We start from the raw sequence: 72,089 nt of genomic DNA, 5'->3' as shown, positions 1-72,089 counted from the left end.
TCTGAAGTTTTTATAAGATGAAAAAGTCCTCACACAAAACTTTTTCATCCGGCATTTCACGCCAGATCTGTAGCGGTGGCTCAAGGAACAAGAGACACTCAGTGAGGACTGTGAAAAAAGTCAGCATATAGTAACTACTAACAGGGCGATAACACAACTCCCAACACCTTCATGCAGTTTATAGTAGACATCAAGGCCAAGTCATTTGTCCGGCTTTCTGCCTACTCGCTTCTGTGGAGCATCAAGTGATTAACGGCCAAAGTCATAGAGAAGCCTGGTCTAAAGGTGTTCTGCTCATGCACCAAGGTTCCGAATCCCTCCCCATTCCTTGTGGGACTTATCTGACATCTTGTAAAGTGCTGGGAAATAATTTGGCTCACTATAAATAAAAATATTTCAATGAGATTTTGTAATAAATTGCACTTTTGTAGCCATTTACAATCTCAAAACCCATAAAAAAAATACCACACAAACTGTAGTTAATGGAGAAACCCTGCCCCCTGGTGTCTGGTTGTGTTATTGCAGATTTGTCATAGTCTGCATTAGTGTAAGATAGTAGCGCCACCTGGTGTTTGAAGAAGAGTTTACAGAATTAAAACTGAGGATTAAAAGTCATGATTCAACCATAAGAGACCGGTGAAGGAAGATTTGTTCTACTGGTTGTTTATGCAGTTTTTATTTCTTCTTCTACATTTGATTCTGCTGATCATCATGTCAAACAGCAGCAGCACAAGAACAGGAAAGCGGCAGGACCGCAGTGGTATCTATAGAGAGATACACGGCCAAGCCAAAAGTCATGGCATAGAATCTAATTTTGTGTAGGACCCCTCTAACCCAGCGAAGTGCAGCAATCAGATGTGGTATCAATTCCACAGTTAGGGCGCCCACCCACTGGCGTTTGCGATTTTCGTGCGTGAAAAACGCTGCGTTTTCCGCTGCGTTTTTTTGCCGCGTTTTCGCGGCTTTTCCATTAATTTCCATTGACTTTCATGGGTGCATTAGGAGAAAAATAAGGACACATATGCAACTGACTGTTCCTATGTTAAAAATCGCAACGCAACGCAAAAAAAAACGCCAGTGGACAGGAGTACATTCAATTCTAATTGCTCTTGAGAAAAAACGCAAAACGCAAAGAAAAAAAAATCGCCAGTGGGTGGGCGCCCTTAGACAGATAATGTCTGGAGGGATGGACTCATCTGGACAGCCACCAAAGCTCCATGGTATGTGTAGGTGCAGGATCACAGGTCTGAATGAACCTCACTACCACATCCCATAAATGCTGGATTGGGTTCATGTCGGGTGAACGTACTGGCCACACCATTCATAGAACTCTCCAAAACGCTCCTTGTACTAATTCCAAATAGGCACTGTGCATTATCCTGTTGGAAAATCCAAAAATTTTAGGGGTACAAGAACAACTGCAAATAGTCTAAAAGCTGCAAAACATAGCAGACAACAGTCAATGATGTGTTTAAGTATGCCAGTGCATCCAACCTACAGCATAAAAACATCCCCACCCCCACCCCAAAGCAATATGGAGCCATCACCAGCCTGCACAGTGTCAAGCTGACAGTAATACTAACTGCTATAATGCTGCCCCCTATGTACAAGACTATAACTACTATAATACTGCCTCCTATGTACAAGAATATAACTACTATAATACTGCCCCTATGTACAAGAATATAACTACTATAATACTGCCTCCTATGTACAAGAATGTAACTACTATAATACTGCTCCTATGTACAAGAATATAACTACTATAATACTGCCCCCTATGTACAAGAATGTACCTACTATAATACTGCCTCCTATGTACAAGAATATACCTACTATAATACTGCCTCCTATGTACAAGAATATAACTACTATAATACTGCCCCTATGTACAAGAATATAACTACTATAATACTGCCTCCTATGTCCAAGAATGTAACTACTATAATACTGCTCCTATGTACAAGAATATAACTACTATAATACTGCCCCCTATGTACAAGAATGTACCTACTATAATACTGCCTCCTATGTACAAGAATATACCTACTATAATACTGCCTCCTAGGTACAAGAATATAACTGCTATAATACTGCTCCTATGTACAAGAATATAACTACTATAATACTGCCTCCTTTGTACAAGAATATAACTACTATAATACTGCCTCCTATGTACAAGAATATAACTACTATAATACTGCCTCCAATGTACAAGAATATACCTACTATAATACTGCTCCTATGTACAAGAATATAACTACTATAATACTGCCCCCTATGTACAAGAATATAACTACTATAATACTGCCCCTATGTACAAGAATATAACTACTATAATACTGCCCCCTATGTACAAGAATATAACTACTATAATACTGCCTCATATGTACAAGAATATACCTACTATAATACTGCTCCTATGTACAAGAATATAACTACTATAATACTGCCCCCTATGTACAAGAATATAACTACTATAATACTGCTCCTATGTACAAGAATATAACTACTATAATACTGCTCCTATGTACAAGAATATAACTACTATAATACTGCTCCTATGTACAAGAACATAACTACTATAATACTGCCCCTATGTACAAGAATATAACCACTATAATACTGTTCATATGTACAAGAATATAACTACTATAAAACTGCCCCCTATGTGCAAGAATATAACTACTATAATACTACCTCCTATGCACAAGAATATAACTACTATAATACTGCCTTCTATGTACAAGAATATAACTACTGTAACACTGCTTCTATATACAATAATATAACTACTATAATAATGCCCCCTATGTACAAGAATATAACTGCTATAATACTGCCCCCTATGTACAAGAATATAACTACTATAAGGCCTTAGTCACACGGGCGTTTTTTCACGCGATTTGCGCATCGCATGACGGATGCGCATGCGCAAATCGCGTGACCGGCGCCGAAAAATCGCCCGAAAAATCGCCCGAAAATCTGCTCCTAGCCGCGTTTCATTAGAAACGGGCCGGAGCTGTCCAGCGCATTGCATTCAATGGAGCCGGCAATACAGCCGGCTCCATTGAATGCAAGCGCTGCGGGCGAGTGTGGGATGAATTGTCGGGAAGGGGTTAAATATATAACCCCTTCCCTGCAATGCATCCTGAAAAGTGAAAAAATAAAAAAAATGTATGTACTTACCTGCTCCTGGCAGCCGGAGATCCCCGCGGCCGTCCTGCAGTGGGTGTGACTCAGGCTTGCCCCTGATTGGCTCAGCGCTGAGCCAATCAGAGGCAAGTCTCAGTCACACCCATTCATGAATTCATGAATGGGTGTGACTGAGTTCAGCCTCTGATTGGCTCAGCCTGAGCCAATCAGGGGCAAGCCTGAGTCACACCCCCTTCACACCCACTGCAGGACGGCCGCGGGGATCTCAGGCTGCCGGGAGCAGGTGAGTACATCCTTTTTTTTTATTTTTTCACTTTTCAGGATGCATTGCAGGGAAGGCGTTATATATTTAACCCCTTCCCGACAATTCATCCCGCGCACGCCGGCAGCCCATTGCTTTCAATGGAGTCAGCTGTATTGCCGGCTCCATTGAATTCAATGGGCAAACATCGTTCTTGTCTGCCACAGCTGTTCCAGCTGTGGCAGAGAAGAATGATTTGTCTTCTATATGTTCTCAATGGGGTCGGCGCTCCTGCCGCCGGCCCCATTGAGCGCATATAGAGAAGAGAACAGGAATCGCAGATCGCAGATAGGTGCGATCTGCGATTTCTGTTCTCTAATTTATCGGACGAGCGCATAAAAAGCGCTCATGTGTCCGATACCATTGCAAAGCAATGGTTTTAAAAAATCGCCGGACACATGCGCATGCGCAAATCGCGGCAATAAACGCCCGTGTGACTGAGCCCTAATACTGCCTCCTATGTACAAGAATATAACTACTATAATGCTGCCCCCTATGTACAAGAATATAACTACTATAATGCTGCCCCCTATGTACAAGACTATAACTACTATAATACTGCCTCCTATGTACAAGAATATAACTACTATAATACTGCCCCTATGTACAAGAATATAACTACTATAATACTGCCCCTATGTACAAGAATATAACTACTATAATACTGCCTCCTATGTACAAGAATATAACTACTATAATGCTGCCCCCTATGTACAAGACTATAACTACTATAAAACTGCCCCCTATGTACAAGACTATATCTACTATAACACTGCCCCCTATGTACAAGAATATAACTACTATAATACTGCCCCTATGTACAAGAATATAACTACTATAATACTGCCCCTATGTACAAGAATATAACTACTCTAATGCTGCCCCTATTACAAGAATATAACTACTATAATACTGATCCCTATGTACAAGAATATAACTACTATAATACTGCTCCCTATGTACAAGAATATAACTACTATAATACTGCCCCCTACGTACAAGAATATAACTACTATAATACTGCCCCCTATGTACAAGAATATAACTACTAGAATACTGTCCCCTATTACAAGAATATAACTACTATAATACTGCCTCCTATGTACAAGAATATAACTACTATAATACTGCTCCCTATGTACAAGAATATAACTACTATAATACTGCTCCCTATGTACAAGAATATAACTACTATAATACTGACCCCTATATACAAGAATATAACTACTATAATACTGCCCCCTATTACAAGAATATAACTACTATAATACTGCCTCCTATGTACAAGAATATAACTACTATAATACTGCTCCTATGTACAAGAATATAACTAATATAATGCTGCTTCTACGTACAAGAATATAACTACTATCATGCTGCCCCCTATGTACAAGAAGAAAAGGATTTTTTACTCACCGTAAAATCTCTTTCTCGTCTCCTCATTGCAAAGACCGTGGGACGTCCCACAGCCGTCCCTCGAGGGTGGGGTAAAAAGTAAATAAAAAACGCATTACAGCAGTCTGTAAAACCTTTCGACCCAGCGAATGTATGTACTTGATAGAACTTAGAAAAAGTGTGTAGAGATGCTCAAGTAGCCGCCTTACACACCTGTGACACTGAGGCACCATGACTGACCGCCATGAAGCCCCCACTGCTCTGGCGGAGTGTGCTGTCACCTGAAACGGCGGTGTCTCACCCTTAGCCCAGTAGGCCTCCACCACCGCTGAACGAATCCAGCGAGCAATCGTCACTTTTGAAGCCGCAAGACCATGTCTCGGACCATCCGGTATCACAAATAGGGAATCCGAGCGCCGAAAAGAAGCAGGCTGGTCTAAATACGTCCTCAGGGCGCGGACTAGATCTAAGGTATGCAGAGCCCATCCCCTTGGGAGAACAGCCTTAGGGCAGAATGATGGCAGCACAATATCCTCATTAATGTGGAAGGCCGACACCACCTTCGGAAGAAAAGACCGCACCAGCAGCAATACCATGAAAAACCATAAAGGGTGGTTTTGCTGACAGCGCTGCGATCTCAGAAACTCTACGGAGGGAGGTAATTGCCGCCAGGAAGGCTACCTTCCAGGACAGTAACCGCCACGGTATCTCCGCTAATAGTTCAAATGGATGGGTCTGCAGGGCATCCAGAACCAGGTTTCGGTCCCAGGATGGCACCAGTGACCGAAATGGAGGTGCAGTATGAGCAACTCCCTGTAAGAAAGTGCGCACCGCTGATCTAGAAGCCAACGGTCGCTGAAACAGAATAGACTAGGCCGATATCTGCCCCTTAAGGGAGCTGAGGCTAAGCCCCATGTCCAACCCGTCCTGGAGAAAAGACAGGAGGTGGGCCAATGAGAAACGCATTGGGTGGACCCCCTTTTGTTCGCACCAACGGATGAACACTTTCCATACCCAATGATATACTCTTAATGAAGACGGCTTCCTAGCCATAATCATTGTTTGGATAACCAGGTCTGAGAAACCTCGTGCTCTCAGTACCGCGGTTTCAACCGCCACGCCGTTAAACGTAGCGTAGCCAAATTCGGGTGGTCCCTGAGAGAGGAGATCCTCTCGCTGGGGAAGCAGTCAGGGAGCATCTGCCAACAGGTCTATGAGCTCCGCGTACCATGTTCTTCGCGGCCAGTCTGGGTCTATGAGAATCACTGGTAGCCGTTCCTTCCTGATTCTCCTGAGCAGCTGGGGAATGAGAGGTATTGGTGGGAATACATAGGGGTAACGAAACCCCGTCCATGGAGCCGTTAGTGCATCTGCTGCTAGTGCTCTGGGGTCCCTTAACCTGGCCAGATAGGTTGGAAGCTTCTGGTTGAAGCTAGACGCCATCAGATCGACATCTGGCTGACCCCATCTTTGACACACGTCCTGAAAAACTGGGATGCAGCCCCCACTCCCCTGGGTCGACCTCCCTCCTGCTGAGGAAATCGGCTACCCAATATTCGACCCCCGGAATGAAGACTGCTGATATCGCGGGAAGATGATCCCCGGCCCATGCCAGGATTCTTTCTACTTCCATCATGACCCCCCTGCTGCGGGTTCCGCCTTGATGGTTTATATATGCCACGGCGGTCACATTGTCCGACTGGATTCACACCGGAGTTCCCTCCAGCCGAAGTGCAAAGTGCTGCAAGGCCTGGAATACCACCCGCAGCTCAAATACATTTATCAGGAGACCAGACTCCTGCCTGAACCAGGTCCCCTGTGCCACTAGATCCCCTAGTGTGCCTCCACAGCCTGTCATGCTGGTGTCTGTCACCAGCACCTGCCACTGCAGGCGCAGGAACGACCTGCTCTGCTGAATGTGTGGCGAGTCCATCCACCAACAAAGTGACTGCTGTACCCCTGGTGGAATCCTTATCCTCTGATCGAGGGAGCGCGCCAATCTGTCCCACCTTGACAGTATCGTCCACCGCAAGGGGCGGGAGTGGAATTGGGCAAAGGGAATTGCCTCGAAAGACGAGACCATTAGACCCAAGACCTTCATTGCGAACCGGATCGATACCGGCCGCCGTGATAGAAGGGATCGTACCTGTCTCTGAAGAAGCTGGCGTTTTGCCGCTGGGAGTCACTCAACCCTGTACTGTATCGAAGCACATCCCCAGGTACACCATGCGCTGCGCTGGCACGAGCGACGACTTCTGGTGATTGATCAGCCAACCGAACCTGATTAGAGTGTCCAAGGTGAACTTCAGGCTCCCCAGGTTGTCCCGCCGAGACAAGGCCTTCACCAGGATGTCGTCCAGATACGGCATGGCAACAACCCCCCTGGAATGCAAGATTGCCATTACTGCCGCTAAGACCCTTGTAAATACCCTGGGAGCCGTTGCCAGCCCGAATGGTAACACTGCGAACTAAAAGTGCTCCTCCTGTACCATAAATCGAAGGAAACGCTGGTGCACCAGCCGATTGGGGATATGTAAATATGCATCCCGGATATCTATTGAGGAGAGGAACTCCAGTTTCCAGGGATGTGATGACCGCTCATACTGATTCCATGCGGAAATATCGTACAGCCACAAACTTGTTTAGCTTCTTTAGGTTCAGAACTGGACGGTTCCGTCTTTTTTGGGCACCACAAAAAGATTGGAGTAGAACCCTGCAAAATGTTGATCGGGGGGAACCCGCACAACCACCCCCTGCAAATAGAGAGTGTGGACTGCCTTGAGCAGGGCCACTGCCCTTCTCGGATCCCCTGGGGTTCTGGACCGAAAGAAGCGGTCGTGTGGTTGTGCTAGGAACTCGATCACATAGCCCCTGGACACGACCTTCTGGACCCAGGTGTCTGTGATCTGAGTCGACCAGACCTGACTGAACTGGAGAAGCCGACCCCCCACCCTGTCCGAAACAGGTGGGGGCAGTCCCTCATGCCAAGGGCTTGTTTTTGGAACTCTTTGTAGACTGGAGACCCGTCCGCCAAGATGACCTTGGTTTAAACGATGGTCCCTTCCTTTGTTGCAGCTCCTGAGGGCCCTTTCTTCCCTCCGGCCTACGAGGACTCGTCCGCCGAAAGGAGCGAAAACGTCTCTGCTGAGAGGACGACTGCTTGGGACGATTCTGTGGTAAGTGCGAGCTCTTTCCCGCCGTAGCCTCTGAAATGAGTTCGTCTAGCTTGGTACCGAAAAGGCGGGATCCTACAAAGGGCATACGGATCAGTGATCCCTTGGAGGAAGCATCCGCATCCCATGACCTTAACCACAGGCTTCGGGGAACCGCCACAAAGGCCGCGGAGGCACGAGCTAGCAGTTTGGCTGCATCCATAGAGGCTTTACAGAGAAACATGCCTGCTTGTTCAATCTGCTGCGCCATGTCCGCCAGATCCCCCGGCCATGCCTCTTCAAGGATTCCCTCTTGTAACCATCTTGCCCAATCAGTAACAGCCCCACTGACCCAGGAAGAGGCAAACACAGGTCTAAGAGCAGACCCTGCCGCCTCGAACACGGTTTTCGCCAAAGCCTCGATCTTTCAATCCTTGGGGTCCCTGAGGGAGGAGGACTCTGCCGTGGGCAGAACAGTATGCTTTGGCAGGTGAGAGATTGGCGGATCGACTATCGGCGGGGCCGACTACTTTTCCACCAACTCCTGCGAAAAGGGGTACTTCCCGTATAAATAACCCAACTTGGAAAAGCGTTTATCAGGCACCTTCCATTCTTTAAACAGAACTTTATCAAAGTCCTCATGGGCAGGAAAAGTTTTCGGGAAGCGTCTGGGCTGCCTAAATGAAAAAGACATCCCAGATGCTTGTGGCTCCTGCTCAGTGAGCTGAAACATCACGCACTGCTACCACTAAGCTCTCCACCATTGCGGAAAATCTAGGAACCTGATCCTCCTCTATGAGAGAGCCCGAGGAAGATTCTGACCACTCCTCCTCTGAACAGTCCTCTTCTCCTGACGACCATCGCGACCTCGTACCTGAGGAACGCAAAACCGGTGAGGAGGATGGTGACCGGGAGGGCTGCTCTGAGTCTGAGGGCCTACCCTGTTTCCGTCGACAGCCGCGCTGCGAACCATTTCTGTTTCCCTCATGAGAACTGGAGGCATTCCGTGCCAGTTTACCTAAAATCGCACTAGACGCCCGGGTGAGGTCAGACACTGCAAGGGACAAGGAGCGGGCCTACTCCGGCTCAACCATAAGTGAGGGCTGAACGGGGGGGGGGAGGGGGGGAGGGGGTGGCTCTTGTATTGTCACTTGTTTAGCAAGGGAACAATCCTTACAAAAAGGCTCAGCCTGTCCGCATGCAAACTTCAGATGACAGCGAGTCCAAGCAAAGTGCGTTACTCTTGCTCTTCCTGGTCCAGCCTCCAGAACTCTGGGATCGGATATGGTGCTGGGATTTCAATAGCGCAAACTGCAAACTATCCACTACTATGCCAACTGCTGGCAGGAGGGATAAGCAGCGAAAGGGGGGAGCTAGCCGCCAGGCAAAGCTTACCCTAGGTCCTTGACGAGGTCTGGGGAGCCGCAGGGTCGAGAGGCCAGAGTCCGACACACCGAGGAGCTTCGTGAGGACTTGTCTGCACCGGATAAGAGCCAGAAAGCAGCAAGGAGAGGAAGAGCAGAGCGCCTTTAATCCCGGCGCGCTGTCTCCCGATAGGCTGATACACCCTTGACGAGGTCACCTCCCCTTCTCCAGCATGAGGGATGGGGGAAGAACGGCACACATCAATGCCACTAGCCACGCCCCCCTCCACAGCATCCCTAGAAAGAGCAGCTGTACTGCCGCGCCTGACGCTAGGAGGCCACGTCCTCACGTCACCGGGGGCGTGATCGCTTGTTGGAACCACGCCCCCACCCTCCGGACTGAAGGAGCGACTGGGCCGCCTCCCACTGCAGCTCCCGCTTGGCTGCTCTGGGGTCCCTACTTTCGAGCCCCCGCCGTCACCACCGGCGATCCCGAAAGTTGACCCGCCGCTGCTATCTGCCACACCTCCCTGCGACATCAGGAACGTGTCTCGTCAGAGAGCGAGCCACGCCCACTTCCGGAGAATCGAGCCCGAGATGCTGGACCATGCCGCCCGATACCACCGCCAGGTAACCCGTGCCCCACTGCCCCCCTCTGAGGGGTGTGGAGGGAGATACTAGCCCCGGGCTCCCCGGCTGCTAGAGACTCCCCAGGAAGTGTACCCTTTATCTGGGAATCCCCCCAGCTGTCCAGTTCTGCCACTGCAGGTCCCCCCGCTGGGACCTTATGCTGTTTAGGGGGCGCCAAGCGACATCCTCGCGCAAAAGCTAAGCCGACCGCTGCTGCCGTGGGACAGGGAGGAGAAAACAAGGGAGGAAAAAAAGGGAGAGGTTGTCAGCACATACTCACCTCTTGCACCTATTCCTGTGCAGATAGCGGCTCCCCAGCTCCAGCAGCCTTCCCCTGTGACATCTCCTACTCCATGGGTAGGGAATGCAGACCCTTGGCATCAGAACGGGGGACTTCTTGCTGGCGGGCCACATGCAGAAATACAAATCCGGATGTGCCACCTTTTCTTCTAAGGCGGGCCGGGCAGTAACAATCTGGATAGTACCGTGTTTTTCCCCCTTCTCAATCACTTGGGTTTGACGGGGAGAGACCTCCCACGCCGTTTAGCTCTGGCCCTTTCTTCCGCCCTAACGGGCGCGACCGTCCTCCTATGAGACACTAAGCTAAAAACTAATTAGCCTAGTGTAGGCAGGAGGGATATAGCCAGAGGGCAGAGCTAACACTTTTTGGGCTGCGTGTCATCTACTAGTGGCAGTAGCTATATCCCACGGTCTTTGCTGTGTACCCCAATGACACGAGCGAGAAATAACTACTATAATACTGCCCCCTATGTACAAGAATACACCTACTATAATACTGCCTCCTATGTACAAGAATATAACTACTATAATACTGCTTCCGATGTACAAGAATATAACTACTATAATACTGCTTCCGATGTACAAGAAGATAACTACTATAATACTGCCCCCTATGTACAAGAATATAACTACTATAATACTGCCTCCTATGTACAAGAATATAACTACTATAATACTGCCTCCTATGTACAAGAATATAACTACTATAATACTGCCCCCTATGTAAAAGACTATACCTACTATAATACTGCCCCCTATGTACAAGACTATACCTACTATAATACTGCCCCCTATGTACAAGACTATACCTACTATAATACTGCCCCCTATGTACAAGAATATAATTACTATAATACTGCCCTAATGTACAGGAATATAACTACTATAATACTGCCCCTATGTACAAGAATATAACTACTATAATACTGTTCCCTATGTACAAGCATATAACTACTATAATAGTGCCTCCTATGTACAAGAATATAACTACTATAATACTGCTCCTATGTACAAGAATATAACTACTATAATACTGTCTCCTATGTACAAGAATATAACCACTATAATACTGCTCCCTATGTACTAGAATATAACTACTATAATACTGCCTCCTATGTACAAGAATATAACTACTATAATACTGCTCCCTATGTACAAGAATATAACTACTGTAATACTGCCTCTATGTACAAGATTATAACTACTATAATACTGCTCCTATGTACAAGAATATAACTACTATAATACTGCCTCCTATGTACAAGAATATAACCACTATAATGCTGCTCCCTATGTACAAATATATAACTACTATAATACTGCCCCCATGTACAAGAATATAACTACTATAATACTGCCTCCTATGTACAAGAATATAACTACTATAATACTGCTCCCTCTGTACAAGAATATAACTACTATAATACTGTCGACTATATACAAGAATATAACTAGTATAATACTGTCGACTATATACAAGAATATAACTACTATAATACTGCCCTCTATGTACAAGAATATAACTACTATAATACTGCCTCCTATGTACAAGAATATAACTACTATAATACTGCCTCCTATGTACAAGAATATAACTACTATAATACTGCCCCCTATGTACAAGAATATAACTACTATAATACTGCTCCTATGTACAAGAATATAACTACTATAATACTGCTCCCTATGTACAAGAATATAACTACTATAATACTGCTCCCTATGTACAAGAATATAAGACTATAATACTGCCTCCTATGTACAAGAATATAACTACTATAATACTGCCTCCTATGTACAAGAATATAACTACTATAATACTGCCCCCTATGTACAAGAATATAACTACTATAATACTACCTCCTATGTACAAGAATATAACTACTATAATATTGCCCCTATGTACAAGAATATAACTACTATAATACTGCCCCCTATGTACAAGAATATAACTACTATAATACTACCTCCTATGTACAAGAATATAACTACTATAATATTGCCCCTATGTACAAGAATATAACTACTATAATACTGCCTCCTATGTACAAGAATATAACTACTATAATACTGCTCCCTATGTACAAGAATATAACTACTATAATACTGCTCCCTATGTACAAGAATATAACTACTATAATACTGCTCCCTATGTACAAGAATATAAGACTATAATACTGCCCTTTATGGACAGAAGTGAGAAATAACGCGCACATGCTGAAGGGACATAAGTTGTTTATTGATTGCACAGTGTCCTGTATTTTCTCCTTACATTTTCTGTAACAAATAAATTAAACTACATATAAAAATAATTGGTGACAACAGAAGATACATAAAGGGGCCACTAGTTGTACAGAGAAGGTTCAAGTACAGAGACGGAACTTCGGACAAAGCACGGACCACGGAAGCTTATGTCTACTCAAGTGCGGAAAAAGTTATTCAATGGGAGGAACAGATGAGCGGGAAGCCATATCCTTATTAGAGGGGACATTAGTAGTAACTGTGTAGTTATGACCACAAGAGCACTGAATGTACCAGACAGGAGAGAAGCCAGTAAAGAATGGGACATTTCACTCAAACTATGGCAAAACGTCGGCTCTTCTGCTGTCATACAGGCTGCGGGGCAGGACCACGGCACTCTGGGAGATGTGGTTTATCAGCATCATACGTTGTGTTTTCGGCAGTGTTCGTTGCTTTTCTTGTTTTTGCAAATATCTTACAAAAAGCTAGTTAGCGGTTGTATGTAATAGTCTTACTTCTAAAACCACCGCAGAGGGGCTGCAGGGAGAAAGAGGACACAATAACAGAACTTAAAAGAAAAAACCTGGTCCTCCACGGAAAGGAATCCGTACCGGTAGGAACGTGCTTTGTGCTTCAGTTGTTGGGCTGGTGGGCTAAGAAATCTGAATTGGGGCCACACTTTTTTTTTTTTAAATGTTGGTGTTCATGCACTCCTATCTTTCTGTCACTGGAGCTCCTTACGTCTATTTCACCCTATGCTGTAAGCTGTGGTCCCAAAAGATCTATTTATGGGGCATAAAGTAGACCCCCCCTCAGCGTTTCAAAGGGATTCTCTTGGGATTTTGCTATTGATGACGTTTCCTCAGGATAGGTCATCAATAGTTGATCAGGGGGGTCTACTGCTCTGGATTCCCACCAATGATCTCATCCTGAATACCGCTGTGTCAGTGCTGGAAGCACACAGCGCTGTCAACATTGCAGTGGCCTGATTTGGTATTGCAGGCACAGTTCCCACTGTGCCTTTAGTACCAAACCAAGCCACTGCAATACAGACTGAGCTATCCACTTTCAGCGCTGTCCACAATACCTTGTGGGCCGGGGGGTCTCGAGTGGCGAACTCCCACCGATCAACTAGTGGTGGCCTATCTTGAAGAAACGTCCCCAGAAGCAAAAGCCTCGACAATCCCTTTATATCTAACACACAGATGAAATCTTAGTTTGAAGTACCCTGATGAAGGTATGTTCCTGGTTATACTATGGAGGAGACAACACATGTGGAGGGACACATCGCTCCCCCAACACATGAAAAATCTATAGACTTCAATCAGTAAAAAAAAAATTGGAGGTGCTAAAAAGAACCCAGCGACAGACAGCCCGAACCACAATGCTCATAATCCCAGCCAGCAGCACACCTACAGATAGAGGCAGTACAACGCGGCTTGTGATCACTGCACCAATGCACAACTGGGAGGAGTCGTGTCCCGGTGACACATTTCCTTTAACGTTTACATAAAAGTCAACTAAGAGTATTTCAATTGGTTTTCTCCATGAACATCCAGAAGACGAAGGCGAGTATGAAAGTCACATCCCCGGAGACAGTGGCTTCTGTCCTATAACTTTACTTTATGGGGCTCCTAGGCCCCGGACAGGCCCCCTATTCTCAGTGCAAACTTTGGTGCTCTGTGCAGTCTTTGGTCATTTTATGGCATAATATATAATAGCTAAATTAACAAGAATCCCAATTATCCCCCAAAGAAGTGTCTGCTGACATGCTGACTGTTTCCACCCCAAGTTCATTGAAAGTGGAGTGGGTCTAATCTGTAATTGTTGTACATCTTATAAAATAAATTAAAAACTTAACAAAACAAAAGCAAATCCCAACTTCAGCGGTCGGATACAATGAAACCTAGAAATATAAATAATGATGCAAATAAAAGATCTTAAAAGACTAATGCCGCGTGCGGCAGACAAATCCCAGAACTGGTGGAGAGTCTTCTCCTGAAATGGCCCAAGAACTACATCATTGTGATGCAACGCCACGCGCCGCTCCCATACAGCAGTACGGGTCGGACATAATCTTCATGTACCGGTTGGGGACCCTTCGCTTCAGTCACTATGGGCCGTTGCCGGTGTCACACGTCAATCACAGAACTGGTCTGCAAAGTGGAAAATATGGTGAATGTTTTTGGCTTGATTTTTAAATAAATATCCGCCCTCGGTGCAGGGGTCACACGCCAAAACTGTCATTTACATGAGAGTGCGTATACCTATGCATCTGACTCAATGAACCTGCCTGTACTTGTGGTGGTTCGTCTTTCCGTTTGGGGCAAGTGCTGAACTTTGACCCTTTAAAAAAATAACTAAATTATTGAAGAGAAGAAATGGCGCAAATGTTTTTTTCTTAACTTATTTGTTCCATTTTTCTGTCAGATTTGGTTTTCTGCAGCCACAAGACTTTAGTATATTTAGGATGAGCTCAGAGAAACCAGCTAGTGTTTTGTTTAAGGCGTGCGCCTTTTTGGAAGCGAATGATCAAGGAAGAAAGAAGAAAAAAAGAATATGAAAAATCAAGATATGAGAAAAAGAGCATTTACTCCCAAAAATGTTATAAAAATCCCCAGTACAAGTTGGAAAAATTATACGAGCCGCTCCTTCTGTTTCTGAGAAAGTTAAGTGTGCCCCCCCCCCCAATATGGCTGCCATTACAGCTTTCTCGAACCTTCAATGGCACATCTGCCTACTTTTACCTTTGAATGGGTTTTCCAGGAGTAAACTATTACTGAGCTGTCCTCTGGGTGGGTCTTCTATAGTTTGTCGGGGGGGTCTTCTGCTCAGGACGCCCACCACTGAGCTTACTGTAGTGCGATCAGAACTCATGTGAGCGCCGCTGTCACTTCATCGTATAGCAACGGTGCCGGGTATTCCACTTGAATAGGATAGAGCTGCTCTTGGGTCATGTGACCGATGTAGGTGATGTGACCGCACTCACCTCGCACTGCGGCCTCTAATTAGCTGATCGTGGGAATCCTGAACGACGGACCCCGACGATTAACTATCCTGAAGTTGGGCCAAGGGTACACGTTCACACCCAGAGGAAATGTTGGGGGTTTTGATGTGGATTCGCAGTGAGTATCAACCTTTCAATAGAAGGGGGTGACGTCTGCTGCGGATCGGCACCAAAGGTGTGATTTGTGCGCATATTTTAAATCTCTATTGTGAACGTATGTAGTGAAGGGGTTTTCTCCATTTCCACATTGCTGGGCAGCTTTGTCATCCAGAAACCAGAGAAAAGCTGGGTGGCCACTCTTGTAGGAGTCGCTGTGGCGGCCATACCGGTTGTCACTCCGCTTTCTCAGGGAAAGAATGTTTGAGCGTAGGAATTTATTGGGGATTTCTCTTCATTTTTAAGCAGTCAGAAATGCTCCTGCGGAGTCTTCGTACGCTCGTGTGTACAAATATGACGAAACGGACAAAGTCACCTGATCAGGACTACCGGATGCATCTGCAGAATGGAGGAGCAAGGGCACTTAAATAAGTAACATTGACACAAGGACTATGGCACCAGTGACAATACGTGAAAGATCCAAAATGTTCATGGAGACCTCCTAAGAGGTGACCCGTGCCTCTCCTGAGCGGACTGCTCTCCCCCATCATGGACACCTTACAGCGGCGGCTCAGCTCTGGGGACACATTGGCGTTACTGTCTCTGCAGTGAACATGTCCCATCCCGCATGGAGCCGCGGCTCACAGTCTTGTGCCGTACATTTTACTCGTTAACAGAAGTCCAGGGGGAATAATTATGGCTCATTCCTCGTCACCTGCCAGCAGGAACCCCAGGATGAAAGTGCTTCCCCGCTGACGTTCACTTGCAGTCTGCTTCCCCACTAGGTTTGGTGGAGGCCGAAGGAGAAGACTCGTGAAAACAGTAGCTGCACACAAAAACAAACAAAAAATAGAATTAAACTAATTACATGGATTAATCAAGAAAATACACATTTAAAAAACATTCCCAAACATTACATTTCACACGGCAGGCAAACTAATTTTGCTGCAATTTGGACAAAATTTTTGCAGAACCTATTCTTACAAGATTGCTGCAAAACATGTAAATAGACCCAACAGTCGTCATTGTATTATAACATTTGACACGGCCTCGAGGGCTTGTACAGAACTAGAAAAACATGGCCGCTTTCTTCCAGGGACAGCACCACACTTGTCTAAATCTGGAATTCAAGAAATGGGACAGAGCTGCAATAGCACATACAACCTGCGGACAAGTTCGGTTCATTTTGCGGAGGACAGAACTAATTAATGGTTTATTGACCCTAGACATCCCTCCCCAACTACCCCGAGGGGTGCGGCACTTGTTGCATCACTGTCCAGGAAGAGGAGAAAAACACAGGAATAAAACAACAGGACGGGCACTGCTTAGTTTTTACAACTATATTTAGTATTTTCTGTGATTTCTTTGGCTTTTATATTTTTTTCATTGTTTTATGTATTTTTTCCTATTCCATTGCTTTAACCCTTTAAGGATATGGCTTAGTTTTGTCATTAAGGTGATGGTTTCTTGTATTTTCATCTCCACTTTTCAAAAACTTTTTTGTTTTTCCATTGTCGTTGTCGTATGAGAGTTGTTCTTTGCGGGGCGCATTGCAGTCCTTATTGTTACCATTTTGGGGTATGACTTTGATATCTTTTATTGCACCTTTTGCGAGGCAAAATGAACCAAAAAAAAGCATTTTGGAACTTTTGTTGCTTAGCGTTTGCCATGCAGCGCCTTTCCCCCCAGTATTTTCAGCTGCGTCTGTGATGGAACTTCCACCAGGAGGTTCCGACACAGATGTAAAACTACCCTAATGGCTTTTTTATGCCAATCCCTACCCCATATTAAGTTTTTTTTCTTTTGAAGGTTAGAAAATCCCTTTAATTTAGTGGGTGCAGATGTTCTTTTTTAAAGGGGGTTGTCCAGTTGTAAATTATTGATGGTCCATCCTCAGGATAGGTTATCAATAGTAGATTGGTGAGAGTCTGTCACCACGAAGTCCTGACGATTAGCTGTTACCTGGAGTGATGTGCTCATGCACTGAGCCAATTTCTGCAGAAAGCAGACAGCTCCGTTCCCTCTGCAGTGGCCAAGCTTGGTATTATAGGCAATGAAGTGAAAGGGAACTGTGCCTGCAATACAAAGCCTGGCCACAGCTGTGAGGATGGATCTGTCTGCTTCCCACAGAAATCAGTTCAGTTCGGAAAACAGCTAATTGGCTGGGGTCCAAGGCGACAGACACTCACAGCTCAACTATTAATGACCTATCCTGAGGATAGACCATCTATAATTCACAACGGGACAACCCCTTTAAAGGCAGCTTCTGTAAATACATTTTTTGCATTTCTGCAACATTCTAACAGAGATCTTGAAAAGCATGAGAAAATGAAATATGAACTGCTTTCTTTCCTTAAGCATTAAAGTTTTTTGCTTGCAACTAGACTCTTTGCTACAATGAAAAAAGGCCCTTTTACACGGGCTGATAAATCGTTCAGTGTAAATGCATGTTCAGTTTCTTCATGCAGAAAACTGAAGGATGGATCGCCTCATGTAAACCGGTAGTATCACTAATGACCGACTAGCTGTTTATTGTGAATAGTCCTCAGCCGGCTCACTCCGGTGTGAAAGCACAGGAACGATCATCGCTGGGACGACTTTGTGCCCAACAGGTTGTCTTGATGTAAAAGGGCCCTTACTGTAACTAATCTCCTATGAGATAAACATGGCATCGTTTTAGATGATGGCAGCTCATTGTCCCACTGATACATTGTAACACCCCGCAGCCGCCAAGTACAATCCTTACCAATCAGACTGGCGTTCAGATTGTTGTCGCTGGTGAACTTCAGCAGTTCTCGCAGGAAGGACATTAAGTATCGGAACACGTTTCGGTGACATCGTGGAAGTTGAGAGATCACCTGCGGACGGGGAGAGGAGCAGCGTTAGGAACTATGAGGGGAAACGAGAAACTATTGAAAGCAGCTGCCATCACAGATCTGCTTCTACCCCGATGTGCAATGTACCTGCCGGCAGAGCCGTGTATCATGTGAGCAGTCGATGCATCTCTGGTAGAGCTCGTAGCAGATTACCGGCTCCGGTAACGCTTCCAGGAATATCAGCAGCGCCTCTGCTACAGAATGGTTGCTTCCAGCTGGGGAGGATTGAAGGTTAAGGTAACAATCTAACACAAACAGCCCAGAGTAGCGTTCAGTGCGTATCGATGGGACCCTGAAACGGTCTGAAGGCGAAGCTTTAAAGGGGTTTTCTAGGCAGCATTGAATGCTGGGATACACCAGGGTCAGAGTGCAAGCCACTGCTCTACTCCCTGTGTAGCGGCCGGCACTTGTAATTGCAGGTGCAGCTCTTAAGGATTTTAATGAGTCTCATAACTACTTTTTTTCAGTGGATTGGGCTGTGAGGACTTGTATTTTGCGGGCTAAACTGTAGTTTCCATTAGTCCCATTTCGGGCTACATATACCTTTTTTTTGATAATTTTTTATTCAAATTTATTTAGGAGCCAATGTAACAAAAAAAAAAATCTTAATTTTAGCATTGCATCCTTTTTCTTTACTGTGTTCACCTAGTGGGATAAATGCTTAGATAGTTTAATAGTTTGTATATTTACAATTACTGGGATACCAAATATGTTTTTCTTCCATTGTTAAAATTTTGTATGGGGAAAAAAGGGAGCTTGTTGAACTTAATATTTTTTAACTGTTTTAAAAATATTATTAACCCCTTAATGACATGGCCTATTTTGGCGTTGAGGACCAAGTGATTTTTTCGGATTTTTCCATCTCCATTTTTCAAAAGCCATAACTTTTTTATTTTTCCGTGGACGCGGCCATATAAGGGCTTGTTTTTTGCGTGGCGAGCTGTAGTTTTTATTGGTGCCACTTTTGGGTACATAGACTATATCGTAAAATTAAAAAAAAATTTTTTTTATGATAACATGGAGATAAACCGCATCAATTCTGCCATAGATTTCTTTTTCTTTTTTTTACAGCGTTAATGATGCAGCATAAATGACACAAATTTTTTTTTCTGTGGGTCGGTACGGTTACAACGATACCAAAATTGTTATATTTTTTTAGGTTTTTACACTTTTTTGCAATAAAACCCCCTTTTTTTTGGCAATCTTTTTTTTTTCTCTATAGCTGCATTCAAAGTCCTGTAACTTTTTTTTTTTATGTACGGAGCTCTATGAAGGCTTATTTTTGCGAGGCGAGCTGTAGTTTTTATTGGTACCATATTGGTGAATGTACGGCTTTTTGATCACTTTTATTGCACTTTTTGGGAGGCAAAATGCTAAAAATTAGCATTTTGCCTCTGTTTTTTAGCTTTTTTTTACGCTTTTTGTCGTACAAAATGAAAAGTGTGTTCAACTTTTTGTACACGTCATTACGGACGCGTCAATACCAAATATGTGGGGTTTTCATTTTTTTCCCTTTTTCATGCTAACATTAGAAAAAGCATAAAAAAGGGGGTTTTTTACATTTTTTTTTTACATTTTTCTTTTTTTTTACATTTTTCTTTTTTTTTTTTTTACACTATTTGAGTCCCTCTGAGGGACTTACATCACTGCACTTATGATCGCTGTGATAAGGCATGGCAGGGCTACTGCTCTCCCATGCCTTATCGCCTATTCAGCGATTATAGGCACAGGCAATACAGGACGCCAGTGTCTGGCGTCCTGTTGCCATGGCGACAGGCCGGGCTCTCGCGATGACATCGCGAAAGCCGGCCGGAGACACAGAAGGATCGCGATCCCTCTGTGAACTCTTTCCCTGCCGCGATCTACTTAGATCGCGGCAGGGAAGGGGTTAACAGCGGGGCGGCGCATCTCTGATGCCCCCCCGCTGTTGCAGCGGGACGCCGGCTGTGAGTGACAGCCGGCTCCTGCTGCGGGATAGCACGGGATCTTATGTGATCCCGCGTTATCCCCAGGACGTACCGGTACGTCCTGTTGCGGGAAGTACCAGGCTCCCAGGACGTAACGGTACGTCCTGGAGCGGGAAGGGGTTAACCCCTTAATGACATGGCCTATTTTGGCGTTGAGGACCAAGCAATTTTTGGTATTTTTTCATCTCCATTTTTCAAAAGCTATAACTTTTCTATTTTTCCGTTGATGCGGCCGTATAAGGGCTTGTTTTTTGCGTGGCGAGCTGTAGTTTTAATCAGTGCCGCATATGGGTACATAGGCTATATCGTAAAACTTTTATTATTTTTTTTATGATAACAGGGAGAGAAAACACATCAATTCTGCCATAGATTTTTTTTTTGTTTTACAGCGTTAATCATGCAGCATAAATTACAAAATTTTTTCTGCGAGTCGGTACAGTTACAGCGATACCAAAATTCTTATTTTTTTTTTCGGTTTTTACACTTTTTTGCAATAAAAACCCTTTTTTTGGAAATCTTTTTTTTTTCTCTATAGCTGCCTTTAAAGTCCTGTAACTTTTTTATTTTTCTATGTACGGAGCTCTGTAAGGGCTTATTTTTTGCGAGACCAGCTGTAGTTTTTGTTGGTTCCATTATGGGGAATGTACAGCTTTTTTGATCACTTTTATTGTATTTTTTGGTAGGCAAAATGCTAAAAATTAGCATTTGCCTCTGTGTTTTAGCGTTTTTTGTTACGCTTTTTGTCGTACAAAATAAAAAGCGTTTTCAACTTTTTGTACCCGTCGTTACGGACGCGTCAATACCCAATATTTGGGGTTTTAATTTTTGTTTACCTTTTTTTATGCTAATATTAGAAAAAGCATAAAAAAAGGGGTTTTTTTTTACATTTTTATCTTCTTTTTTTTTTTTACACTATTTGAGTCCCTCTGAGGGACTTACATCACTGCACTTATGATCGCTGTCATAAGGCATGGCAGGGCTACTGCTCTGCCATGCCTTATCACTTATACAGCGATCATAGGTATAGGCAATACAGGACGCCAGTGCCTGGCGTCCTGTTGCCATGATGACAGGCCGGGCTCTCGCGATGACATCGCGAGTGCCGGCCGGAGACACAGAGGGAGTGCAGTCCTTCTGTGAGCTCTTTCCCTGCCGTGATCTACTTAGATCGCGGCAGGGAAGGGGTTAACAGCGGGGCGGCGCATCTCCGATGCCCCCCCGCTGTTGCAGCGGGACAGTGCGGGATCATATGTGATATCGTGCTATCCCCAGGACGTACCGGTACATCCTGTTGCGGGAAGTACCAGGCTCCCAGGACGTACCGGTACGTCCTGGGGCGGGAAGGGGTTAAACCTTTTTCTACTTTTTTTAGTCTCCAGAGGGAACTTGAATTATATGCTGCAATACTTCAGTATTGCACTATATATTAATTTTTATTGCTGTTTTAGTGCTGCAATTGGAGCTAACTCTGATCATGGCAGTTGTCGATAGCTGCAGAGCATGGAGTAGACGGTTTTCCAAGCCCTTTCATACAAACTTCATGACCACATGATGTCTATTTATGCGATGCTGTCGGGAAGCGATATAAAACCTTATAAGGAAAGTACACAACTAGTAATTCCCATATAACTGGAGTGGAGTGAAGAGCTACGCCATCTGCCGTATGGGACAGCCTATGGTGTGACAGCGGGCGCGCGTTGTTATAAGACAACCCGCGTTTACAGGGCAGCAACCTGCAGCTGTGATTAGGGTAATGTTTTACATATTAGGGAAGCACTATATATTTGTGTTTGCATCCATGGTCTCTCCTGTAGATTGCGGAGTAGCAGAATTTTCCGTTACACATGATATTTCGTGTCCTGAATGCTCCATAGTTACATCAGATGGAAGGATACGGATGTTATCTGGGATGCTGGTGTCTAAACAATCAATGATCTGCTGCAATTCCTCTTGTTTTCCTGGCGTCTGGAAGAGATCTTCCTACAAGAGAACAGATGTGTCCTAAATACCGCACCAGAGCAAAAACAGCCAGAAGGTGACCAATCAGGGGCTGGATCAGGTAAGCCCCGCCTCCTGTATTCCAACTTCCTTACGGTTTCTTAGAAGTTAGAGAATTGTGTCATGAGACCCATCTCTGTTCTGCTGAAAGGTTGTAAGCACAGATGAGGGGCTAGTGTGTCATGTGAGCCCCGGAGGGTGGGGCTTATAAGTATCATGATCCCTCTCTGCTCTGCTGAAAGGCTATACGCACAGACGAGGGGCTAATGTGTCATGTAAGCCCAGGAGGGTGGGGCTTATGCATTATGATCCCTCTACTCTGCTGAAAGGTTGTAAGCACAGAGGAGGGGCTAGTGTATCATGTGAGCCCAGGAGGGTGGGGCTTATGTATCATGATCCCTCTCTACTCTGCTGAAAGGCTATACGCACAGACGAGGGGCTAATGTGTCATGTGAGCCCAGGAGGGTGGGGCTTATGTATCATGATCCCTCTCTACTCTGCTGAAAGGTTGTAAGCACAGAGGAGGGGCTAGTGTATCATGTTAGTCCAGGAGGGTGGGGCTTATGCATCATGATCCCTCTCTGCTGAAAGGTTGTAAGCACAGAGGAGGGGCTAATGTATCATGTGAGCCACAGAGGGTGGGGCTTATGTATTATGATCCCTCTCTGCTCTGCTGAAAGCACAGAGGAGGGGCTAATGTATCATGTGAGCCCCGGAGGGTGGGGCTTATGCATCATGATCCCTCTCTGCTCTGCTGAAAGGCTGTAAGCACAGAGGAGGGGAAAATGTGTCATGTGATCTCCACAAAGATTGGGCTTGAGTGTCATGAGACCCCTCTCTACTCTGTTGAAAGACTAAGCACTCTTTTTCTGTTCTGCTGAAAGGATGTAAGCACAGAGGAGGGGCTAGTGTGTCATGTGAGCGCCAGAAGGTGGGGCTTATGTGATCCCTCTCTGCTGAAAGGCTGTAAGCGCAGACAGGAAAGAAGGGCTAGTGTCTTGTGATCCCCAGATGGACGAGGTTTATATATCACGCAATCCCTCACTGCTATGCTAAATACCGTGAACACTCAAAACTGTTAAGGCCAATGTTATAACCCATTTTCCAGCCTTCTGATTGGCCCTTCCAGGATGACATTTTGCCTTCGCTATTCCCAAATCACGAGGGCACCTGTACGATTCCCCACTGAGAAGTAGCGCCGTCTGTCTTCCCACTGGTCAGCCATCAGTGCTTTCTAATAACCCCTGAATGGGTCATCTGAGAACATACCTGGCGGCAGGCGTTCCTGTACAGGTGGTCCACCAGCAGCCACATCTCCTTCGGGATCTTCAGGGGCTTCTCAGTAGTACCGTCCACTTCCTCCGACATCTGCATAACGGCTCGCTCCTGAGGAGGAGACATCAAGAAGGTTATTATAGAAGGACTCCCCAATGATTGATCCAGGGGTGTCATACACATGGAGGGAAGACATCAGACAATGCTTAAACCAACTATTTCTTATGAGGTGTTGTGAAACCACAAGTCCCAGCAAATCCAGAAAAGCAACTACAGAATTAAACAGCAGAGATTGAACAGAAGTCACCTATTCCCATTTACCATCTCAAGGTCATGTTTCATATGACTTAAAGGGGTTATTTTAACAGTTAGTGGTATAGGGGCAATGATTTCTGGTAACCGGACAACCCCTTTAAGCAGCTGCTGTGGAGCAGCTAGAAAAGCCAAAACGGACTTTACTGCGGATTTCACACACCATAATCAGCAAAACTCGCTACAAAGGGCCTCAGCCAATCAAATCTTGCTACATTGGTTCACAAACTTTACATGACAGCTGACAAGATACGACTAACGTTTGGATTCACACATGTGGTAACAAAAAAGGTCAGAATTCAAACTGTTATATTCCTTTAAACTAGCATTTATAGGACGCCATGGATACAGAATTATCAGCTTGGCAAAGAAAAGTGCATAACGTTTAATCCAAAAAGTGGCGATACTCTGAGAGGACGGGCAAGACGAGAAAATAGGTATTTCTGTCATGGGTTGCCGAGGGTAATAGAGAGAGGGTGTAATAGTCCACTGGTAAAAGTACTATATATTGCAATACTGAAGTACTGCAGAATATAGTACAGGCGATCAGACAAGAGCAAATTCAAGTCCCCTATGAGGGCTTAGAAAAATTAGTTTTATTAAACTTTTACGTGTAAAAAACAAAACAAAAAACATCTAAAAGTCCCCAAAAAGAGATCACATTTATCATGCAAGGTGAACACCGAAAAAAAAAATTCACAATACCAGAATGGCATTTTTTTTTTTGTCTCTCTGCCACTCAAAAAAATTAAATTAAATAAAAAGTGATTAAAATGTTATTTGTACCAAGTAATAGTACCAATAAAAACTACAGCTCACAGTGAAAAAACGGCCAGGAATATTAAAAAAAGTTATGGGGTCAGAATGTGGCAATGAAAAAAAAAATTATATATAATTTTTTATTTAAAAAAGCAGCAAAGCATTGTAAAAGTTATAAACTTGGTGCTGCTGTAATCGGGACTGACGCACATAAGTCAACATGGCATTTTACGTTTTCACATATCACTCCACTTAGATTTTTATTTTTGAAGTTTTTCAATACATTATATGGTACAATAAATGATACCATTAAAATAAATACTCATCCTGCAACAAACAAGCCCCCAGCGGCTCGGTCCATGAAAACATTACCGGGTTATAGCTCTTGGAACATAAGGAAGAACAACGAGAATGAAAGAACAGCTGGTCAATAAGAGGTTAACCCGTTAGTGACCGCCGATACACCTTTTGACGGCTTGTATCGCCAGTCTATGCATGAAGAGAGATTGCGCTGCGATCTCCCTCCTTACAATGCAGGTGTCAGCTGTTTCTTACAGCCGAAACCCCGCGGCTGATCGGGGCTGTTAACCTTTTAAGTACTGCTGGCAGTTCTGACACCGGCATTTAAATCCACCGAATGATGTTCAGGGGTCCCGTGCAGCTCCCCACGATGAGATCGCAGGGAGCCGTGCGGGTATCATGGCAACAAGGGGCGGTCTTAAACGCCCCAGGGCTGTCATGGCAGAATGCCTATCAAGTCATCCCCATGGATGGATTGATAGACTGCCTGCCCGATAGCAGTATGATGCAATGCTATGGCATTACATCATACTGAAGGAGCGATCACTGCATTGTAGGTCGTGGTCCCCTTGGGGAGCTAAAAATAAAAGTAAAAATGAGATTAATGAAGTTTTGCTAATTTAAAAAAAAAAAGTAATAAAAGTTAACCTTCCCTCCCCCGCTTCTGCCATATTTATAATAAAAGAATCAAAATAATAAAACAAATATACATATTTGGTATCGCTGCGTCTGATTGATCAAAGTAGCACAATATTTACCCCGCATGGTGAAGGTCGGCAAAAAAAGAAAAAAAATAGAACTCCAGAAATGCACTTTTTCAGTCACCCTGTCTCCAAGAAAAAATGCAATAAAAAGCAACCAGTCGTATGTATTCCAAAATGGAACCAATGCAAATTACAGGACGTCCCACAAAAAATGAGCCCTTGCACAACTATGTCGACGGAAAAATAAAAAAGTTATTGCACGCGCTATTAAATATCTTTAAAAAAAGAGGTACAGCAAAAAAGAAAAAAAACTATATAAGTTTGGTATTGTACTGACCCGCAGAATAAAGTTATTGTGTCATTTTTGTTGCAGTTTGTGCCCCGTAGAAACAAGACGCACCGAAAGATGGCGGAATGTCATTTTGTTCCATTTCTCTCCACTTAGATTTTTTTTTTTACAAGTTTTTCAGTACATTATATGGTACTTTAATAGCACCACTGAAAAATACAACTCGTCCCACAAAACAAAACCCTCAGACAGCGACGTCGATGGATAAATAAAGGAGTTAGGATTTTTTAAAGGGGGGAGGGGGGGGAGGAAAAAATGAAAATAGAAAAACGAAAAAAAAAAAAAAAAGATAATTAAGGGGTTAAACACTATGGAGAGCTTTTTTTTTAAGTACTTAAAGGGGTTCTGTCAGCTGGAAGATCCTGTCCAACCTGCAGGCATCATGTTATGGAGCTGGAGGAGCCGAGCGGACAGATATATAGTTTATGAGGGAAGGTTCAGTAGAACTTGTTCTTCATCATTTACATCTCAGCTCCTTTTAATGTTTTCTATTAAATTTTACCCAAAACTATAGGATAAACGTGTAATCCAGGAAGCAAAAAATAATATAAAAAAGACCTATATTGAATTATAAAGTAATAATAAAATGCTACAAATGATACTGATAGTAACACTACTAAGACTGCGCTGGCCGGGATGTGCTTGCAGTGTATACAGGCATCACATTTAGCCCACAGCACCCCACATTTCGCCGGCCTGCTCACCCCTCTCACAAGAGATCACCGGACATGAAGTATGACAGCAGCAGCTTTTGACTGAAGGACATAAGAAGTCTCTAACGGATCATACAAAATCTGTCATGAAGTAAAGGTAAAACAGCGCAGGCGTGGAGTATCTGATTTTGGGTCTTAGTCTGCAGCTGTCTGATCATTTGCTAGTCTAGATAAGCGTCATCAGATTGACTACAAGATGCTTATCTCATGATCTACTGCACTAACACGGCCGCTGTCAGCGAGGGCGCCGCTCTCCGGCCGCTGTCAGCGAGGACGCCGCTCTCCGGCCGCTGTCAGCGAGGACGCCGCTCTCCGGCCGCTGTCAGCGAGGACGCCGCTCTCGGGCCGCTGTCAGCGAGGACGCCGCTCTCGGGCCGCTGTCAGCGAGGACGCCGCTCTCGGGCCGCTGTCAGCGAGGACGCCGCTCTCGGGCCGCTGTCAGCGAGGACGCCGCTCTCGGGCCGCTGTCAGCGAGGACGCCGCTCTCGGGCCGCTGTCAGCGAGGACGCCGCTCTCGGGCCGCTGTCAGCGAGGACGCCGCTCTCGGGCCGCTGTCAGCGAGGACGCCGCTCTCGGGCCGCTGTCAGCGAGGACGCCGCTCTCGGGCCGCTGTCAGCGAGGACGCCGCTCTCGGGCCGCTGTCAGCGAGGACGCCGCTCTCGGGCCGCTGTCAGCGAGGACGCCGCTCTCGGGCCGCTGTCAGCGAGGACGCCGCTCTCGGGCCGCTGTCAGCGAGGACGCCGCTCTCGGGCCGCTGTCAGCGAGGACGCCGCTCTCGGGCCGCTGTCAGCGAGGACGCCGCTCTCGGGCCGCTGTCAGCGAGGACGCCGCTCTCGGGCCGCTGTCAGCGAGGACGCCGCTCTCGGGCCGCTGTCAGCGAGGACGCCGCTCTCGGGCCGCTGTCAGCGAGGACGCCGCTCTCGGGCCGCTGTCAGCGAGGACGCCGCTCTCGGGCCGCTGTCAGCGAGGACGCCGCTCTCGGGCCGCTGTCAGCGAGGACGCCGCTCTCGGGCCGCTGTCAGCGAGGACGCCGCTCTCCGGCCACTGTATTCACAGAAGGCAAGTCTCATTTCTGGATGCTGTGAATATTCAACTTTTTTCGGGTTTTCACTTTTTCCACTTTTTTAATGGCTGCCATCGGCACCCGTCTATCACCTCACGGGGGACGTATGGTGAGTCAGTAATGCGAATTCCCGTCCAGTTGACACTTGCATGCCATGCTCAGGACTGACAGCACATGTATGCTGTTAAATGGGTGTGATGAGAGCCAGCTACGATTCTGGCTGTTGTCAGTTGGCAGACCACGGGGTACGCAGCGGGATCAGCTCCCACCAGCAACCGGCACCCTTGTGCCACAAAGTATGAATGGGACCTTCGCCAAATTACTACATGAGTCGAATATTTCGCCGGCGACTGGTTCACGGTTGATGTAATAATATATTTACAGTCACTCCAGTCAAAAGCTGTTTTCAGAAGAGAAGCAGAAGATCTATAGGATCAAGGAAGCGGGAAGCAAAGTGACAGACGATGCACAAATCACAACTAGTAAGAGTGGGTGCGGGTCGCCCGGGGGCGGTTACCTTCTCTGAGAAGCTGTCTTCTCCCTATGAGCAGACGTTAAGCAGCGAAGAAGAGAGGAGAAAAAAACAGATCAATAAGACATCGATAAGAAGAATGAACAGACGGGGGCGCTGCAGTCACCAACATCACAGCGCTCTACGGGGGCACTGCTACATTCTAAAAAGTGAGGCTTCTGACTGCGGAGCCCCCTGTGATTATTCCTATCAGTAAGGTAACCAGTCACTTATCCTAAAGCATTACATGATGCCCACTGAAGTCAGGAGTCCACCTCCGTACTCGTTTCTGAGCCGCCGCTGGCCATTTTGCTTAAAGGCTGTACCAAGATTTCAAGTTCCTACCCCTACACAGGATAGGAGACAAGTTGTTGATCAGTGGGGGTCTCACCACAGAGACCCCCAGCAATCTGAAGAATGAGACTCCCATGTTCCGCTCTCCTGTCATTGCTGGGGTTGCTTCTCCTCCCGGAGTGACGTCCCTCTAAATGGAGCGCTGGCCGAACATGTGCAGTCAGCGCTCCATTCACTTCCATGGGGCTGACGGAATAGCCGAGCGGGGGCTGCTCAGGTATCGCTGCAAACCCATTGAAAGTTAATGGAGCTTGGGTAGCGCTCCAATCAGTCTTCTCCTCACTGCGGGTTTAGGGGGTGTAGCAACCCCACAGTGAGGAAGATGGGGGACATGGGACCCCAGTTCTTGAGATGGGCAGGGGTTTAAGTGTTTAGACCCTCACTGATCAGCATGTAATTACCTCTCCTGTAGATAAAGGAGGACTTGAAATCTTGGTACAACCCCTTTAATACAACCGAGGGAGGAGTCATAGGACCCCAACTATCTAACAAGCAGAGGAGTGGTAGCTCCACTTACAGAGTTCTTAGGAGTTGTCATAAATGTCAATAGTCAAATTTAAAACCCCTCTGGCATGGCTGAGAGACCGCTCAGGAAATGTCGCCACAGCCGCAGCTTTATACGGGAAATCCCACAGAAGATCCTTCGCGTCACCACGCAGACAAACCCCGCTGCCACCGTGCCATCAGGTTGGTAGCACCAGGTAAATGCAAACTGGTGGTACTAGGCTGCGCATTCCATCTGCAATACCGCTTGTAGCTTTATTTTAACCCTTGACATTGTGGCGCTTATAAGAACACCACTGTGCAAGGAAAACTTAAAGAGGGGTTGTCAGAGCCCCACCATTCATAAACTGATGGTGTATCCTAGCACTATATAAGATGTGAATGCCCCTTTAAAGGGGTTGTACCAGAACTCCAAGTTCTCTCCTCTCCAGGATATCCACAGGATAGGGAATAACTAGCTGATTGGTGCGGGTCTAACCTCTGAGACCCCCGTCGATCTCGAAAATGGGACTCGTGTTCCCTGCTGTCACCGTGAATGGAGTTAGGCTGAGCATGTGCAGTAAGCACTGCATTTATTTCAATGGAGCCGCCAGAAATGCCAAAGTGTGAGCCGCTTGGGTATCTACGAAGTTTCACTGAAACTGAATGGAGCACTAGTGCAACCAGAGCTCAATTCACAAGGACGTCACTTCAGAGGGGTGAGAGGAGAGGAGACAACAGACCTTCTAGGGATCAGCAGGGGTGTCAGCTGTGAGAGCCCCACTGAGCAGCCAGTTATCCTCTATTCTGTAAATAGGAAATAACTTGTAATTCTGGTACAACCCCTTTAAGGAGTTGGGAAAGCTAGGCCCCCGGCAACCGCAGAAAGAGCAACTACATTGGTGGGACCCAACTTTCCCAGAAGCAGAGAGGATTGAGGAATAGCTGAATGGTTACAATGCATCACAGGACTTTATAGAGTAAATGCCCTAATTTCTTTAGGACAATTACTTCTCACATTGCGCAACTAATAATTAAGCGTTAACCTCGTTCTGTATTTGGCTTTCGCACGCAGCCGTATATTTAGTAAATTACCGCTTTTACGCAGAACTAACTACAGTGTAAATGAGGGAGGAGACGACGCGAATCTCAGAGAATCCACCCAAGACGCAGTGAACTCTCACCAGGTCGATGAGGTTGGTGACCGGGATTTCCCGGATTGGCCGCTTCATCCGACACAAGGCTTCCAGGGACGTCCCAAAGGAGCTGACCAGATAGCTGCCACTAATGGTCAGGAAGTAGTCCTTGCCCCGGTCCAGGTGAAGGACGAGGATGTCTTCGATCATATCTTGGCCTGAGTTGAGTAACGTCACGGAGTCCTTACTGACGTAAACGTCCAGACTGATCTCCACCGACTCATCTGTAACCAGACAGAAACAGCAATCTCATGTCAACAAACCGACAGAAAAACATAGTAATGGTGGTCACTGTATAGGATACAGTAACGGGGCCAGTGCGGGCCGCACCGCTACCGGGGGGCCAGTGCGGGCCGCACCGCTACCGGGGGGCCAGTGCGGGCCGCACCGCTACCGGGGGGCCAGTGCGGGCCGCACCGCTACCGGGGTAGAGTGTCTATTACACCGATAATTAAGGAAGGGGAGTTCGGTGTATATGATATTACTAATGGGGGTTCAGTGTATATGATGCCAGTAACGAGAGTCAGGGGGAAGAGGTCACTGTGTGCCATACCAGTAAGGCCACGTTTACAATAGACCGATGACTGAGATACTTAGACCGATGTCGCACTCTAAGGCCTCATGTCCACGGGGAAAATCAGATCCGCTGCAGATTCTCCATGTAGAATCTGCAGCGGGTCCCTCCTGCCCCGCGGACATGAGCGCCGAAAATAGCAATTTAAAAGTATTTACCTATCCGGCGCGGGCGCGGAATGTCAGCTGTTCCTCACGGCCGGATCTTCATTTTCGGCCGGCGGATGAATTCCTGACGCCGGCGGCGCGTCGCCGGCACGTCGTCGACGTGCCTCGCGCATGCGCCGGGCACATCCGCCGAGCCGAAGCAAGGAAGATCCGGCCGTGAGGAACAGCTGACATTCCGCGCCCGCGCCGGATAGGTAAATACTTTAAATTCCTATTTTAGGTCTCCCGCGGATCCGGACGGCTTCCATAGGCTTCAATAGAAGCCCGCGGGAGCCGTCCCCGCGGGAGACCCGCATGAAAATGGAGCATGGTCCAGATTTTTTCATGCTCCATTTTTTTTAAAATCACTTTTATTGACGATCCGCGGGTATTTATGTACCCGCGGGTGGTCAATGCATCCCTATGGGGTGCGGATCCGCGCGCGGGAGATCCGCTGCGGATTTTAAATGTCATTTTGCCCGTGGACATGAGCCCTAAGAGAGTGTAATGCGTTTCCCAAGAAAAACCCATCGCAGTACGTGCGTGAAAATCACTATTTCTCGTCCGTATCATTGGGGGGACCCAGCCAGACCATGGGATATAGCCACTGCCACTAGGAGGCGACACTAAGCAAAAGTGTTAGCTCCTCCCACCAGGCTATATCACCCCTGCAGGCACTCAGCTAATTAGTTTTTAGCTTAGTGTCTGCAAGGAGGCAGACAGGTCAGGTCCAGGAGGACTTTATGGCGGGCATACGGGAAGTCGGGGCTTTTCCCTGGCTTTTCTGTACTCCCGGGGAGGGCGCAGGCAGATGGTGTCTCCACCACTCTGCGGCGCCCTACCCAGCGAAGAAAAGGTGGCATGACCCTGCCTATGTGCATTGGCGTCGTTGGCCCGCCAGCAATAGGGTTCCCCCCTCTGGAGCAGCGCCCCTCTCGGACGGCGAGCGCAGGGGGGAACATTGCTGGAACGCAGATGGAGAGAAGGGAGCGTATCCGGGAGAAGGGAACGGAATTTCAAGCCTCCCTCCAAGTCTGCGGTCGGCTGCCAGAGACCCCTTCAGAGGACCCCCACCACCTTGGAAGGTCCTGGGGAAAGGAGTTCAGGTGCTTTCACTCCTTCTCTTTACCTATCTCCCCCTCTTTCCTCTGCCTAGTTCAGTGCATATGGGGTTATGCCCTTCCCCCCTCCCCCTCTCCCCTCTCTATACAGAGACACTGCTGAACAAGGGGGGCTGGGTGCTTACCGGCCAAGGCTGGGAGGGGTGGATGCTCGCCCACAGGAATGTATGGTTGCGGGCGACCGCGGGTGACTGCTGCGGCCGCAGACAGTGGATCATTGCTGTGGGACAAGGAGCAGGCTGCAGAGTGAGCTGCGGCGCCCCGGGGGGCGGGGAGCCAGCTGCGGGGACGCATTAGTGTGGTGCACCTAGCACTTCCTGTGATGCGTCCGGACTTCCAGGGTAGGCCACGCCCACCCCCAGTCGGGCGGGACTTTCAGGGAGGCGGCCAGCAAGGAAGATGGCCGCTCCCAGTAGCTCTTACAAGGAACTACTTACTAGTGAGCAGCTCCACTTCTTGCCATTGGCACTTACTGCGGCAGCTTTTTCTCTCCAAACCGCAAGCACCTCCTGGCAGTGCGGCTTGTTCTACAATCAGCAAGCTCCAGTCAGCGGCAGCACCAGTCGGTCAGCAGCTACAGTCTCCTGCAGCGACAGTCTCCTGCAGCGACAGCTTCCAGCGTGTTTACCACAGAGAAGGCCGCCAGGACCCAGAAGCTCCAGCTGGGCCAGGACAACCGCAGGACGGGGTAAGCCCTGCCAAGGCAGCTCTCCTCTGTGTTTGCTACCCCCTGCGGGTACGCGCTCTCAGCAGTACACGGAGACACCCTACCCCTATTCCCACCACTCCCTTGCGGTTATCTATAGGTGTGGATTACGTCATGTCTGACCCTAGACCAGAGGGTTCCAGTCAGGCTATGGGGAGGGCGAAATACTATGCGTGCACGTTATGCAACGCTAAGTTCCCAAGCGGTCAGGCGGAGCTCCGCTGTGTAGCCTGTAACCCAGTGCGATCAGCTCCAGGGACCCCGGTGCCCCCCGCCGCCCCTGTAGAGCAGGTAACCGAGCCTGAATGGGCTAGATCACTGGCCGCAGCAGTGTCAGGACTAGCCAGATCGTCAGCTGCAATATTGCGCCGATTAGAATCCGATTCGGAGGTGTCTTCCCCGGAGCTTTTTCGGGGAGGGTCGTGCAAAAGGCGGAGATCCCGCAGCTCTGAAGGGGTTTCTCACAGGTCGTGTCAGTACAGAAGGTCGTCCAGATCTTCTAGGTCGCAACAATCTAGGGAGTCTTTTCACGCTCCTCTTGGTTCCAGGGAAGCATTCCAAACGTATCATAGGTCCAGGGAAGCTTCTAAGCGGTCTCGGCATACAGGGAGGCCGGTTAGATCGGATCCTTCACTGGCCTCATGCTCCTCAACACCTCAAACTGCAGACCAAGATCAGCCTCCGCAAGGTTTTTCGGGGGGTAGTAGCGGTCTGGAGGAGAAGGAAGCGTCCGCAGTGTCATCACTGTCAGACAAAAGATTGTTTGGCCCAAAACTCGACGATATAATTAAGGATGTTACGGGCGCAAGAATGGCGCCATCTAGGAAGGAATCCGTTTTTCATTCCTTTCGGCAGGTTACATCCCGGCCCACATCAGGACACAGTCTAAGAGGGCCCCAGCAGAACAGAGGAAGAATCCTGCCGTTAAGACCAGGCCAGCCTGGTGAGTTCGCTCCAAGGCACCTAGGGGCGCAAGGACGGGCGTATCAGTTTGAGGGTCTTTCCCCACCCGCTATTCACAGGGTGGGGGGGGCAGGCTCTTAGGGTTCCAGAATGTATGGTTAGCCCGCGTGACCGACGCCTAGGTACAGGAGGTCGTCTCACGAGGGTACGCCATCGAATTTGCAACATGTCCACGGGAGCATTTTATCAGATCCAGGATACCGAAGGACCCAGGAAAGGCAACACAGCTGCACCAGGCAATAAAACAACTGTTGGCGCAGGGAGTAGTGGTGCCGGGGTGTCAGCACGGAAGGGGTTTTTATTCGAATCTCTGCCATCCTTCTTGGGAACTATGAAGAGTCAGACCGGTCCTCGACTTACGAAGGCTAAATCATTATGTCAAAGCAAGACATTTCAGGATGGAGTCCCTCAAGTCGGTAATAGCGTCTATGGAACCGGGGGAGTTCCTGGCGTCAGTGGATATCAGGGATGCGTACCTGCATATTCCAATTCGCGACTCTCACCAGCAGTTTTTACGCTTCGAGGTCCAGGGGAGCCATTACCAATTTGTAGCGCTGCCGTTCGGGCTCTCGACAGCCCCTAGAGTCTTTACAAAGGTGCTGGCAGCGGTAATGGCACTACTCCATACAAGGGGGGTGATAGCCATCCCTTACCTGGACGACATACTGGTGAAGGCTCCAGACCAGGAAGGCAATCTAGAGAGCCTGAGAATCACACTTCAGACTTTGGAGGAATTCGGTTGGGTCATAAACCACGAGAAATCCTGTATAGTACCAACCCAACAGTTGGAATTTCTGGGGATGGTGTTCAACACCAAGAAGCACCAGATTCGCCTGCCGCAAGCGAAAGCAGTAACACTGGTCAACAAGGTGCGCCCGCTACTTCAGGGGAGGCAAACGACCATCAGGTATTGCATGAGAGTACTGAGCATGATGGTAGCCTCCTTCGAGGCCATACCATTCACACAGTTTCATTCCAGGGAGTTCCAGCATTTCATTCTGGCACACTGGAACAGATCGCAGTGGACGTTAGACCAGCGAATCTCCATAACACCAAAGGTTCGCCTTGCCCTGAGATGGTGGACGAGTCTTAGGAGAATCCAAGGGGGTCGGTCACGGTTTCCAGGACAGTGGAGGATACTGACCACGGACGCCAGTTGTTACGGCTGGGGCGGAACTTTGGAGGGACACTCCACCAAGGGGAGGTGGTCACAAGACGAGGCAAGGCTACCGATAAACGTCCTGGAGCTGCGAGCCATCCGGCGAGCACTGCAGTTTTTCCATCCACAGCTCAACAGAAAGGATGTGAAAGTCCAGACAGACAATGCCACGGCAGTGGCATACATCAACCGGCAGGGGGGCACAAGAAGTGCGAGAACAATGACAGAGGTATCCGGCATACTCAGCTGGGCGGAGAAACATCTACAGTCCATATCGGCAGTTCACATCCCGGGGGTAGAAAACTGGGTAGCGGATTTTCTCAGTCGAAAGACAGTGGACCCCGGCGAATGGCAGCTGCATCCGGAGGTCTTTCAAGCGATATGTCAGCGCTGGGGCACCCCTGACGTGGATATGATGGCTTCCAGACTAAATTACAGGGTTCTCCCTTTCGTGGCATGCTCAAGAGATCCTCAGGCGGTAGCAGTGGACGCCCTACTGGTCTTGTGGGCAGGGTTCAGACTACCATACGTGTTTCCTCCTCTTCCACTCATTCCGAGGATATTGAAGAAGATCAAGAGGGAAGGAGGACCAGCAATCCTGGTCGCTCCGGATTGGCCGAGGCGAGCATGGTATCCAGACATAATCGAAATGTTGGCTGACGCTCCGTGGCCACTCCCAGAACGGAGGACCTACTATCACAAGGACCAATCTTCCACCCGAATCCAAAGTCATTTCGTTTGACGGCCTGGCTGTTGAGACCACGATATTGAAAACAAAAAAAACAAAAAAAAAAAGGTATTCTTGGAAGCAGTTATCCGAACTATGGTCCACATCATCGAGAATTTATTATCACGTATGGAGACGCTTTTTTCAGCTGGTGTGAAGACCGCCGTATACATCTCATGCGTTTTTTCACTAGCAAACATTCCGGATAACGGCCCACTCTACAATGGCGGTGGGAGCTTCCTGGGCGGTTCAGCATGGAGCCTCAGCATTACAGGTATGTAGGGCAGCCACTTGGCGTCCCTGCATACATTTGCAAAATTCTATACGGTCCATACATATGCGTCAGCGGACGCTGCCCCGGGTAGAAGGGTTCTACAGGCAGCAGCCCCCTGACTACGGGGACCTTTTTTTCTGGGAATTCCCACCCTTTCATTTCCAGGACTGCTTTTGTACGTCCCATGGTCTGGCTGGGTCCCCCAATGATACGAACGAGAAACGAATATTTTTGGTATAACTCACCGTAAAATCTCTTTCTCGTCACGTTCATTGGGGGGGACACAGCACCCTCCCAAGGATTAATTTCTTTGTAGCAGGGCTGAGCCCTTTGGTCTCGGGTCACAGATGACGAGATATATATCCAGAAGACTGGTATGTCATTCCTTGGTTTACGTTAAAGTGTAAATAATTTTTTGTGTACTCCCACTGGCTGTTCCTACTGCTTGCATACAAACTAATTAGCTGAGTGCCTGCAGGGGTGATAGCTCCTCCCACCAGGCTATAACACTTTTGCTTAGTGTCGCCTCCTAGTGGCAGTGGCTATATTCCATGGTCTGGCTCTGTCCCCCAATGAACGTGACGAGAAAGAGATTTTACGGTAAGTTATACCAAAAATATTCGTTTCAATTGGAAAAAATAAAAATTGTATCGCACTCGCATGAAACTCACATGTATGGGAGCGTGGTGCATTTTTTGTTTTTTTTTACTCACTCATAGGAAATAATGGGCAAGTTTTGTGCGGAATTGCAAAAAGAAAAATTGCAGCACATCCTATCATCCAGCATCGCTGCTAGAGAACAATCACACATGTAACAGACACATTGTAAAAAAATAACGTCTTCTAATTTTGTGAGTTTCAGGCCGGCTGCACACGACTGGGTTGGAGTCTGCAAAGGAATCAGAACTTGTGCCCGGCCGGCATCCATGCGTACCTGCTATTTATTTCTTCTCTCTATACTGCGGATAGTCTGCACTGCGAGCCGTTGGACATTATGTGTAGTACAGGTTTATTTTTTTTTGCAAAATCCCTACTTTTCCAGTGCCGTTGCTAGGCGATGACACTGTACCCACCATCTTTCTGCAATGTCATTGCAGAAGGGCCGCGGGTCGGACGGTTTCCATTGAGTTCAATGGAAGCCGTCCGTGCAGAATCCACACCAAAATAGAACATGCTATGCTTTTTTCTCTCCGCGAGCGGAAAAACACAATTAGTTTTTGCTTGTGTACCACGCCAGCTACGACGGGGAGCGCGCTGTACTGTAATGTTGGTCCCCATGCAATATGATGACTGTTTCATGTAAATGCTAGTTAACGAACAATGATTGACTTGCTATATCATTAATCAGCGCTCGTTAGGGGCAGAAGATCTGCTTGCATAAAAGGGGCGTAAAAGAAAAGCCAGGAGAGGGATCCGAGATGGATAATCCACTTACTTGGCTCCAGGTAGCCCTCGCACGGCTCGGCTCGCAGCCAGGGTTTGCAGTACTGGGAGTCGCTCAGTTTGGGGATGAAGGAGAAGTGGAGCGGGACCTGGCCGTCATTCTGGATGACAAACTTCTCTTTCTGGAGCTGCCGGAATCGTACACGCTCAAACTTAAACTGCAAACAGGAAGCAGAGAAGCTAATGAAAACCAAAAAAGGAAGAGCGGATGGCAGTATATACCCAAGAGCTGCCTCCAGGGGGGGCTACACACACAACCATTCTCCCGGGATGAGCTGATGGCAGTATATACCCAAGAGCCGCCTTCAGGAGGGGCTACACACACAACCATTCTCCCGGGATGAGCTGATGGCAGTATATACCCAAGAGCCGCCTTCAGGGAGGGCTACACACACAACCATTTCCCAGGAATGAGCAGATGGCAGTATATACCCAAGAGCCGCCTCCAGGGGGGGCTACACACACAATCATTCCCCAGGGATGAGCGGATGGCAGTATATACCCAAGAGCCGCCTCCAGGGGGGGCTACACACACAACCATTCCCCAGGAATGAGCAGATGGCAGTATATACCCAAGAGCCGCCTCCAGGGGGGGCTACACACACAATCATTCCCCAGGGATGAGCGGATGGCAGTATATACCCAAGAGCCGCCTCCAGGGGGGGCTACACACACAACCATTACCCAAGGATGAGCGCATGGCAGTATATACCCAAGCTCAAGAGCCGCCTCTGTGGGGCTACACACACAACTAGTCTCCAGGGATGAGCTGATGGCAGTGTATACCCAAGAGCCACATTCAGGGGGGACGCTACACACACAACCAGTCCCTGAGGATGAGCTGATGGCAGTATATACCCAAGAAACGCCTCTGGGGGGGGGCGCTACATACACAACCATTCCCAGGGATGAGCTGATGGCAGTATGCACCCAAGAGCCGCCTCCAGGGGAGCTACTATACCCATGAGCCATCCTACGGGAGGAGCCATCTCACTCATATACTGCCAGAGAGATATATAGAAAAACCATAGAAGAAACGTCATCTCACGTCTGTTCTGCTGAGCTTTAAGGAGGGGAGGAAGTCGTTCTCCATCCTGTCCATCATTCGCACAATGTCCTCAAACGCTTTTCTGTATTTCCGATCATCCACCACTTTTACCTGTGAACGGAGAAGTTATGGGGAAATTAACTGTTTATCGATTATGAGAAATGGCAACAAAAAAGGTGACCCCTCCTCGACAACCCTGCATGAAGGGGGCTCTAAAAGGGATCATCAGTGTACAGTGAAAAAGTCCACAACTTTCTAACATACTTAGTCTACCGATTCCTCAGCATTTCAGGAATATCTGCTTGCCATCGGTGAATAGAAACATTCTTGATAATAACATTTCTGCCCCAATTCCTTCCAGTGACAATCCCACCCTTCTGAGATAAATGCATCAGCAGCCTCCCATCCTGATAGTTTGTTACAATGTATCAGCGCAAGCAAACATGGAGAACAGACACACAAAACATAACTTAAATTTAACCCCGTCCTTCCTCCCATTATTATCATTGATAATTGTCCCGTGTAAATGCAAAATAAATTGTTTACTATTCGTTCACTTCTCTTAGTCACTGTCTTTCAGTCAACATAAAAAATATTGCTGGATCGGGGATTCTAGCTGCGTGTAAACGCTCCTTGCACTGAGCAAGAAGCCTGCGGTCCAGTGGTGATCTCTGTCTAACTAAACGCTCTGCTGGAGCGCCAATGATTTAGCGGTGACGTCAGTGCTCGTACAGTCGTTTAGAGCAGTGTTCCCCAACTCCAGTCCTCAGGGACCGCCAACAGATCATGTTTTCAGGATTTCCTCAGTATTGCACAGGTGATGTAATTATCATCAGTGCCTAAGACATTGCCACAGGTGTTCTTACTACAGGAGATCCTGAAAACATGACCTGTTGGTGGTCCCTGAGGACTGGAGTTGGGGACCTCTGGTTTAGAGGACTCTGGTCCCTTCTAAATGGGATTTACAAGTTGCTCTGTCTTTACAAGGAATTGTTCTAGGACAGTTTGATTATTCAGGATATATCTGATAATCCGGCACCTCTCGGGTCGCACTGATGCCACATTGCGCCGTTCTTACCCCGATGCTGAAGAGCGAGCTAACGGGCTTGTGGTCGCTGGTCTTGAGCTCCATATGGCTGCGGTAGGAGACCTGCTTGATGCTACTTCCTCTCCACAGTACGCGGTCGCACCAGGCGGGCACTCGGCACTTGCCACTGGGTGAGAGAAGACACAATACATTACAGAGACGTCTAGAGAGTGATCCAGTTCTATTCATTGTGGCTCAGTACTATACAAACCTTAAAAGGCGCTCTACCACTAAAGACATTGATCCCCATCCACAGGGTAGGGGATGAGGCCTGAGTGCTGGGAGCCTGACAGTCCAAGAATGGTGCAATGCCTCGCATGAATGTAGCAGCAGTGCGTATACCTGACCATCGCTTTATTCCCTTCTATGGGATAGATGGAGATAGCTGAGCAGACAGATCTCTGTCCGTCCCTAAGAATATAATGGGGGTGGCCATACAGGAGGACTTCTGCTCCCTTCATGTGGGGCACTCAGAGTGCTCCATTCTCAGCAGTCAGCCCGCCAATCAAGACATTTATTCCCCACCCTGTAGATAGAGGAAAGAGTCTTTTAAGGACCGGTCTAGCAATTTGTGTGTAAATGACATCTGTAGTAAGAGGGCACACAGCAGTGATGTAAATCAGATCTCAGCGATTATGGTTAATAGGAACTTTAACCCTTTCCCTCCATATGCCATGCTATTACGTTGCAGCGCAGTGATGGCTTGGGCTCCAGAGCCTTTTCCGCGCCATCACTTGTGGGTAATAGATGTACCATACAGCTGGCGCCTTGCATGAACAGCCGGGATGCAAATATAGAAAAACCAACAGATATACAGTATATAATGCATTCATAATTACTCTACAGCCATTTTGACTAATATTAAACTCATTTCTCAATTTTCTTTTTCATTGCTAAACAAGCTAAGAGTCTGTTCCCATCCGCATCAGAGGCTCCACGTGGAACAAACCTGGCACAAAATCCTGGCCAAAATAGTGCAGCATGCGGTGTTACTTTAATGCCAGATACCATGGCAGAAAACCTAAAATCGACCCCATTATAGCCTGCGGGGTCCGTCAGACGCGGTTCCTGGCGCTCATGCGCTGGAACCACCACTTCAGTTACTCTCGTTACTCCTCGCCTATGATGAAGCTAAACAACGGAAATGACAGCACAGACAGTAACCAAACCCCAAACCACCGATTGTAAGAAGTACCTGGGACAGTTCTGATATCAGGACTTACTAAGGAACCGCCAGCATCTCTACACTTCCCTTATGACTGGGGTACAGATCATAAGAATAATGTACAAGTGAAACATGGGGTCCTACTCCACTAATCACCCCCCATGTACTGCACAGAAACCCCAAAGTACATCGCAGCTCCGGTCCTCCATGCACAGGTCAGGGTTGCAATATATTTTACGGCAGCAGGCAGTTTACGATCGCTCTGTAGATACAAAACATTCTGGCTCCAGTGTTTAATGCCCTCTTGTGTGGGATACATTACACATCTAACCAATTCCCAGTCATTGTTACAAGAAAGGTCTGACATTGACTTGCAGGTATGCTGCCTTCCAATAGGTGGCACTATAGAGGTATTGTTCCATCTTCCTTATTTGCATATTTCCCAGAGGAGCATGCATGGCCTTGTAAGGCCTCATGCACAAGGCAGGTCTGGATTCCGTGATTTTTTTAAAAAACTCCTGCTTTTCCTGCGGAATCCGCGGCCCGTTAGCTTCCACTGACTGCAATGGAAGCCGGCCATGCAGGAACCACAGGAAAATGAAGCATGTTGCGATTTCTCATATGCAAGTGGAAACCGCAATTGTTTTTTGCTTGTGTGCATGAAGAATCATATTTTCATAGCATGCTATGGAGGGTCATTGCTGTGGAACCCAGAGGCGGACGCCTGCTCCGGATTCTGCAGCAAAAATCCGCCCGTGTGCAAGAGCCCCAAGTCTACTCACGGACAAACAATACCCTTCCTGATCCCCATCTAACCTTATACACAGCTCAAAAGGCCCAACACGTCCGTGTATACTGAGGAGGGGCGGAGCTTGTCAAGCTAACCCTGTCACTCCCGGGGGAACGCCACTCACCTACTAAAGATAAACTAGATCGATCACATCAAGCATACAGAGCCTACTGCAGTCCTCCCACTGGATGCTTCTCCCTGGAGCGCCCCCTACCACAGAAGAAGAAGTTGCCGAGGGGGCGGGGCTAAATTTGTTTCAGCGATTTTGTTTGAATCCAGAATTGTGGAGCGTTAGAAAGGCAAATTAATTTAATCGCCCTAAATCATACAGACCCTTCGAAAAAATATTATGCCATTTATACCACACTGCGAAGGCCATAAAAATAAAACCTAAAAAACAATGACGTAATTCCTGTGTTTTTTTTTTATCCCTTCCTCACCAAAAAAAATTTATTAACAAAACGTACATGACACGTAAGCCGAAATGACTCCATAAAAATTCAACTCATCTCGGAAACAAGCGCTCATACGGCTATATTAACAGGAAAAGAAAAAAGTTATGACTTTTGAAATGCGCAAATGACGAAACCAAAAACATTGAGTTATTAAGTGCCAAACTATTCCGCATCCTTAAGGGGTTAATGTACTGGGATCTCTCAAACAGCGCAAAGAAGAAAAAGTGCGAAGACGGGTATAACTAAGGCAAAGACTGGAACCACAAAACAAAGTAACAGCAGCACGCCTGCTGCCAAACAGTAAGATCTAGGCGCTGCAGTGGGGACAAAGGCTGCTGCTCGCGGCGGTGCAGAGAGGAGTCCGTGTGAATGAACGGCTTGTTTGCTCCATAAGACTGGAATGTGATGAACACACGAGTGTGGTAAATCTGAAGTGTTTGTAGGATTGGTTGTGCTACGGGGCGAGGGCACACATGACCCTCCGAAATAACTTCACATCCCCGCCAACACAAACTACACAGACTGAAGAGTCCATTCATCTGCGGCCGCAAGAAATGAGGCAACGGAAGGGCAAAACAAACCATCAAAATAAACATATATATGGATTATGTTAGAGTGGAGACAAAGGCGAAGAACTATCTTCAGGATTCAGGAAAAATCACAATCTATACTGATAGATAGAAACGCAGTGCTGACTTAAAGTTTACCTAATTTTTCAGACAACGTACTCATTTAATAGGCTGTATATCTCATCAATCTTTTATTAAAACGTTTCGTTTTACCACTGTAAATCAAAGCTGCACTGCAGCCCCTCTGCAATCCACTGCTGGTTGTCAGGTTTTTAACTTCTCTAGTAAGTGGACATCATCTTAGCTGTGGGGGAGGGGCTGCACTGACACAGCTCTCAGATGTGACTCTGTGACACTGACTCTGCAGTCAGTGTGTACACAATATTTGTCTCTCCCACCCTGGTATATGCACTTATCTTTATTTTGTAGGCAAAGCAGCATAATTATTATTGGATTGATCTCTATTAGTTTTGTATGGTCACAGCATATATAAAACAATTATAGAGATCTCTATATGTGCTGTGTCCATGCAAACACACAAGACCTAATAAAGATCAGTCCAATAAAAATGATGCTGCTTTGCCTGAAGCAACCAGGAGAGACCTATAATGCCTACATCACACATGCACACAGCAGGTTAGATAAACATATCAAGAGAGGCAGAGAACATGTACACACTGACTGCAGGTCTGAGAGCTGTGTGGCTGCAGGAGGCAGCCTATGAAAATACCCCTCCCTCACGGTTCTAATGTCCCAGTTATTAGAGAAGCTGAATGCCTAACAACAAGCCGTGGATTGCAGAGAGGCTGAACTTCAAACTTAATTTTCAATGGTAAAAAAAAACTAAAGAAAAGTAATGAAAGTGTATTAGAAGCTTAAAGAGACACATTAAGGCTGTTACATGAGCAGACGTTATCTGAGAAGTTAGGTACACTTTAATACTTCTCACAAATGAAGGTTTACTAGATTTCCATTCAGTCTAGATAATCCTCAACAACACAAATCTCTCTCCTGTCCCGATAGAATGTTACAATGTATCAGTGCAGGCAACGTGCAGCAGTGCAAAGTACACACAGTTTAGCTCAGATAGGATTAGACTGGATACAATTGTAAGGGTGGGTTTACACGGAACGAGAGTCGGGCAAATGATGCCCAAAACTTGTCCCTGTGTGTCCTCGATCCCGTGCTGCTGGCTCGCTAACAGAGCGGCCAGCAGGGGGCGGGGCGGCTGCAGTAGATTTCTCTCCTCGCTCTCCCCCGCCCCTCTCCATTGACGTAACACAGTGGCCGTTCAGTACTGATCGGCTGCCATTTACACTGAACGATCAGCTCATCGTCCATCTTTTATGCCTCATATGGCGGAGCTGGACGGTGAGCTGATCGCTCATCGTTCAGTGTAAATAAATGTGTTATGTCAATGGAGAGGGGCGGGTGAGTGTGAGGAGAGAAATCTTCTGCAGCCTTCCCGCTGAGAGCCAGCAATACTAGCTCCCTGCAGCAGCACCGCAGCCAGCATGTACAGGGATGAGAGTTGGGCATCATTTGCCTGACAGTCGTCCCATTTAAAAGGGCCTTAACAAACCTACTGCTGTAAGACATTGTATGTTTAAATGGTGTAACAAACTCAGTGTAAACAAGAGTGCTCCCATTCACTGACAGCATGCACAGATCTTGACATTAGTAGAGAACTTAAAAGTTTTGTTTTAATTTTATTAGTAAGCTTAATAATTTTTCCTCATAGAGAATTCATATATAGTTGCCTAGTGCTGCTGTTATAATGAATGCATTGGTCGTAAAAACATTTCTAGTAAGTGTGGAATTATAACAAAAAAGGAAAATTAAGATGTACAAAAACATAAGAAATAAATGATCAGCGCTAGAGAAGATTACATTCTACTATAAATACAAAGTAAGGCTCCTTTTACACAGAGCAATCTGCTGCGGTAAATGAGCGGAAATGGAACTCAGCACTCAGCTATCAGACCTTTTACATGGGCCAATAAAAGAGCTCCTGCTCTAGAGGATGGAGACCCTCCCCAGTAACATAGATGTAAGCCCCTCCCAGACTCCACCCCTGCTCATTGAGGCCACGCCTCCTAAATAAATTCCTGTTTAACCTCAAGGCAATCCTCTGTTTTAAGCACACTGCTGGCGAGACAATGATATCTCTGAGCACTTAATGAAAGGGGATGGAGTCCCTCCCCTGTAACACAGATGTAGGCCGCTTCTACATCCCACCCAAACTTATTCAGGCCACACCTCCAAAGCAAACATCTGCTTAACCTCAAGACAATCTTGCATTCTCAGACCACGATACTGGCTAGACCGATGAGGTCTCCAAGATCTTGCTAGAAGAGCTTCTGCTCTGGAGGATGGAGTCCTTCCCCTGTAACACAGATGTAAGCCCCTCCCAGACCCCACCCCTGCTTATTTCAGCTACATCTCCAAAATAAAAACTTTAGTTTAACCTCAAAACAATCCTGCTTTCTCAGCCCGGTGATGCTGGTGAGATTAATGGGCTTTCAATGGAAGACTCCTGCTCCGGTGGACCCAGTGAGGCCAAGTGTTGAATGGGTGTCATGTAGTACCCAGCAGGTCGTTGAGGGCTTCAGGAGTCAGATCTGAGAGGGATCAGTTGGTGATACATCCGTAATATGTTATGCTTTGTGGCATTTACCTTGAATCCCAGCGGTCTGTTTTAGTGTCGTATTTATATGTCGGGATAAAAGTGATGGTGCCTTCCGAGAAATCAGCGAAGACGTTTTTAAGCTCCCTCTGGATGTTCAGCTGTAGGTAAAGAATGGGAAGACAAATTAGTAATAATGAGAGTAATGATAATACATGGGGGGTGGGGCACTCTCCAAGACATTCGAGACTATGGTAAGGGAAATCCTCGCTATTTCTCGATAGGGGGGGATTATACAGACTAAATTTCAGAGGTACAGCCATGAACACCCCATAATTCTCCAGTCACCTGATCAAACTTGAGCAGTGTACCAATGTCGTTCTTCGAGATCATGTTTTTCACTTCGGTGGCATCGTACTTGCAGAGTCGGTAGTTCAAGTCTCCCAACCAAATGACAGCACTGCAGAGAAAACAGAGGAATTGAAGTGATAGACCCTAGAACCAAAAAGTGCCGGACTATCAGAGAATCCACACCAATGGGAGCAGAAGGTCCCCAGTGGGGCACTACAAGCTCGGGCTCTATAGAGGTAATGCAGAGACAGAGAAAGGTTGTTCTAGGGATGTGGAGGAGACCATCGCCATGTTACTACGTACTCATGCTTCATGATGTTCAATGTGGGGATATTCTGCTCCGGGACACAGAAGTTGAGTCGGGCGCAGATGTCCTTATAGTCCTGGTTCCGCCTCTCAAAGTCTTCCACGTGAGCGGCCAGATGAGAGTTCACAAAACAAAGCGACGTGTTGTGGAACACGAAGCGCACGGCAACTCCGCCCTTGTTACCCTAGCGGAGTAATAGGAGCAGAGCACGGGCATTAGATCTCATCACATGGACTTTATGGAGGATTCGAAATGTACAGCTTTATCACAGTATAATGGGAAGTTTGGCAACCTCCTAGGTATGAGTTTCAATGAACCAGCTTGCGGTTCATTGCGGTTAATTGGAAATTAACTTCCGAGGCTCCAACGCTGATCTGAACAAAGCCTAAACAGTCGTCCAGGTATCTACACGAATTGTCGCTAGATGATCATTTACCATTTTGCCCATAATTCCAGTTCCTACAGATTCAGCCGCGACTTCCTGAATATGTCGGCAATGTTCCTTCTTGGCGAATACCAGCATCATCATACCCACCAGTCTGATCAAGCGGATCTGAAAGACACAACAAGAGTATGGTGGAGGTCTGGAAAGAGGATGAGACAACGACCACCTCTGTATACAGCTTACAGCGAGGCGGTGGCCAACCACCTAAAAAAGTGGTCATCAAAGCTGTGACTGTGTGCAAATATACTTATTTATTGACCCTGCAAATGACATTGCCAAACCTGTCTTATATTCCATTCACCTCCAGAGCTGCATTCACAATTCTGCTCACTTTTGAGCTCTGACGTCACATCTTCTTTACATAGCGTTCTCGGGTGGGACATAGTAAAGGGTCTGAGAACAAGGTCCAGTGTCCCCTGCATGAATGGGGCAGTGGTTGAGCAGGTGCGCTGCTGATCCATTCATCTCTATGGGACTGCAGAAGAGAAGCTCAATGCAAGTGCGCCACAATCTCCAGCAGCCTTAAAGCGTGTTCACATTCAGAGCTTTCCGTGCACTTCCTGCCTCTAAAAACCGTGGCAGAGATCCGCATTGAGCTGCAAATTTCTGCAGCAGCTATAGGGCAAATTTAGCACCTTTCACTGGGCAAATCGGTGTGCAGAAACCACGTAAAAAAGTGATGTCGCTGTTTCTTTCTGCACATAAATTGGAACTCTACATGCAGAAAAGTCATTGCCGCAGAGACTGTAGCACGGACTGCCATTGAAATTAATAATATGCAGATTTGCCACAGAATCAACGCAGACCCGCATCAAATTCTGCTGCAAAATCTGCTGTGTGAACATACCTTTATAGAGATACATGTGGCAGCGCCACGCGTTCTCAACTTCTGCTCCATTTCTGGGGGGGGGGGGGGTGGACACTGGACCACTGTTCTCCTGACTAGTAGAAGTTACATTTTTCATACAAGCCATATAATACATTTCAACCTCCAGTAAGATTCCTTTAATCCGGCACCACTGGAACCTGACTGCTGCTGGTTTATAAAATGCTCTGGATTATTGGAAGTATGTAACGCATTCTTCTAAGGGCCGAGGATCTTTAGACAGACACAAAAAATCTTCTAGCAGTACTTTTGGGATGCTGTGACAGAATCAGATAGACTATCGAAGATTCCAGATTATCAGATGCCACCCCAAAATTGATATAACACCATGGTATGTAGAGTGGCACAGATACTTGCCCGACTTGTAAGCCTGAGGACACGGGGTAACTCACCTTCCGGTACTTGGCTTTGGGGTGCAGGTTCTTCTCCACAGCTTCCAGCCATTCCTGCTCCTTTCCCGAATCGAAGTAGAAGAAAGCCTCAGTGCTGAGGTCCAGCTCCTGGAAACTGAGGGAGACATCCAATGAGAAAGTCCTAGCTACACTGCCCTGCTCCAGCCGTCCAATAACCCCCTAGTGGACAAGGTGGATTTAGGCAACATGATAAATTTCAAGAACTCATCTAATACACTGTATTTGGTCTAAAATAATCATTATCTGACAGATTGGCTAAAAACGTGGTACATCCCAAGCTAAAAAGTCAGACACATATGTAACCACCACTAGGTGGCGCCATGTAATGTTGCCAACTGTCAGGTCAATGTTAGGGGATATCCCGTCAGCCACGTCCACACCGGTGTTTTCACTCTGTTAGCCAGTTCACTGTCGGTGTGGACAAAGCCAGAAGCAGACAGCGCTTTACATATTGCAGTGGCTAAGGTTGGTATTGCACTGAATTTAATGGGAGCTGTGCTGCATTACCAACCTGGACTGCTGCAACGTATATGAAGCGGTTTGCTCCCAGCTCTGCACATAACGACTGAAGGCTGGGTAATAGCTAATCGCTTGGGTTCTGAGCGGCGGACCCCCAATATCAACTACTGATGACCTATCATGAGGAGCGGTCACCAATAGTCCAGCCCAGAAATACCCCTTTAACAAGGGGCACAGAAGCGTCGCCTCCTTTCTCACTTTGGCAGTTTTTGAAATTGCGAAATGTAACAAATGGATTGTAGCAAAAATGTGTCTGAAGTCATAAACTAGAGAGCGACAACCTGATGGCACTCAGCGGACGTCCGGCCGCACTACCAGATACACACAGGAGGATCCATCGAGACCTCTACGATTATCGCAGGGAGGATGATTACACGACTATTGTATGGCTTAATGCGGCTCCTTGTGAAGCCGTCATGGATAATATGGTCTGCTCCCAATATCAGGAGAGGAGCGGCAGAAATAGCGAGAGGGCTGCGTGAGCTTTACATTAGCTGACACAAGGACTCCTTACTAGGATTATTCCCACCCAGCAGCCCGATCTTCCTAAAACCCCTCTATAACAAGATAATGACCATCCCAGCGAAGATCGCTCCTGTTCTTCTATACAGCAGCGATCATCGCTCAGTGAACAGAGGTGGAGCAGCCCGGGGATCGTTCCCCCCACCCGCCTCCAGTCACAGTAAACAGGCAGTCGTTCACAGATGAAGGACTGCCTGTTTACACAGAACAGCATAGCATCGATGATTTTATGGTCTGCATGAAGGATCTAATCAGTAATTGATCGCTGATCGCTCTCACTGCAGGCGTTCACACTGTACAATTATTGTGTAAACTGCTCCATCTAACTGGTGATTTGCACGATAATCGTCTCGTGTGAAAGGGGCTTAAACGGGTTGTATCAGAATATCAACTGATCCCCTCTCCCAAGTATGCCTGCAGGATAGGGAATAACTTTCTGATTGAGAGGAGTCTCACCGCTGAGAACTCGCCAATCTCAAGAAGGGGATACCCATGTCCCCATCCTCCACACTGCGGGGTTACTGCACCCGTCATAGTGAGGAGACCACTAGATGGTAGGCTGGTCGCTCAAGCGCTCCATTCACTTTCAATGTGACTGCTGAATACCTGAGAGGCGGAACCCACTGGGGTATTTACATCAACTCCATTGCAATGAATCGGGCACCGACTGCACATGCTCGACCAGCTCATCCTTAAGAGTGACGTCACTGCGGTGGAAGAAGCGACCCTAGCAGTGACAGGAGAGCGGGACATGGGAGCCCCATTCTCCAGAATCTGCAAGTTATCCCCAGTCCAGTGGAGAGGGTAGAGCTTTATATTCTGGTACACCCCCTATAGTCATCACACGTTTCCTGACACTATGTAAGTGAGGTTCTTTTAGTCCCATTTAGACAGGACAATAGTCATGTAAGCGACTGCAGGAGCGCGGACACCACCGCCATACTGTTAGCGCTGGTGCAGAGCAGATCACCGCTGGTGTCTCGCTGGCTGAGCGTGGAGCGTTCACACTCAGTGAGAAGTCAGCGATCAGCGGGGATTTTCATGCTTGTTTAGTGAGCGACAAACTGTAAACGAATAGTGTGATAATCGCCCCGTGAACGTCGCCCTTTTCTCTCTGTTGTTGACTCATCTGCCCAATGAAAACCACTAAGCCGTGAACACGTGCAAATATAACATGTAGAGCAAATAAAGGAGTCGCCACTGTAAGACATAACGTATCAGCAGAGGTGCAAGAAGAACACGATGTGCAGCTCACAGAAGAGGAAGGATATCGATCATGATTATTGCACTGTAGCCTCCTGGACGTCACGTATACGGAGCGCCAGTGCGAAGACGTAACCGGAGATTACTAGAGTCTTACACATAATCTTACATAATACTGTGCAGTAGTAACTTCTAGGGAGAGGAAGTAATCGACCAACACATCAGCGGATACACACAGAGCAAATATGTACTAGGATATACCAGCACAACATGACAAGTAGGAGAGTATATTCCTGTACATAGGGATCAGTATTATAGTAGATATATTCTTGTACATAGGGGGCAGTATTATAGTAGTTATATTCTTGTACATAGGGGGCAGTATTATAGTAGTTATATTCTTGTACATAGGGAGCTCTATTATAGTAGTTATATTCTTGTACATAGGGAGCAGTATTATAGTAGTTATATTCTTGTACATAGGGGGCAGTATTATAGTAGTTATATTCTTGTACATAGGGGGCAGTATTATAGTAGTTATATTCTTGTACATAGGGGGCAGTATTATAGTAGTTATATTCTTGTACATAGGGAGCAGTATTATAGTAGTTATATTCTTGTACATAGGAACAGTATTATAGTAGTTATATTATTGTACATAGTGACAGTATTACAGTAGTTATATTCTTGTACATAGGGGGCAGTATTATAGTAGTTATATTCTTGTACATGGGGAGCAGTATTATAGTAGTTATATTCTTGTACATAGGGGGCAGTATTATAGCAGTTATATTCTTGTACATAGGGGGCAGTATTATAGCAGTTATATTCTTGTACATAGGGGGCAGTATTATTTTAGTTATATTCTTGTTTACAAGAGTCTGAATTGACTTTAAAAGGAACAACCACTTTTAGGAGACAAATACCTTCAGCGTAGTAATCATTTCCTTTGCTCTACTCATCAAGTGTATTAGTCAGCTCGTGGTAACGATTAACACATGGAAAAGTTCCTTTCCGTTTAAATATAATGTAAAAATCTTTTCTCCACCCAGAGCAATGCTGAGAAGGACATCATGTATTCGGCCACATTCCTGAGGGGTTAGTCTTAGGAATGAGCGTCGTGTGTCCATATATAGCTGCTTCCACAACACTCTTAATTGCTACTTGAGGGATGTTGCATAAATCATGAGATTCTGTATTTTCCGTGTTCTTACCCGATCACATACACATCCGGAGGGTCTGGATCAGCGTGCAGCCATGGCTCAAGTCCACCATCTGGGGACTGGCCGTTTACATTCCAGGTTCCTACAAAGAATCTGTAAGATAAGAGGAAATAAGCTTTACATTCCCTGTGGGATGCTGAATGAGCCTCTCAGCTGGGATATTAGGCAATGGCAATATTGAGGATATTCGCAAGCTGCAGCCAAAACATACTCTAATACTGCAATTCAGCAAGGAATTACCAGAAACCTTTTGTTTTTTTATTGGTTCTACTAAAACTCCAATAAACTATTGATGCGAACAACACAGGTTATGTTGGGCGACAACCCCTGGAAGTGCTGTTAGGAAGGCCATATTGCATGCTATCCTGCTTCCTAATAACATACAAAGATATACAGTAGGTCAATGTGATTTTCACAAGTTGCCAGATGACTTAGTTTATTCGAGGACCAGTCTTTGGAGGCAACTGTTTCTCCTTGTGGAGATCCAACTGGTGTACAGAGTCTTACAGGCAATGCTCCCTGGGAAACAGTATGCAAATTAGCTATTCTATATAAGCCAGAAACTTGTCTTTCTAGTGCCACCTATAGATAGTTTCTTTAGGAGTCTGCCCCATTAAATAGCTTTGATACCTTTCCAGCATGAGGGCGACCCTCTTCTGCTGACTACAGCCTGCATTGTACTCAGTGCTGCATTCATAATTCTGCAGTTTCAGAGCAGAAATCTTCCAACATCCCCCTCCCCCACACATACCTGAAATTTTGTATATTGACATAATCAGACTCTCTCTTTGCCAGGATGTGCTTTATCAATCCTTCTCTCTGCCCAGATTGGCTAGCAGGGACCAAGAGCTTCTTCATGCTGTTGCTCATTTTAGGCCTAGCCCACCCGTCAGGGTCCCTGTCCCGAGGAGGCCTGGAGAAGGAAAACATTAATATGGTGATCCGCAGTGGTGCAAACTTCAGAGGGCGCCATTACTTGTCACAGGCTATTCATTGCCAAGTGATACATCAGGTGGATGTGTGGCGTAAACAATGCAAATCCCCATTTTCAGACTGGAGGAAGGAGCGAATAGTATGAAAATACAAGGTCTCTATACACTATTGTTACGCCATATCAAAAGACAACCCATAATTCGGGGGTTACACTGCGACCATTAAGTCACGGACGGGAAGGTAGGCTGACTGATTCTCTTTAAAGGGCCAGTCCAGATTCATTTAAAGCTCACAGTAGCCGAGTGAAGATATAAAAATGGTGTTTATGTCGCAGACCTTCAACAATCATGAACCAAGACAAACTATGGTGACACGAGTCCCAGACAGGCAACCATTTCTTTGGCGTTTGGGTGAGATTCTTATTTTTATGTGTTGAGCGACTGATTGCAGCGTAACGGATGTTTTCAGCTTTTGTCGCAGCGTTTCCTGCTTCCGCCTCAAGTGAGAATATTCTTATCAACATAAATCATCAAGAGAGTTGGAGATTTCTTCACAGTTACGACTTACGGTCTGTCTGGAGGTGGCGGGGGAGGGGGTGGCGGTTCTCTCCTGGATCCCTGCTGTTGGTTTTGCAGATTTCTCCTTTTCACGTCATTTGCATTGCTGAAATTATCATCAAACCCCAAATTCCCTGAGAGATTACAAGATTAAATAGTTAAGACCGACCCCTATAGTATGATTCCAGGATCCCCAATAACCAGCAGATTGAAGGGTTTTGTGGATAGCTGGACACAGGACCATCCATATGGTTGTGCAGTGTTGGGTACTGAAAGTTAATCCCATCTGAGTAGGGACGAGCTGCAGTACCAGACACAGCCACATGGAGGACATTGGTACTGTGTGGAGTACTGTGATAAAAGGGGATGATGCGCAGCAGTCACCCTCTTGCTCCACTACCCATAGGGACACAGATTTTCACTATTCCTAATGCAGCATGCAGTGTAAAGAATGGAGGTTTTTAGTCCGGTTGCTCTGGAACTCCAGCAGTTCGCCCCCCTGTGTTCACCTACCTTTGGATAGGAAGGGTGTGCTCCAATACAGGGGCCAATATAGGTGTTGTGTCAGGGTCAAACTGACGTCGACCATGCCATCCCTTGTTTTCTGAGGGTTGGGACGATAATAGACAGGTTAGCTATGGTCTGTTCGCCCTCCTCGGTGGTCCAGTGCCAGCCCTGTACCCCCAAAACCGGATGGGTAACAGCTGAAGACCGGTGGGTTGATGCGGTCCGCCTCCTATGGACACTAAGCTACAACGGATTAGCTTGGTGCCTGCATGGGGGGAGTTTGGTAAGAAGAGCTAACAATTTTTTGCTAAATATCTGCCTCCTAGTGAAAGTAGCTATATCCCACGGTCTACCCTGTGTCCTGCAATGCAATGGACGACAAACAAATTATAGATGTTTTTGCATGACAGCTACATTGCAAAACCTCCATCCTTTACACTGCAGGCTGCATTCAGAACTAGAAAACGGTGCAAAATAGTAAAGGAAAAAGTCTACAGACAGCGGATTTATAGAAAGGTTAGGTGGTTAATGGGAATCCGCGCACCATTACATATAAGCCCCTACCTGAGACTGCAGGCTGCGTCCTGGGGGCGCTCATTATCTTCTCTGCCGGCTGGTACCAATTTGAAGACTCTTTTCTATCTGGTCGAATGGGCTTACCGCGAACCGCGTCTGACATAGATCATTTAATGGGAAGTTAAAGGGGGGATTCTGGGATGTAACCGCAGAGCTACAGCACATTACACGGTACACGGATTACACGCACCTTCTTGTATGAGACGCATTTCGCTCAGCAGCTCTATGCACCGCTCCTCATCCGGGATCTCGAACAGGCGCTCCGCGGACCAGGGATCGGCCTGCAGCCTCACCTTACAGCCACCTGGAAGCAGAGACAGCAGAGGTAATCTGTGACCACAGTGAGAGGCGCGACCAGAAAAAGGGGTCAATATACGAAGGACATATCTAATTATAGGTCAAAAGGCCACGCATCACGGTGCCACCTCTGGTTCTGCAACTATAATTCTATATTACGAAGATTCCCGGAGCATTGCCCTGTAATAACACACTGCTATTTATACATCATATTCTCTAGTCACATCCAGAGCTGCTTCCAGAATCACACCATTCACCATATAAGGTGGCAACTGGGTTATTTGCATCATCTTGCATAGAATCTGAAGACCAATAAAGGGGTTCTCCGGTTATAAACTATTGATGGCTTATTCTCAGGATAAGTAATCAATAATAGATTGGCTGGGGTCTATTGCCCAGGCCCCCTGCTGATCAGTTCATCCAGGCTGGTGTATTTGTGTGCTGAATTGAATTCTGCAGTAAGCAGACAGCTCCATTCTAATTAAAGTGGCCAGATTTAACATTGCAGGCAAAGTTCCTATTCAAATCAATAGCAACTTTGTCTGCAATACTGAGCCTGACCACTAGTGTAATAACAGAGCTGTCTGCTTCCTGCAGAAATCAGCACAGTGCACAAGCACCCTGGCCTGGTAAACAGCTAAGTGGTAAATGGTTCCAGGTAACAGACTCTCACCAATCTGCTACTGACGAGTCATCCTGAGAAGATGTCATCAATAGTTTACAACTGGAAAACCCCTATAAAATCTATAACCGCCGATATGAGACACAACAACCACCGATCAAAGCTCAATGACCTATAATAAAGAGGACGCTGTATATGCCACCCGACCGGCAGAATCTTCTGCGCTGCCACAGAACTTGTAATCTAATCTCTGTGTCACTATGTCACATGAAAACTAAGGCCGGTTCGGTTGGGAGCTATTTAAAGGGGAATCACCACGTGAATCAGTCAGCCTATGCTGATATACACGGACCTCTTTATTAGAGTCCCCGGCCTCTCACAATTGGCGCTTCCCCGTATGGAGATTCTCCCTGTGACCCTGGAGTGAAGTATAACATCATGTGACAAGTTTTCTGTGGATCAGTTTCAGTGTGAATCCACATTAGATGGGAAAATCTAGCGATCTGAGTGACTTCCAACGAGGCCTGGTCATTGGGACTAGACTAGCCGGGGTCTCACCGCCAACCATGGGGGAATTTTCTCATGCAAGGGTAATAGTATACAGAGAATGGCGTGATTGAGGAAAACATCCAGCGAAAAGGCATCCTGTGGACAGAAACAAATCTTCACCTAAAGGGGTCAGAGGAGGATGTCAGGAGTCAGGCTGAAAAAAAGGTGCTGCACAGTCAAGAGCAGCTGAATACAACGCTGGAGCTCCAACTAATGTGTCTGAATACACAACTCGCTGTTGCTTCGCACAGATGGCTATAACAGCGGGCAACCAGTTCCAGCGCCATTGTGTTTAACAAAAACAGATGAGACTCCAGCGGGCAAAACAGCACAAAACTTGTATCCCTGAGCAGCGGTAAAACAGAATTTGGCGCAAGTAGCATGAATCAATTACCCCTTCCTGACCGCTGGTCAGAACACATCAGAATCTCCATCTAATCTCTGGCTACTACCAGAAGCTTCCTGTCCGCAGGGGCCGATATTCCTGCAGAATGATTTCACCACCTAGTATAATCTACACCACGACAAGTTGCTTTGGTTCTGCAGAGAGTCTGAACATGCAGGGGGCGCAGGGAGATGTGAGCTCAGTGCCAAGAAGAAACAGGCAGCAGAATGCATGTGACTGGTGTAAAGGATTACAGGCTCAGAATGGTGGAAAGTTATAAAATAAGCCATTGTCCGTCCCCTTATCAATCCCCCACCACTCCCGATCTGACATATCGGGGTGCCCTGCTGGTCTCTACTTTCTGTGCCCGCTGCAGCCAGGCATTGGAACAAGAGCATCAGGGAATCGGTGAGTTTGTCTTAAACCATTCATCCACAACGGAAGTTCAATAGAAGAGAAGTAAATTGACCATACAGGATTTACAGGGCCCCTCAGGCGATGACGGGGTCCTGGCATACGTGACCCCCGATGATCAGGAGGATCTCCAACAAACGCCTAAACCATAGCAGGTGACTGAGGTGTCCTCCGACGGACAGCAGGTTGCAGGTGTAACATTTTTCAGAGTGAAGGAGCAGAATATTCCCTGCAGCGGCTTTTCTCACTTTTACCCTCCAAGTGACCTAGGAAACCGCAAGAATCCGAAAAACTGGTTTATAGAGCGAACAAACAGGTTCCTGGAGACGTTTACCCTCCGCAACCCGATATCTGACAACCACAACTCCTCTCACATCAAACAAAGTCCTGCCCAGCAGCGTGCAGGGAGGGAGTGACTGTGTGCGAACGAGGCGGGACTGCATGACCGCATCGTTATACAAGGGATAGCGCCATTATATCATCTCTTTATATGATAAAGAGCAGAGTCATACATTACTAATCCTCTAACGACCCTGTATTATACCCCAGAGCTGCACTCACTATTCTGCTGGTGGAGTCACTGTGTGCATACATTACTTATCCTGTACTGCTCCTGAGTTACATCCTGTATTATACTCCAGAGCTGCACTCACTATTCTGCTGGTGGAGTCACTGTGTACATACATTACTTATCCTGTACTGATCCCGAGTTACATCCTGTATTATCCTCCAGAGCTGCACTCACTATTCTGCTGGTGGAGTCCCTGTGTACATACATTACTTATCCCTCATTCTATTCCAGAGCTGCATTAATAATTCTGCAGACTTCATAGCTGAAACCTCCCAGCATTCCCTCTTCGCATGCTGTCTGCACAGATATTTTGGGAAGAGTCTTCACACCAAAGCATCAGATGTAGAGAAAACATTGAGCCATTAGTTGGTTGTCTGCATTTTCTAATAACAAGCAGCAGAATTGTGATCACAGCTCCGCAGTGTATTGCAGGATGAATGCAGCTGATGTGTAATATTAGTCAGACAACTAAAGACAATGAGGCAGTGGATCGCACCCCTGCAATGTGATTGCAGTAAGCCACTGCATGTAGAGGGGATGGGTATGAGAAGCTCTCTGCTGTTGTGCCCGTGACCCTCTGTGCCCGTGACGCACTGGGCACTCACACATTTACTACAACTTGCTGCATTACTTTAGAATATTCCGGAGCCGCAGCGGGGATCCATGGATTACACAGCAGATTAGGAGTTCTGGACAAGGGCACAGAGAGGACGGAGTCTGACTTACATTCCGCAGGTCGGCACTTTGCTGGTTTTATTGGGGTTTTTCCATTTAACATGTTTTGTATTTCAATTTCTCAACTGTAGATGAAAACATGGTTTCTATTCAATGACAACAAGCAAAGGCTGACAACCCATCCTGACTACAGAGGTGCGCGGTATGCTACACTGGATCTGAGCGCTCTCTGCATCTGTTTCTTGGTGTTTGCAGCCCCTGAAAGTAAACCAAGCGTGCTTCCATTCACTGACAGCAAGCAGAGATTTTACAATGAAGAACTGAAACATCAAAATTGTTGAGCTTTTTTTTTTTTTTTTTTTTTTTTTTAAAGTGAGATAGTGCTTTATTTATCACAAAGGGTCGTGTGCATCGTCCAGAAATGCTGCTATCAGATGCAGCGGCCCCCCACACAGGCCACGGCGCCCCCACAGAGGACTCTCCTCATCTGGACGGTTTAGAACTCCGAGCTGCTGTTGTCATCTAATCTGCGTGCCGCTCATAAAGTTTAGGGTCTGTTCTGCTGGGAGCAATTTAAAGGCACGCCGCACCTTATTCTACCCCCAGCTGGTCCGCTCTGCTCCCCGCCGCAGACACCATTACAGGCATCTGCTGAAAGTGTTTTGGTCTGTATTACGAAAATGCCCATTAAAGTCAATAGGAAGACGTAAGCAAGCAGTCACTACTCGCGGTACATGAAGGAGAAATCCTGCGGTTTTTGCATGTCTGAGAAATGCAATGAATACGTGAAGAAGAACCGCAATGCGCACTGTTTCCATCTGTGAAAACGCTGCATATTTCAAGGACCGAAAAAAACAGCATTTGTCCCTGTGAACGAGCTCTGGGCCGTATTGTGAGTCGCACGTGAGACTCTCGGGCACAACTCGAATCAGACATCAGTGCCCGTCCGTGTGCGCGGCCCAATGTGCGCGGACAGCGAATACTGCTAGTCTTATTTGCGCCCGTGATACAGATCAGAATACATCAGGCAGCGATTTTCTTCTCCTCACCGTGAACCATCGCCGCAGTCTATAGTAGGCGTGTGCTGCCCGTGGGGTACATGGAGAACACAGCCGGAACGCCCCATTTACGGCTATGGTAGCCAGAACCATCCATTATAGTGTGGGAGCCCCTGCTTGGCGTGTCGAGGGTTAAACCTGCGCTGTCACTTTACATTTTCCAGTTAAATCATAATGACAGAAACAGGAAACTGCTGAGGAGAGATAGAAGTCAGTCCTCAGCAGGCGGCCCTCCCGGCCGGGGTCAGGGGTTGCGTCACGGATTTCTGCCGCAGATCCACACACGAATTCAGCCCTCATGAATGCGCAAAATCCGCATGTGGAATTCCCAACACAGATGTGCGCTAAAGAGAAGCCGCCACATGTAATAAGCCCCACAAACTAAGTCATGGCTCTTGTAGGACGGGGAGTCCGGGCTGTACTCATAGCTCCCCAGCGTCACCCTGGACCTCGGCACCCGGTCTGTCAGCGCCACTCTCTCTTCAGTTAGTCTGCACGCAATAACTCACGCTAAGAGACCAAGCGCCGACTTTACGGCTGACGGCGTGGGGGCCAGGTAGTACCAGTCCACAATAAGATTATGGGGTTTATCGGACAGATTCCCTAAAAAAAGCAACGTTTTTTTTGTGACGGGGAAAAATATCTGCTTCGTCAAAATAATTGAGTTCTGTACATTTTGGCGCAGAATCCGCTAACTGAACGCCCCTTAGAACGCGGCATCATGGATTAATAGGGATCTTGTGAAGTATTGGTCGTCACTCCTCCGGCACTCCCAGCGATAAGGAGAACGACGCGGACCACAGCGGTGGTTTAGCGTTGTGTCCCCTGTGCTGCGATGCCCCGCTATTCACGAGATTAGGGTGGGAGGCGGTCGAGAGCGCCGCTGTGCAGGGAAGCTGTAGAAGGGGCAAAATTGCCGCTGCAGCTCCTCATTCGCAGGATATCCTAGTGGTAACTTACATATACCCCTTTATACACACGGCACCCAGCGGAAGTGCGATAGTCTGTAGCAGGGCAAGTCACAACCAAAACCCATGAAAACACCAGAAAAACACGTAAGGGGAAACACAGAAGACGCGGAACACGGACCACAGCGCCACATACAGGCAAAAGAGGAAACTGCAAGCAATAACTAAAGGGTAGAAAGATGCGCAAGGATGAGGAAAACCCTCCCGACGCCGAGGAGGGAGTGCGGAGGCGAAGGCAGAAACAGATCACCAACACAGAGGGAGAAGTCAAAATCATAGCGCAGAGTAGCTGCCCTGACACGGCCCCCCGAGCGCCTCCTGCAGCACTGTGAGCAGTACTACATGCAGAGTAGCTGTCCTGACACGGTGGTGCTCCGAGCGCCTTCTGCAGCTTTGTGAGCAGTACTACACCTAGAGTAGCTGCCTTGACACGGTGGTCCTCCAAGCGCCTCCTCCAGCCTTATGAGCAGTACTACACGTAGAGTAGCTGCCTTGACACGGTGGTCGGTCGAGCACCTCCTGCAGCCCAGTGAGCAGTACTACATGCAGAGTAGCTGCCCTTGCACGGTGGTCCCCCCGAGCGCCTCCTGCATCCCTGTGAGCAGTACTACATGCAAAACAGCTGCCCTGACACGGTGGTCCCCCAAGTGCCTCCTGCATCCCTGTGAGCAGTACTACATGCAGAGTAGCTGCCTTGACACGGTGGCCACCCAAGCGCCTCCTGCAGCCCTGTGAGCAGTACTACATGCAGAGTAGCTGCCTTGACACAGTGGCCCCCCAAGCCCCTCCTGCAGCACTGTGAGCAGTACTACATGCAGAGCAGCTGGCCTGACACGGTGGTCCCCCGAGCGCCTACTGCAGCCCTGTGAGCAGTACTACATGCAGAGCAGCTGGCCTGACACTGTGGTCCCCCGAGCGCCTACTGCAGCCCTGTGAGCAGTACTACATGTAGAGTAGCTGCCCTGACACGGTGATCCCCCGAGCGACTCCTGCAGCCCTGTGAGCAGTCCTACATGCAGAGCAGCTGGCCTGACACGGTGGTCCCCCGAGCGCCTACTGCAGCCCTGTGAGCAGTACTACATGTAGAGTAGCTGCCCTGACATGGTGGTCCCCCAAGCGCCTACTGCAGCCTTGTGGGCAGGACAAGATTTTGAGCTGCAGGCAAGAAGCTGAAGAAGGCTTTGATAGTACACCAACAGGTGATAGACTTTATTCACTGACTGCAAGTAAAGATCTTGAAATTGGTGATGGTTTGAAAGACAATGTGTATTATAGAAGTACAGGTATCCAGCATAAATTAGCCGCCACATTCCCATATGAGTAATTAGGGGGGTTATGAAAGGCCACAGACAGCGGTGACTTGTTTGCTGCTTCCTTTGCTGACCACACACAACAGCTGTAAAAGTACCACGACGGACGGACCACGTGAACTACATGTAAGCCAGCAGCCACGCATTGGACCCCCAAATGACAGGACTCCTTCCCCTCTCACACCCCTCTGACAACCCACCCACCCCCATCCTCCCCGGTGAGTAAGGGGGAAACAAGGAGGTACGTACTGTTAGTAGGGATGTCAATGAGAAGAGTCTCCTCTGCTTCTGGAAGATACAAGAAATGAGAACTGGTTACAGATAAGGAGATGGAAAGAAGGAAGGACGTCCGGGGACAGGACAGGACATTTCTACACGCTTACTCAGCAGATTCTCTCGTTATCAGGTATGAAATAGTAATATTAGGCAAATAAAGTGACGGAACCTCATATGTAACACCTACCAGCAGCTCCAGGAACATCACAGGGTTGTACCACAACTGCAGGTCCTCCCCTCTCCACATGACAGGGGATAGCGTACTGATCATTGCTGAGCCCCCACTGATCGCAAGAACAGGGGTCCTCCGCCCAGCTCACCGAACCCCCCGGAATGAGAACGAAACAGAATCCGCTGGTCGCACAAGCACACGAGCACTTTACTCCCTTTCAGTGGGACTGCGGGCGCCACGCGGGTATTTCTGTCAGCTACACTGAAATTGATCCAGAGCAGACCCTGCATGCTTGGCCAGCCCTCCATTCACAGTGACGTCACTGCGGGGGAAGAGGTGGCCCCCATAGTGACAGGTAGAGCAGAACACGGGGGGTGCCTTTCTCAAGATCAGTGGGGGTCTCAGCAGTTGATAGGGGTTTTCTGGGACTACACTGTTGGTGAGCTGTCCTCAGGGTAGGTCATCAACTGCTGATCGTGATGGTCCACCACTCAGGATCTCCGTCGGTCAGCTGACTGAAGGTGAGCACTGCGGCCTCTTCTCAGAAATGCGATTTCATGTCCATCAGTAGCATAGCCTGACAGACGCTCATGGGACTAATCTGCAATACTGGGTACAGCCACTATCTGATGTACGGTACTGTGCCTGTTATGGGCTAAAATGACAGCAGTGCTCACCCGAGCGCCACTGTTGCCTCAATCCACTGATCCGTGGGTATCCTGAGCGACGGACCCCCACGATCAACAATTGGTTATCGATAGTTAAAGGGTGTGTGCACCCAGGATCCTCTTTCCCTGACCTCTCCTTGTTGCTTCCGCCCGAGGAGAGGAGAATGCGTCCGGCGCGCATACACATCCGACAGTAGGTGCACCCGCAGCAGCGCTGAGAAGAGGAGCAGTGGGCCTCTGACGACAAGGAGGTGGTAAGTATATGGGTTTCAGGGGGTAACCCATTACTCCCGAGGCCCATACAGGGGACCCCATTACTCCAGGGGCCCGTGCAGGGGACCCCATTACTCCAGGGGCCCGTGCAGGGGACCCCATTACTCCAGAGGCCAATAAAGGGAACCCCCAAAGGCTTCCTGCGTGTCAGCGCTTCTTGGCTTTCCAGCAGCCTGGTCAAGTGAGGCACCTCTGGTCAGGTGATGCTCGTCAGGTGAGGCACTGCTGGTCAGGTGAAGCCATCAGGAACCAGAAGCCGGGGAGCGCCGTATAGTATGACATCAGCTGCGGGTACACAGCTGATTGCCAGTCAAAATCCACACCAATGATACTCCAGTAGGAAAAAACACAAGTCGTTGATCCCTATTTATTTTGAAGTGGCCCTGTCCTTTTGATATCAACGGAGATAAAATCATACGCTGTGATAAGCCCCGCCCCCTAACGTGTTGTAACCCACTTATTTAATGCAACGTGCCGAGTTGCAGTTTAGGTACTCGGTCTCTAAAAGGTTCCCCATCACTGGCATAGAACTTGTGTAATTTCTACTGCACCATAAACAAGATCCCAAAAGATGGCACAATTGCTTTCTTTTCCCCATTTCTTCCGGGCCAGACGATCAGCTGGTGGACAGAGACCCTGAGCGGTGGACCCCTGTCCAAGTACTGATGGGGACAGGACATTAGTTTAAAAAAAGCCCCCTTTAGTCCGACTCAGTGCCCTGCAAGGTGTCGGATTAACAAATAGTGAAGCGCATAAAAAGGATGTGCCAAAAGGATCTGGCTTATGACCGCACTGAACGGACCCCGTTGACTAGAATAAGGTCAGTTTGGTTTCCACTCAGCCAGCCAGCATTATACTGGAAAAGAACAATCGCATGCAGCGCTTTAACTTCCGGTATTTTGCGCCATATCTGCGCCGGAGTCTCCGACCGCGGGTGTGAATACTGCGCTCTACCACGGAGGCCAGGAGTCAGGGACTTGTCTTGGTGGCAGCTCTCTGCAGAGCTTATCAGTGGGAAAGGATCCTAAATGGTGGTAACCGCACAGGAAGTAAGTGCGCCCTGCGGACAACAACTTGGCGGAGTTCAGACCACACATCCTGCTTCTTACTGAAAATTCTGTGAAAGAGCGAAGCAGACGGAGAAAACTGCTGCAGAACCCCATTGTGAGCCAACAGTGTGAAATACAAGGACACATGGGCGGCTCGCTGACGGACGGACCGCACAGCGTCTTTACCTTGAACACATTTGAAGCTGCTCGTTATGGGGAATATCTCATCATTCGCCGCAACTTTACCCGTCATCCGGATGGACAACCTGAGGGGAGAGTAAAGACATGGAGTACAGAAGTAAAAGATCAATCAACTTCACCAACTTCCAGTGGTGCAAAATAACTGCAACTGCATACAGCACTCTCCTATACATGAGGAATGACGTCACTTATCCTGCACCAATCTGAATAACAGACTGCAGCTCTGAAGCATAATACACTCACTATTCTGCAGGTACATACATTACTTATCCTGTATTATACTCCAGAGCTGCACTCACTATTCTGCTGGTGCAGTCACTGTGTGCATACATTACTTATCCTGTACTGATCCTGAGTTACATCCTGTATTATACTCCAGAGCTGCACTCACTATTCTGCTAGTAGAGTCATAGTGTACATGCATTACTTATCCTGTACTGATCCTGAGTTATATCCTGTATTATCCTCCAGAGCTGCACTCACTATTCTGCTGGTGGAGTCACTGTGTACATACATTACTTATCCTGTACTGATCCTGAGTCACATCCTGTATTGTACTCCAGAGCTGCACTCACTATTCTGCTGGTGCAGTCACTGTGTACATACATTACTTATCCTGCACTGATCCTGAGTTACATCCTGTATTATACTCCAGAGCTGCACTCACTATTCTGCTAGTAGAGTCATAGTGTACATGCATTACTTATCCTGAGTTACATCCTGTATTATACTCCAGAGCTGCACTCACTATTCTGCTGGTGGAGTCACTGTGTACATACATTACTTATCCTGTATTATACTCCGGAGCTGCACTCACTATTCTACTGGTGGAGTCACTGTGTACATATGTTATAGCACAATGATCTATGTATAGATGTACAGTTACAGTTGTAGCAGAGCTGAGTGTGCCACATGGCACAGCCTGGCACTTACACGTACTGGCCGTCGCGTTGGTTCAGGATCAGCATACAGGGCACGTTCTTCCCCAGGGTGACCTCGGTGCCCTCCACCACATGTACAGCGAGTCAAGGAAATGACACCATCTCATGTGTGATATAAAAAGGGATCCTTAAAGGGGCGGTCGGTGCACAGAGATGACACTAGGTTACAGGTGGCACAAAGAATCACTTAGTGGGGAGCTGATGTTTTCTCCAGTCACAACCAAAGCTGCTGCGGATTTCTCCAGCCTGCTACCAGACATGTAGCATCCTCAGCCCCGGGGGCGGGTCACACACGACGGATGTGTTGCTGATCACATGTACACACATGATCTGACAGCAGGCTACAAGATGAAAGTGTGATTACAGAAATTACTGCAACAACTCCGTGGAGCGAGAACGTTCACGACTGCGATCTGCCATCATCTCCCACAATGCACTGCTCTCCATACCAGAAGAGCGGCGGTATCCTAGACGCAGCTTTACATGTGACTGGAGAAGAGGTTACGTATACAGAAGTCTTCAGTCTATACAGGAATCACATCTTATGTATACTAACTGCACATGACACTGTTGTTTATGGCATGTATGAACTTGGCGTGTGCGCAATGCATGGCTCCGGGACCCGTGTGTACCCTTATATACGTCCGCTCCCACGCATACCGCGTGCGTGTATAAATAAAAGTGAAAACCCTCACTCACTGACTCGCCACTAATTCTCTAACTTCCCAATGTTTTACAAACATAAATTTAGCGCAACCATTCTTTAGGTCCTAAATAGGAAAAGTAACAGGGTCACAACTCGACTAGTCAATGCTAAGTGCAAAAGTAAGTGCACCCCTATGTGATGTAACTTCTCGGCGTCGTAAAAGCGTGAAAATTGGGGCAATCATTCTTTAGGTCCTAAGTGAGGAGAGTGTGAGACGTGGCACATTCTGCAGTAGACATCGGTACATGCAGCCTGAGGAGAATCTAACGCTCCTCTATTTGTATACATATTGTATTCCTCAGTTGCTCTGTAATAACAATGACTTCATAACATTTTCAATGCGAACAACACGTAAACACCTGAATCAAATTAACTCGGACGGAGCCAGGTATATCAGCTAACATATCTCCGACTTCCACGTGCACCGTATTTATGGGCCGGCTCCCGCGTGCACCGTATTTGTGGGCCCGCTCCCCCGTGCACCGTATTTATGGGCCCGCTCCCCCGTGCACCGTATTTATGGGCCCCCTACCGCGTGCACCATATTTATGGGTCCGCTCCCATATATACGGGTATATCCGCTAACATATCTCCGACTTCCACGTGCACCGTATTTATGGGTCCGCTCCCCCGCGTGCCGTATATATGGGTCCGCTCCCCCGCGTGCCGTATTTATGGGTCCGCTCCCCCGCGTGCCGTATTTATGGGTCCGCTCCCCCGCGTGCCGTATTTATGGGTCCGCTCCCCCGCGTGCCGTATTTATGGGTCCGCTCCCCCGCGTGCCGTATTTATGGGTCCGCTCCCCCGCGTGCCGTATTTATGGGTCCGCTCCCCCGCGTGCCGTATTTATGGGTCCGCTCCCCCGCGTGCCGTATTTATGGGTCCGCTCCCCCGCGTGCCGTATTTATGGGTCCGCTCCCCCGCGTGCCGTATTTATGGGTCCGCTCCCCCGCGTGCCGTATGTATGGGGTCCGCTCCCGCGTGCACCATATTTATGGGCCCGCTCCCGCGTGCACCATATTTATGGGCCCGCTCCCGCGTGCACCATATTTATGGGCCCGCTCCCGCGCGCACCATATTTATGGGCCCGCTCCCGCGTGCACTATATTTATGGGTCCGCTCCCATATATACGGGTATATCCGCTAACATATCTCCGACTTCCACGTGCACCGTATTTATGGGGTCCGCTCCCGTGTGTACCGTATATATGGGGTCCGCTCCCGTGTGTACCGTATATATGGGGTCCGCTCCCGTGTGTACCGTATATATGGGGTCCGCTCCCGTGTGTACCGTATATATGGGGTCCGCTCCCGTGTGTACCGTATATATGGGGTCCGCTCCCGTGTGTACCGTATATATGGGGTCTGCTCCCGTGTGTACCGTATATATGGGGTCCGCTCCCGTGTGTACCGTATATATGGGGTCCGCTCCCCTGTGTACCGTATATATGGGGTCCGCTCCCGTGTGTACCGTATATATGGGTCCGCTCCCCCGTGTACCGTATATATAGGTCCACTCCCGTGTACCGTATATATAGGTCCACTCCCGCGTGTACCGTATATATAGGTCCGTAGGTCTTGCTTGATGCATAGGACCAATCACATGTGTAGAAGCCATAGCAGCGGTCTCACGACTACATACATGTACAACCCATAGCCGTCTCACATGTATGTCGCACAGCCCCAGCTGCAGCACACACACATAGATGCACTGACAGCAGATAAGGATACTCGGTCCCCCCCGGGCCGCGGCCGCTCCATATCTCCGGTCACTGAGGCCTCCGTCTTTCCTCCGCTCCCGGCTTCACAGGCCCGCCTCCTCTCCGTGACGTCATGACGTGCGTCCGTCCGCTACTTCCACCTTATGGTAAGAAGAGTGTACTACAACTTCAGTTACCTGGCGTTCTGTCATGTGACCCGAAAGCTGTCAAGGGACTATTCTCGAGCAGTCACGTGACCCGATGCATCCCTTCCACGCGCACGAGCTGTCTCCGCGGACTTCAGAAACATGGCGGCCGCCGCTGCCGCGGACTGTTTTTTTGTCTGATCCTATGTAGCTGCGTTCTACATTGTATATCTGCCCTGCTGCTATCACACCGCAACTCCCAGCATGCCCTGACGATTTTTAACTTTATTATCCAGGAACAGATCTAAAAGAACATTACTAGATGTGAGAGACTGAAAACTGTACATGTTACTGACCACTAGGGACCACACAACCCTATATACCACTGACCACCAGAGACCACACAACCCTATATACCACTGACCGCCGGAGACCACACAACCCTATATACCACTGACCACCAGAGACCACACAACCCTATATACCACTGACCACCAGAGACCACACAACCCTATATACCACTGACCGCCGGAGACCACACAACCCTATATACCACTGACCGCCGGAGACCACACAACCCTATATACCACTGACCGCCAGAGACCACACAACCCTATATACCACTGACCGCCAGAGACCACACAACCCTATATACCACTGACCACCAGAGACCACACAACCCTATATACCACTGACCACCAGAGACCACACAACCCTATATACCACTGACCACCAGAGACCACACAACCCTATATACCACTGACCACCAGAGACCACACAACCCTATATACCACTGACCACCAGAGACCACACAACCCTATATACCACTGACCACCAGAGACCACACAACCCTATATACCACTAACCACCAGAGACCACACAACCATACATACCACTGACTGCCGGAGACCACACTACCATATATACCATTGACCACCGGAGACCGCACAACCATATATACCACTGAGCACCAGAGACCACACAACCATATATACCACTGACCACCAGAGACCGCACAACCATATATACCACTGACCACCAGAGACCGCACAACCATATATACCACTGACCACCGGAGACCACACAACCATATATACCACTGACCACCAGAGACCGCACAACCATATATACCACTGACCACCGGAGACCACACAACCATATATACCACTGACCACCAGAGACCGCACAACCATATATACCACTGACCACCAGAGACCACACAACCATTTATACCAATGACCACCGAAGACCACACAACCATATATACCACTGACCACCGGAGACTACACAACCATATATACCACTGACCACCAGAGACCACACAACCATTTATACCAATGACCACCGAAGACCACACAACCATATATACCACTGACCACCGAAGACCACACAACCATATATACCACTGACCACCGGAGACTACACAACCATATATACCACTGACCACCGGAGACCACACAACCATATATACCACTGACCACCAGAGACCACACAACCATATATACCACTGACCACCAGAGACCACACAACCCTATATACCACTAACCACCAGAGACCACACAACCATACATACCACTGACTGCCGGAGACCACACTACCATATATACCATTGACCACCGGAGACCGCACAACCATATATACCACTGAGCACCAGAGACCACACAACCATATATACCACTGACCACCAGAGACCGCACAACCATATATACCACTGACCACCAGAGACCGCACAACCATATATACCACTGACCACCGGAGACCACACAACCATATATACCACTGACCACCAGAGACCGCACAACCATATATACCACTGACCACCGGAGACCACACAACCATATATACCACTGACCACCAGAGACCGCACAACCATATATACCACTGACCACCAGAGACCACACAACCATTTATACCAATGACCACCGAAGACCACACAACCATATATACCACTGACCACCGGAGACTACACAACCATATATACCACTGACCACCAGAGACCACACAACCATTTATACCAATGACCACCGAAGACCACACAACTATATATACCACTGACCACCGAAGACCACACAACCATATATACCACTGACCACCGGAGACTACACAACCATATATACCACTGACCACCGGAGACCACACAACCATATATACCACTGACCACCAGAGACCACACAACCATATATACCACTGACCACCAGAGACCACACAACCCTATATACCACTAACCACCAGAGACCACACAACCATATATACCACTGACTGCCGGAGACCACACTACCATATATACCACTGACCGCCGGAGACCACACAACCATATATACCACTGACCACCAGAGACCACACAACCATATATACCACTGACCACCGGAGACCGCACAACCTTATATACCACTGACCACCAGAGACCACACAACCATATATACCACTGACCACCGGAGACCACACAACCATATATACCACTGACCACCGGAGACCACACAACCATATATACCACTGACCACCGGAGACCACACAACCATATATACCACTGACCACCGGAGACCACACAACCATATATACCACTGACCACCGGAGACCACACAACCATATCTACCACTGACCACCGGAGACCGCACAACCATATATACCACTGACCACCAGAGACCGCACAACCATATATACCACTGACCATCAGAGACCGCACAACCATATATACCACTGACCACCAGAGACCACACAACCATATATACCACTGACCACCAGAGACCACACAACCATATATACCACTGACCACCAGAGACCACACAACCATATATACCACTGACCACCAGAGACCACACAACCATATATACCACTGACCACCAGAGACCACACAACCATATATACCACTGACCAGCAGAGACCACACAACCATATATACCACTGACCAGCAGAGACCACACAACCATATATACCACTGACCACCGGAGACCACACAACCATATATACCACTGACCACCGGAGACCGCACAACCATATATACCACTGACCACCGGAGACCACACAACCATATATACCACTGACCACCAGAGACCACACAACCATATATACCACTGACCACCAGAGACCACACAACCATATATACCACTGAGCACCAGAGACCACACAACCATATATACCACTGACCACCAGGGACCACACAACCCTATATACCACTGACCACCAGAGACCACACAACCCTATATACCACTGACCACCAGAGACCACACAACCATATATACCACTGACCACCAGAGACCACACAACCATATATACCACTGACCACCGGAGACCGCACAACCATATATACCACTGAGCACCAGAGACCACACAACCATATATACCACTGACCACCAGAGACCACACAACCATATATACCACTGACCACCAGAGACCACACAACCATATATACCACTGAGCACCAGAGACCACACAACCATATATACCACTGACCACCAGGGACCACACAACCCTATATACCACTGACCACCAGAGACCACACAACCCTATATACCACTGACCACCAGAGACCACACAACCATATATACCACTGACCACCAGAGACCACACAACCATATATACCACTGACCACCGGAGACCGCACAACCATATATACCACTGAGCACCAGAGACCACACAACCATATATACCACTGACCACCAGGGACCACACAACCCTATATACCACTGACCACCAGAGACCACACAACCATATATACCACTGTCCACCAGAGACCACACAACCATATATACCACTGACCACCAGAGACCACACAACCATATATACCACTGACCACCGGAGACCACACAACCATATATACCAATGACCACCGGAGACCGCACAACCATATATACCACTGACCACCAGAGACCACACAACCATATATACCACTGACTACCAGAGACCACACAACCATATATACCACTGACCACCGGAGACCGCACAACCATATATACCACTGACCACCGGAGACCACACAACCATATATACCACTGACCACCAGAGACCACACAACCATATATAGCACTGACCACCGGAGACCACACAACCATATATACCACTGACCACCGGAGACCACACAACCATATATACCAATGACCACCGGAGACCGCACAACCATATATAGCACTGACCAGCAGAGACCACACAACCATATATACCACTGACTACCAGAGACCACACAACCATATATACCACTGACCACCGGAGACCACACAACCATATATACCACTGATCACCGGAGACCGCACAACCATATATACCACTGACCACCGGAGACTGCACAACCATATATACCACTGATCACCGGAGACCGCACAACCATATATACCACTGACCACCGGAGACTACACAACCATATATACCACTGACCACCAGAGACCACACAACCATTTATACCAATGACCACCGAAGACCACACAACTATATATACCACTGACCACCGAAGACCACACAACCATATATACCACTGACCACCGGAGACTACACAACCATATATACCACTGACCACCGGAGACCACACAACCATATATACCACTGACCACCAGAGACCACACAACCATATATACCACTGACCACCAGAGACCACACAACCCTATATACCACTAACCACCAGAGACCACACAACCATATATACCACTGACTGCCGGAGACCACACTACCATATATACCACTGACCGCCGGAGACCACACAACCATATATACCACTGACCACCAGAGACCACACAACCATATATACCACTGACCACCGGAGACCGCACAACCTTATATACCACTGACCACCAGAGACCACACAACCATATATACCACTGACCACCGGAGACCACACAACCATATATACCACTGACCACCGGAGACCACACAACCATATATACCACTGACCACCGGAGACCACACAACCATATATACCACTGACCACCGGAGACCACACAACCATATATACCACTGACCACCGGAGACCACACAACCATATCTACCACTGACCACCGGAGACCGCACAACCATATATACCACTGACCACCAGAGACCGCACAACCATATATACCACTGACCATCAGAGACCGCACAACCATATATACCACTGACCACCAGAGACCACACAACCATATATACCACTGACCACCAGAGACCACACAACCATATATACCACTGACCACCAGAGACCACACAACCATATATACCACTGACCACCAGAGACCACACAACCATATATACCACTGACCACCAGAGACCACACAACCATATATACCACTGACCAGCAGAGACCACACAACCATATATACCACTGACCAGCAGAGACCACACAACCATATAT

General features: G+C 47.6%; 1 protein-coding gene across 4 annotated transcripts; it reads right to left on the bottom strand.

Moving 5' to 3' along the window:
• Positions 1-12,516: 12,516 nt before the first annotated feature.
• On the bottom strand, positions 12,517-66,776 carry OCRL (OCRL inositol polyphosphate-5-phosphatase). 4 transcript variants are annotated; one of them, XM_066581434.1, is made up of 24 exons: positions 66,664-66,775; positions 64,219-64,298; positions 63,271-63,350; positions 60,896-60,934; positions 53,988-54,101; positions 53,786-53,893; positions 52,725-52,848; positions 51,976-52,137; positions 51,216-51,317; positions 47,737-47,851; positions 46,450-46,566; positions 46,010-46,197; positions 45,704-45,815; positions 45,407-45,516; positions 39,742-39,877; positions 38,664-38,774; positions 37,608-37,773; positions 30,491-30,726; positions 28,476-28,499; positions 23,753-23,869; positions 22,381-22,465; positions 18,606-18,733; positions 18,389-18,500; positions 12,517-16,468 (listed from the first exon to the last, which is right to left on the bottom strand). In XM_066581434.1, exons 1-24 carry the CDS (start codon positions 66,691-66,693, stop codon positions 16,344-16,346), a joined length of 2,721 nt encoding a protein of 906 aa, XP_066437531.1. In that variant the 5' UTR covers positions 66,694-66,775; the 3' UTR covers positions 12,517-16,343. The 4 variants fall into 4 exon arrangements, with proteins under 4 accessions (XP_066437531.1, XP_066437533.1, XP_066437532.1 ...); XM_066581436.1 differs by lacking the exon at positions 60,896-60,934 and having other exon boundaries at positions 66,664-66,776; XM_066581435.1 differs by lacking the exon at positions 28,476-28,499 and having other exon boundaries at positions 66,664-66,774.
• Positions 66,777-72,089: the final 5,313 nt, after the last annotated feature.

The sequence above is a fragment of the Eleutherodactylus coqui genome, chromosome 10, assembly GCF_035609145.1.
Source record: "Eleutherodactylus coqui strain aEleCoq1 chromosome 10, aEleCoq1.hap1, whole genome shotgun sequence".
NCBI classification, from domain to species: Eukaryota; Metazoa; Chordata; class Amphibia; order Anura; family Eleutherodactylidae; genus Eleutherodactylus; species Eleutherodactylus coqui.
The sequence above is the reverse complement of the archived record's forward strand: the minus strand, read 5'-3'. Positions and strand labels throughout refer to the sequence as shown.

Bases quoted from the DNA above. Each gene is read 5' to 3' on its own strand.
- OCRL (XM_066581434.1), bottom strand. From the start codon at position 66,693: ATGGAGCGGCCGCGGCCCGGGGGGGACCGA. The intron at 54,102-60,895 runs GTACGTACCTCC...CTCTGCTTCCAG, and splicing joins CATTGACATCCCTACTAACA to GTGGCTGTAAGGTGAGGCTG. The intron at 39,878-45,406 runs GTAAATGCCACA...TCTCTCACCCAG, and splicing joins ACAGACCGCTGGGATTCAAG to TGGCAAGTGCCGAGTGCCCG.